The 72089-nt window shown below is 33.8% G+C and overlaps 2 protein-coding genes and 1 pseudogene across 2 annotated transcripts; all 3 read right to left on the bottom strand.

Moving 5' to 3' along the window:
* Positions 1-14289: 14289 nt before the first annotated feature.
* Positions 14290-17761, bottom strand: LOC108997181 (myrcene synthase, chloroplastic-like). Its single transcript, XM_018973335.2, has 7 exons — positions 17493-17761; positions 17127-17397; positions 16651-17026; positions 15637-15855; positions 15407-15545; positions 15046-15294; positions 14290-14922 (listed from the first exon to the last, which is right to left on the bottom strand). The coding sequence occupies exons 1-7, from the start codon at positions 17721-17723 to the stop codon at positions 14608-14610; spliced, it is 1800 nt and encodes a 599-aa protein (XP_018828880.1). The 5' UTR covers positions 17724-17761; the 3' UTR covers positions 14290-14607.
* A 7121-nt stretch (positions 17762-24882) lies between these two features.
* Positions 24883-27577, bottom strand: LOC108997182 (myrcene synthase, chloroplastic-like). The gene is made up of 7 exons (XM_018973336.2): positions 27336-27577; positions 26953-27226; positions 26473-26848; positions 26108-26323; positions 25884-26022; positions 25536-25784; positions 24883-25434 (listed from the first exon to the last, which is right to left on the bottom strand). The coding sequence occupies exons 1-7, from the start codon at positions 27534-27536 to the stop codon at positions 25132-25134; spliced, it is 1758 nt and encodes a 585-aa protein (XP_018828881.2). The 5' UTR covers positions 27537-27577; the 3' UTR covers positions 24883-25131.
* A 7454-nt stretch (positions 27578-35031) lies between these two features.
* On the bottom strand, positions 35032-38387 carry LOC108997189 (annotated as a pseudogene).
* Between the last annotated feature and the right edge of the window lie 33702 nt (positions 38388-72089).

Genomic DNA, 72089 nt, shown 5'->3' on the forward strand with positions numbered 1-72089 from the left:
TGAATAACTAATAATTTTAAAAATATTTAATTGTTTTAATTATTAATTTATTTAATTTTATAATATTTTACTATTCTACTTATTATATGTTAATTAATAATCATGTTCTTATTAAATTAATATATCACTAAATCAAATTAATATATTAATTGTGATAAAATATTTGATAAAAAGAAATGGAGAGAGAAATTTTTTTGATAATGAAAGGGAGAGAGAAATAATTAATAAAATATGTATTTGATATATATACAGTAACCTTCAAATTTGGAAAAGCTTTTGAAAATCACTGTAGCTAAATTCCAAATATTTGGAATTTGACTAATCCAATATGGACATATTTTACTCTTTAATAGCTAAATACTCATTAGATTTAGCTTTTAGCTAATCCAATAAGAGTGCTTTAAAGTTTATTTTTACTCAAAAGTTTTTCAAAAGTTTGTTAAACTTCAATCCAAACATCTTTTAAATCTTTAAAAATTTCAATTTTTGAATTTTTTTTTTTAGTTATTTGTCTATGTTTTCATAAAAAAAAGTTTCACAAAATCACAAAATAAAAAAAAAAAATCGCAAAAATTAAAAAGAGTGACAACGATTATGAGAACCGAAATTAACCTTGTTTCTATGGCATTTTTACTTTCTATTTTCTTTTTCCAAATGTTATTTATAAAACATTCCTCATAAATTTTGCCTTAGCCAATTTTTGGTTTACGCGTATGTAACGGTTAGTTCTTAACCGATTTAGAAATGATATTTGTAGTTGTGGGTGTGTAAACGCCATGTAAATTTTTTGAAAAAATGAATAAATATAGAAACCCAAATGAAAAAATACTAATTTTTTAAGAGAAAATATATTTTCAACCGTGAATTGTGCAACCGCCGCGTAATTGTTTTAAAAAAATGAATAAAACATGAGACTCACATGAAAAAAATTAATTTCTTAATAGTGGACCCCACTCTATTTCAAAACGATTACGCGGTAGTTGCATAATTCAAGGTTACAAATATCTTCTTACTTTTTTTAATAATGGATCTCATTCTTTTTCAAAACGATTGCTCGGTATTTGCACACTCTATGATTGTATATAACATTGCTCATTTATAAATGAACAAAAATAACATCATTGAACTTTTGTAATTAAATAAATGATTTTATTTATACCATAATTCTACATTTCACCCTTATGTCTCACTTTTATTATAATGCTTGTACACGCATCATTTATTTTCGCAAGGAGCTAGATATTATTAGTGATGTACAGCTGAACTGCTAACCTTTGATGCGCATCTAGTCTCCAAATTTTTTCCTTTTTTTAAAAAAAAGGAAATTATAAAGACTTTCATGTGATTTATAATGACTAAATAATAGTGAACTTGAAGCTTCAATCACGTATTTGTATTTATCAATAATCGTCCATCAATATTTTGAGGCAGGGGAATGGGATGAAAGCAATGCTATCACGCGATCCTTACTTTCACATTCTGCACTGCCATGGCCATCTCCATATTTGAAACATGCATTGGGCCATCTTTGCAATGTTTACTGCGATCTCAATTTACGTTTTTGAGAAGGGTGAAGTAACAAGTATGTTTTGAATACCGTACCGGATGTTGTACCGGTTAAGGCACTGGAACGAAATATTTCGATACCGATACCGTTTCGGAATAGTATTTCGGGATAATATTTCGGAATGGTCGATATATAAATAAATTATATATAAAAATTATATTTCAAAATAATAGTTTATATATAAATAAATTATATATAAATTATAAATAGTCTAGTCTGAATTGAGGGTTAAAAAATAAACTTATAGTTTGAAAAAAAAAAAAAAAAGAAAAAGCTGGCCAAAATAGCGGCCGGTACTGGCCGAAATTGAGGCCGGTACAGGCCGAAATTTAGGCCGGTACGTCCGGTATTTTGGCCGGTATGAAATGTATATAGTTCCTGTACCGGCCAGACGGCCTATAAGAAAAATTTCGGCCATACCGGCCGGAACGGAACGAAATTCAAAACCTTGGTAACAACGCATTTTTTTTTTAAACTTCTTCCAAGTTGTTCTAATCAAAGACCTATGTACTCCAGAGCATCTTGATCTTCACTAACATTGATATCGTTCATGTAACATTGGATTGATTTAGGAACATCGCCTCTTTCTAGCTCATCTTGATCAGATAAAAAACACAAACATGTACACACACATTGATTGAGGTTAATCTATATATGTTTATAATGTCAAGTGGTAAAAAAATATTCTTAAGATAGTATATATGGTTTGTATACTTGCCGCTTGGGGGATTTCTTTGAAAAAAAAAGTTAGATTTCTTTGAGGAAAAAAAAAAAAAGTTAGAGAAGAAATGATTACGAATTTAGAAATCAAGATCTTACTGCTTTTTTAAGGTATTGAACGTTATTGAATCCTTTCTACTTGAGAGCGTCAAAAGCCATTTCATTGACAATGTTGCCCAGATGGCTAACTCAAGAGAGGGGTGAATTAGGTTGGTCTAAATTATAAATCAAATACACAATATAAAATGTGAATAAAATACTAAGCAGTAGTAAATAAAAAGAATAAGAATAAGAGTAAGAGAAATGCAAACTCAATATCTTAACGAGGTTCAGCTCCATTGCCTATATCCTCGCCTTGACCTACCCCTTGATGATTTCCAAATTCACTATTTAACCACATTCAAGTGGAGCTAAAAACCTATTACGCTTTTGAACAATATCGCTTCAAAGAATTTGTGTAGAACACATTCTACACTTACAATCACCTTACGAGGGATGATTCAACTATTTCCTGTGTAGAACTACTATTGCACTCACAAGGGTTACACCCACCATTTTACTGTTTATACAAGAGCTGATAGTGGATAGGTTATCAGAGTACACTTCTCAATGAGTGAAATAAAAACAGTACAGCGCAAACTATATCTCTATCAAAATGAACAAATGTTAAGGCTCAATGATTAGAAAAGAGAGATTGAAAGTTTTAAATGAATGACTATAGTAAAACTTGTAGTTGATGTGTATTTTTGAAGATCTCAAATGAGCTATTTATGGACATCTGAGACTTTATTTTCAAATTTAGAAATATTCAAATGTCAAAAGGAAGACCACTCATTTTTCAAAGATTTCAAATAAAAGATTTTCCTTTTTGCAATTGTTAAAGATAATATCATTTACTTTTCAAATTTCTCAAACAAAAGCTTCTACTTTCCACATATGTCAAAAAGAGTATCATTTACTTATTAAAATTTTTAAACAAAAACATATTCCTTTTGCATATATAAAAAAGAACATCAATCACTTTTCAAAAATTTCAAATAAAAGTTTCTACTTTTTACATATGTCAAAAAGAGCATCAATCACTTTTCAAAAATTTCAAAAAAAAAAAAAAATCTACCTTTTGCACATGTAAAAAAGAGTTTAAATCACTTTTCAAATTTTTAAACATATCATACACATGTGAAAGATTACAATCAATCATCTTTCAAAATTCAAAATTCAAACTTTCAATTCTCAAATATATCATGCACATGTGAAAAATGTAACTTGATGCTTTATGAGAAAAGATTCTTTTTGAGCCTTAAACCCTTTTTGAATTTTAAAAAAGATATATAAAATTACTCTAAGAGCATTATTTATAAGTTTGTTCCATTTTTTGTTATGCTTGATTCATTGATGTGCTTGGCTCCATTATGTGAACAACTTGAGCTTGAGACTCCTTTATGTTGAACTTGTTTGTTATCATCAAACTCCATATATAGATATATATTATATGATACCTGAAACTTTGGGTTCAACAACCTTCTCCTTTTTTATGATAACAAACACTTAGTAAAACTTTGATATCCGTAGTAATGCTTATGCTCCCATTGAGAATGAGCGTTAGTTTTTTAAGCAATAGATAAACATAATTCCAAACATATATATATATATATATATATATATATATAAAACTTAACCATTCAAGGGACATTAAATCAAATAAAGCATTGGAAAAACATGTTAATGTTCTATTCTAAACTTCTGTCCCTTCTTAAATCAAAAAATGGACAGCAGTAACTAGTGCATAGATGAAACGGTGTGTTAGTAGAAATTGTGGAGAGCTGAATAATTGGAGCTGCTTAGGCCAGACAGGTGCTGCAGAGCTATAAGGCTAGCCCTGGCGAGTTAGTGTAGAAAGAACTTCAAATCCGTGTAATATTTTTGACAAATGAGATTGTATAAAGATTTGAAACCTCTAAGTTTCTGTGTAAAGGATCATCCTTACCCATCAGATTCTCACGAGAAAAACTTCTCAAATCATTCCTTGGCCTAGTTTCTATTTATCCAAGATAGTTTTTATGGCCAAGCAGTTTTCTTTCACTAATGTTCCAAATTTGAATCATAAACCATTCACGTCTCAACCGTATGTTTTATCTATTGAGGCTATTAACACCATGATAGGAGCATAAATGCGTTTGACTTGCAAGACTGATTTTGAGGTCATTGCAGAATCAAGGACTCTTATTGTGCAATATGTTGCCTCTGTTACAACCATGCCTCGGATATTACGAGCGAGAGTGAGTGTGATTGATCAACTTTACAATCAATTTCTGAATTGCGTCAAAAGCTTACTAATAAAGACATAAAGAATAAGAGATTAAAACAGGAAAACAAGGAGTCGAAAAAGTTGACGAACTGGTATGCTCATGACCCTCAACCATGAGTACAGGAGCTGGAAAGAGAGAGTTCAAATTCAAGACCAACAGTAGAGGATAACGGCAAGGGTTCAACGTTTACAAGAAAGTAACTTTTGAGAACATAAAAAAAGCTTGGGGGACAAGTCGTATTTAATCCAACTACCTTAGTAAAAGTTTGACGAAATTAGTCCAGCTTATCTTGTAATGTTAACCAAGTAAGATATGAATAAATATGATATTTTTCCTTTTGCTCATGTTTATCTCTATAAAGGCAGTCTTCAACTTATCCAATTCACATTGTATCTTCTTCGCATATCTGTAATCAATCTGCATTCTTACTCTGCAAATTTCATCTATTAGCGATGGCTCAACAATCTTATTCCAACAATCATTTTAATCAATATATGATGTATTCTACACCTTAGTCACCAGTTTTCTCAGCATCTACTATAGGTTACATGGTGCAACATGAAAGAGATTTGGATAATAGCCATTTATGAGCTAGTGAGTCTTGGCACTCGATACTTATCCTCGTTTATCGCATTTTTTTGGGATTGCAGTCTCGAGCATGTGAGGTTGGAAAACTTAATGAGAAGATTCCTGTACTCCGACGGCTTGTTCAAGAGTCTAACATAAAGATAGGAGCCTTAAAACAGCAGAATAAGGATTTGAAGTCCTTGCTAGGCTCTTCATTTCGATTGCTTAATCATTTAGATAAGGACAACATAATGATATATATAAAGAGTAAGAGCGCTTAAAAAATGAGGCTAAGAGCCCCAAGTTTTTGCAAGTCCTTTGAAATAAAATAAAAATATTTAACAGATATCCATAACATGCATCATTCCTATTTCTATTTTAATCATGCATACTATCTTCTGGCAGAGGTTTTGTAAAAATATCTATTAACAGGTCGCGTGTGCTTGTGAAATCTAGTATAATGTCACCCTTTTGCACATGATTTCATAGAAAATGATATCTAATCTCAATATGCTTAGTCCTAAAATGTTGTATCGGGTTGTTTGAAATATTTTTAACATTGAAATCATTACATTTGATTGGAATGTGATTATACATAAGTTTAAAATCCTCAAGTTGTTGATTCATGTATAGAACTTAAGCATAATAACTGCCCACAATAACATATTATGCCTCAGCAATAGATAATGCAACATAATTTTGCTTTTTACTAAACCATGAAATAAATGCATAACCTAAGAAATGGCATGTTCCACTAGTATTTTTTCGATCAACTTTGTAACGAGCATAATCTGCATCTAAGTAGCTGATTAGATCGAAAGACATGTGATTAGGATACCATAATCATAAATCAATTGCACCAACAAGATATCTAAGAATACGCTTAATTGCAATCAAATGAGATTCTTTTGGAGATGATTGAAAACGTGCACATAAGCATACATTAAACATAATATCCGATCTACTGGTTGCCAAATATAATAGACTACTAATCATACCTTGATATACCTTTGAGTCGATTGATCTACTCGTTTCATCTTCGTCAAGTTTGGTGGATGGGCTCATTGGTGTTCTAATTTCCTACGCACATTCCATTCCAAACCTTTTGAATAATTCTTTTATATATTTTGACTGATTAATGAATGTTCTACTTTTTACTTGCTTGATTTGCAATCCTAGAAAGAAGCTAAGGTCTCCAATCATGCTCATCTCAAATTCTTCTTGCATACTCATAGTAAAAATTTGACACATCTTTCCAATTGTAGCACCAAATATTATATCATCTACATAAATTTTAATAAAAAGAATATCTTATTTTTCACATTTAATGAAAAAAGTTATGTCGATCTTTCCTCTTGAAAAACCTTTTTCAATTAAGAAACTACTGAATACCAAGCCCAAGGAGCTTGTTTGAGCCCATATAGTGCTTTTGTGAGTTTAAAAACATGATTTGAAAATATATGATTTTCAAAATCTGGAGGTTGCTCAACATATACCTCCTCATTTATAAGTCCATTTAACAAAGTACTTTTAACATCCATTTGAAAAAGTTTGAAATTTTTATAAGAAACATATGCAAGTAGCATTCGAATAGTTTCTAATCTAGCAACCGGTGCATATATCTCATCATAATCGATTCATTTAACAAAGTACTTTTAACATCCATTTGAAAAAGTTTAAAATTTTTATAAGAAACATATGCAAGTAGCATTTGAATAGTTTCTAATCTAGCAACCGGTGCATATATCTCATCGTAATCGATTCATTCTTCTTGATTAAAACCTTGGACTACTAGTTGAGCCTTGTTTCTAGCTATTGATGACTCTAGACTCATCTTTCTTATCTTTAAGAACCAGTTTTGTTCCAATAATAGTACAGTTTTTGGGACAAGGAACAAGTGTCCAACCATTATTTCTTTCAGATTGATTTAGCTCTTCATGCATACCTAGAACTTAAAATTCATTAAGAAGTGCTTCATCAATATTTTTGGGTTCTATTTGAGTAAAAACTGGTGAGATTACAAGTATTTCTAAGATGTGATCGAGTACTTACACCTTGTGATGGTTCTCCTAGAATTTGTTCCACTAGGTGATATTTCACAACTTTTCACTGTTTGGTTGCATCTTGCATTAAGTTTTGATGATCTTTCCTGATGTCTTCATGTTGGACTACCTCTCTTGTGTTCTCTTCATTGAGTTTGAGGCTCTCCATGTTATTTATAAGTTATGTTTCTTCATCAACAGATTTCTTCGAAAGTAGAGGGCTATTTTCATCAAATACTATATGCATAAATTCTTGAACAATCAAAGTCTTTTTATTAAAGACTCTATAAGCTTTACTATTAGTAGAATCTAGAGAAATATACCTTTATCAGATTTTACGTCAAACTTGCCTAAATTATCTCTATCATTCAAAATGAAACATTTGCATCTAAATACATGAAAGTAACCAATGTTGGGCTTTTTCCCATCCCAAATCTCATAGGAGATTTTATCTAACTTCGATCTTAACATAACTCTATTTATAACATAACATGCAGTATTTACTGCTTCAGCCTAAAAATAACTAGGCAAGTTGTTCTCATTGGGCATTGTTATTGACATCTCTTGAAGGGACCTATTCTTCCTCTTTATTACCCAATTTTTTTGAGTAGTTCGAGGAGTAGAGAGATTATGTACAAAACCATTTTTATCACAAAAAGTTTCAATATCTTTATTAACAAACTCTTTTCCTTTATCACTTTAGATACTTGAAATAGTATAGCCAATTTCATCTTGAATTCTCATGCATAATTTGGTAAAAACATTATGTGCCTCATCTTTATGAGTAAGAAAGATGATCAAAGTGTATTTAGAGAAATTATTAACCATAAAAAATGCATAATATTTTTCTCCTAAACTTGCAACTCTGTTTGGTCCAAAAAGATTCATGGCTAATAGTTGCAGTAGTCTAGTAGTAGAAATATTGTTTTTATTATTGGATCTAAGGTCGTCGATCTTGGTGATTTCGGAGAATGGTCCTTAGATGATTAAAGTCCTAGAATGGTACACTTGAAGGACTGATTTTTAATGAGATTTGAGTTTTTAGTTCCACTGACTTGGTATTGCTAGCTTGATATATTTTGGTGTTAAATTTTCTGTAACCCTTTACAATTTGGTTGATTAGAGTTAAATTATTGATATGGAGATTTACAAGAAGCGTTTTTCTCTATGAGGTTTGAAGGTATCGATTTAGCTCGAAGAATGGTTATTACTAGAATGAGGTTATAGGGTTGGCAGGTTTTAAGAATATATTTTTATCAAATTTAAGGATAATAGATGGTGCAAATTTAGGAAATGATTCTTGTCAATTTTGAGGATATAGGTCCTAGGATGGATATCGTAGTTGTGTGATGGTTTAGAATGTGATCAAGTTAGTTTGAGAATATGATTGGGTGTACTAGCTATATCGGAGGCAAGCTTCAATTATTTTTGGGTGGACTTTAGTGGTGAATGATATTGAGTTTGGTACTACTATTATAGATACTAGTTAGAATTGGGATGTTGAGTAGTTAAGTCATTGTTGTCAGGATAGATATATAGGTGCATTTATATTTTTGGATGAGAATGTATTGGGCTCTAAAGCTCAATGCCTACTTTAGGCCGATATTGAGCTTTGTGTTTTGGTTTACCTCCGACGTTAAGTTGTTTGCTAGAATATGTACGACGCATGTAGGAGTCAATGAAGTAACCTAAATCTCCTTTCACGCGAATACTTTAAGTTTAGTGACCTTTGGAATTCGTTCTCAAGGTGTTATCGGCTTGGCTCTTCCCAATTGCTTAGGCCTCTTTGCACTCACACTTAGTACTTCCTCGGAAAGATCATTCCATGAGTACACTTAGTACTTCCCAATTTATGGCCTTTTCTTTTAAATGTTTCTAAATCCTTGAAATTATTTTGGGGAAAAGATATGAAGGAATGCTACTACTTTTGTAAACCTTTTTAGAGTTGGACTTACTTTATTTTATTTTTGTCTTTCCACTTTCTTCCTTATCTTATTAATTCAACCTCCTTGTCCAACTTAAAGAAAACTTTTGGTGAGTTGTTGCTTTGAAAAGTATTGCGGATTTGATTTGGTGAATTGTTGGAATTTTTCTTTCCTTTGTGTTTTTATATAATATTTATGTAGTTTGCTTTTGGCGTAAGGACCAATCTTGTACCCAACTACCTTGTTGCAACTTTCTCAATTCATTGCGAATCAGATTCCTTCCTTAGTCACTTGTTGGAACAAATTTTTGTGGCAAATTGTGACATCATTCTTTGGATCGATTTTCCTTTGCCGTTTGGAAACCTTAGAGTAAATCCCGACCTTCACCTCCTTATGTTTGACTTCTCATCACCTTATCTTGACTACTCAACCTTCTTCGTAGCATGGGCTTGACTTAGTGTATGGGATTCTAAGTTTTTAGATCACTTTAAGGAATTGTTGGAATGATGCTCTAGGTAGACTCTTGTAAGCATTGAGTTCTTACCCTTTGGTATGTTGTTACTGTTTCTATCAGTTGGAATGTTTATGGTAGTAGTTGATCACTTGTACATTTGGTGGAGTATTGGTTTTGACAAAGGATGCATTAGATTGACGCGTAATAGTTGTGAGTGTATATGAATTTAAGAGAGTACAAGTCATTGTTTCATTTTGGCTTGGAAGAAGTTGTTTTGGTAGGTGTTGAAGTGGATTCAATACGATAGTATTAAATTCAACAGATCTTAGCCTAAGGTTTTCTTTTGGTGAGTTGATTAGAGTGTACAGTCGAAGTGTGATACTCAGTGAAGTGGTGGTTGGTAGTAATTGTTGTGATTATCTTTAGGAATCAGTTGTGACTTGAAGTCACATAGGAATTTAAATTTTGAGGCTATACTTTCCTTTGGAGATTGAACATCCAGTTGGGAGAATTATGGACGTCGTTAATTTTTTTTTTTTTCCCTTGAAGAGAGTTGTTAGATTGCCAATTTGGGCTGTGCAATAAAGGCTTGGAAGTTGTAGCTTAGACATAAACGGTGGATAGCATAACCAAATTTATGAGGTAATAAAGCATTATGACCTAGAAGTGTTGTGTAATAGTTTTGGTGGGTTGGAGATTCGAGTTGCATGGTCTACCTTGTGGTTTTAAATGCTATGTGTTACTGAAAGTACTACTCGTGCTAATACTGTAACTTATGGAAGTGTAGTTAGTAGTAGTAGCTGTAGTTAGTTTGTCAATTTGGAGGACAAAATTTCTTTTTAGGGGGGGGAGATTATGAAATCCCTAATTAGTGTGTTTTTAATTAGTTATTTACCTATTATTATCGGCTCTTTTATTTTAATTTAATTTTTATTATTCTTGGCATGTTAGTATTATTGATGGTTGTCTTTATTTTATTTTAAGTTATTATGTTCTATTTTATTTTATTTACCTATTATTATTGACTCTTTTATTTTAATTTAATTTTTATTATTCTTGGCATGTTAGTATTATTGATGGTTGTCTTTATTTTATTTTAAGTTATTATGTTCTATTTTGTTTCATTTCTATTCTTTTCCTTTTGAGTTTGGGCTTTTTGTAGTGGTTTTTGTAAGTGTTTTATTTCTGATGGGTCATGTGTGTGTGTGAGTTAGGGCCTAGCCCGTGTGCCAAAGGGGAGCCCAGCCCCTTAGGCCTTAAACGGCGCGTTGCTGGAGAGAAACCCTAAAGGTTTCATCTCTTTCTATTCCCCTATCTGATGTGCAGCACGAGACCTCTTCTCCCTTTCTCTTTTCTTTTTCTTCTTCATTCTCTCGCGCGCCGTAGCCTCTTCTGTGCAGCCGTTGCCGTTGCCTACCCAACCTCGCCAGACTTGCTTTGGCCTGCGCCCTTTCCCTCTTCAACTGCCACCACCTCCTTCTCCCCACTCCGAGCCTCCATGGCTGTTCCCCTTGTCTATCGGCATTTTATCTTCTTTGTGTGTTGTCTCCTAGCCGTTGCGCAATGCGTCCAATGCGGCGACACCTCTCCACTCTGGCTTGCACCACTGTCTCTTTTTCCCCCGCCCGTGAACCATGCTTTTGTTGCCTCCCACATTCTCATATGCAACCGAGCCTCACCATTCTCAAGGCACTCCACAATCGACCCTCTTCCCTCTCAGTAGCTTAGATTTGTGTTCTCAGCCCTTTTGATAGTGTTCCAGAGTACTTTAGAGTGGTTTTACCGTACACTGCCATGTCTAGCCGCACCTAGCTGTAGCAAACCCCTTCCTCCACCCACTTGCACTTAGATCTAAAGTCCCCTTCGCAAAAACCCACCTTTGGCCATTGTTCTGCCCTCGTACAACCACCGTTCGCCATTGCGCCGCCACTTTTGGTGACACCTCACGACACACACCCTTGACGTAACACATGACCCGTTGACCTACGCACGCGTCATCTTCTAGAAATTGCCTGATCGTGTTGTATGTAATCTTCCAATGCGATCACTTTGAGATCAAAATAATGTTTTTACACGAATGCTTTTCTGCAGTCTGGTTGGTTGAGCTGGGGCTTGGGCCCAGTGGAGCGTTGGGAAATTAAACTGTAGTTGAGGTTGGTTTCGGCCTTGGGCCATAAATGGAGGATGGAAAAATGTGTGTAGTTGTGATTGTGAATTGTGAAACTGGATGATTGAGATTTCTGTGGTTTTATGTATGTGTCTGTTGAGTGATCTGCCATGTCATCCAATTACTGCTTATCATGCATCTGTGCATTTTATGTTATTACTATCTGAACTGTTTATATAACTGTGCTGTGTTATGCCATGTTGTATGAACTGGATTGTGGGTCTGTATGTGCTGGCTATAAAATGTGGGTTGTGCGTATCACAACCCCAAGCCGAGATGTGGCATTATCTCGGTGAAGCTTCTCTGGTCATTCGGAAGCGTAATAAACTGATGTGACGTCCCCTGGGTTGTCGCCGGGAGACAACGGGCTTCGACGAAACGATAACGCTCTCTTGCCGACTCCGTGGCCCTTTGCTGGCGGGGCTAGAGGATGCTTGGTCATGTACACACTTGGCATAGAGTTGGACATCACTTGTTACAAAGTCATATGCACGGACGTTACCCGTGATGTGACGAAGAGAGCCAGGTTGTGCGGATGGTCCATAGGGGAGACCATGACACACGCATAATAAAATAAATGGTAAAATTTGGGCCAATGAGGTTTTTAGCATGAGTGATTAAATGTGTCTTTTTGTGGAAAAGGGGTGGAGTTGTTCCTCTATGTTTTACTGTATGGATGTGGATGTGTTGGTTATATTTATATGTTTTAATCTCTTGGATGTTGTTTGGTTACTTACTTGTTGAGATTTCTTAATCTCATTGTGGTGTTTCCACCTACGGTTTTGTTTTATGGAACCGTAGATTTTGACGCAAGGAATGAGTATGAGGCTGAAGGTCCGGCTTCGCCAGAGTTGTAACTTGCTGATGTTATGGTTGCTTTGGCGATATGAGATTTGTTTCCCCTCATGTTATGTGTTCTTCATTTATTATTTTATTACCTGTCGGATGATGGTATAATCCTCTTGAAGGATATAATTTTTGGACTGTAAGGTTTAAAACTTCAATTATTTATTATATTTTGTGTGAGAATTTAAAAAAATTATAATGATGAGAAGAGTTGAGTTGATGTGAGTTTTGAATACAAATGAGGCCTTAGTATGAGTGCCTTTTTCATTTTTCGTTGCGATTATTATATTTGCACACTTATTACATGTTGCACACACTCTGAGCACTTATTGTTGAGGTGTGTGATCTGTGTGATCATCATCCCGATGTCACAACTTCCACCAAATCACACGGATTTTGTTGTATAAAATATGTTGGAACGTTATTTAAAACAAGCAAAAGTTTGTTTGAACTTTAATCATAATATATTCGAATGTATTTTACAATTTTCATATGACAAAAAAACTTGTGAGAATCTCTTGTGGCGGAAAAAAGCATCACAAAAAGTATTGTTTGAACGAATTTTTAAAACGCTCAAACGTCAGAGAAAATTTTCCAATATTCTTTGATAATTTCTACAAACCGTAACATAAAAACTAACTATGATATAGTGCTGCCACTTCTCCCATGACCAACCTCAAGCTAGTGGCTCTCTAAAGTTATGGTAACTACATTGTAGGTAAATTAATTAGTGTGCAATATTACAAGAATTGCTAGGCCAGACTTCTTAATCACTAGTACTTCAAAAAAAAAAAAAAAAAAAAGCTTATTTTGAATATGATTTTTTGTAGTTAAAATGTCATTTTGAGTGATGCATTTTCATCACAAATATTTAATTCGAAATAAATACTTTTCTTGTAGTGTGTGTGTGTATATATATATATATATAAATATATTTGTCCAAAAAAGAAAAATGAATAAATATCATGACTCTATCTTGCATATCACGCGCGTGTACTTTTTGCAAGGAACTAGGCGTTACTACCTTACTACCTCAGAGAGAGGGAGATCGAGAAAAAAAGAGTACGAAGTAAATTCTAATTAAAAGTATTCCCCATGCACGAACTGTCGGACGTACCATATATTCTAGCTTAATAAAAGTATATTTGTAATAAATCACATTCCAAATAAACTTTTAATAATTTGTAGCTATTTAGTAATATTCCCTTAATTAAGTAGGATATATAGCACGTCTTTTCTGACAAAAAAAGAAAAAAAAAAGAAAAAGAAAAAGAAAAGCTAGCAATTATATATTCCCTTATAAAGAAAGCAAGCTGAAACATATCTGCATTATATATATATATATATATATGTATATATAATAAGAATTATTCTATTATCAAACTGGTGTATAGAGCGCCACATCATCTATGTAATATACGATCACTTAAATGTTAAGATTTGATTTGTAAGATTTAAAATTTTAAAACTTATCTTTTAAATCAAATTATATCACGTAAGCAGTGTGTGATGTATAATGTAAAGGTCTTAAAATAGCATTATTCTTATAATAATTGACTTGTTCCGGCATCCATAATGGAATCACAAAGAATATAACACTTTGGTTTATTCCAATATTGATAAGCCATATATAAAATATATATGGGAGGTGCACGTACTACTGCCATTAATTGATACAAACCTCTTACAGAATCAAAACACACTGCAATGCGTGTATGATGTAGCAACCTCAATAAAGAAGTGTAGCACGCATTAATCATGTATAAAAGCGTTTTTATTTTACAGACGAACTAAGAAACAAATTAATTAGGTCTGGCTTGTACATAATGTATTTTCGTGAGTAGCTAAACAATATTGCACAACTAACGTAAACTTTGGCACGCATATATAGGGCGGAAATTGAAAAAATGAAAAATAAAGCTTTTATGCAATGTAGGAAAAGCTAGTACTAACAATTCTAATTAAGTGGAAACTTCCATCATGTATCCATATGTATATGTCAATTGCTCATCATGCATACTGATCTTTGGGCAGGGTAATGGGATGAACAAGCAATGCTAAAACTTGGTCCATAGTTTCACGGTCTTCCGTGCCATGTCCATCTCCATATTGGTAAATGCATTGCGCCATCCTTGAAAGGTTCATTGTGATTTCGGTAAATATTTGAGAGAAGGGAGAAGTTGTAGAGAGACGTTCTTCATTAATCTTCTTCCAAATTGTACTGATCAAGGAACTAATGAATTGACGAGCGTCTTTTTCACTAACACCAGCATCATTCATGTAACATTGTATTGATTTCGGAACATCACCTCTCTCTAACTCATCCTGAGTTTCAAAACATATATATACACATAAATTAAATATTAGGCTATTATCATATGTTCATGTGTAGTGCAAAAAACTTGATGAAATTCATAATTGGTTGATAGCGCATGTGGTTTTGCTTACCACATATGTTCCGAGATCACCTGCAAGTCGTACAATCGTTGATGACCAACGGATCATATTGGGATACTCTTCAAGGCCATCCAATGCCTCCTTTGTTAATGGATTTGTGATAAAAACATAAGCATGCACTAGTATAACTGGCCCTGATATTGAAATCCATGCATTTTCAATGTATTCTTGAAGGCTTGGTGTATATCCGTTGTAGTACCACTTTGCTTCCAAGAAATAAGATCTACATAAATCTGCCCACTGAAACAATGATAGTGGAGTAATACACTGAGGAAATATAATACATAACATTATCCTAAGAAAAAAAACGTCATGTAAGTATAATGAAGAATTTACAAGTCAAAGGTCTTACCACTTTATGAAGGAATCGAATGATGTTGAGTTCTTTTTCCTTGAGAGTGTGAAAAACTATTTCATTAACCAAGTTGTGGAGATTAAGGAAACATATTTGCATATAATAAGGGAGTTGTTCCATTGCATTGACATCCCATCTGGAATTACAAAAGCTTAGTACCCTTAAGTCTATACGTCAACGATTAGCAATATATCAAGCATTAGATGTTTATTGCCATTAATACAAACCTCTCAACGACGTTTGTGAAGAGCTCAAGTTCATCCAAAGTGCCATGTATGTCATACATATCATCTATCGTGGTTATCATCGAATTGACTTTTGTTAACATTTTCCTATTATATCCAAACTCAGGCTGAAATGATACTCCCAATGTCCATAGGAAATTGGCCATCAACCTATCCCTTGCAAAGCTCATCTTTTCTACAATACAAGTGCTCCTCCACCAGCTTTATATGAACAACAAAAGAATATGTTAGTCTAGAATTGGTGAAATGACCGTTTTTTATTTATATAGAACTGGCTGAACCAACCGATTGAGGGGAGAAAATCGGTCGGGTCGGTTTTGGTCATTTCAGCTATATTTTGGTTGGTTTTGGGCCTTTTCTTGTTGGAGGGAGAGAGATGGTGTCAGGGCGATTGGGCCAACGATCTGAGTCTCATCGAGAGGGAGAACTGAGAGATGAGAGAGAGAATCGAGATAATCGAGAGAGATGAAATATGTTTGACTGTCTGAGAGACGAGAGAGTCTGAGACAGAAAATGCACTGGATAGATGGAGGCCGGGGGGGACTCAGGAGTTAGGGCAACCTTAACCCAAAACAACGCCATTAGGTGTATTAAACTAAACGACCTCGTTTAAATTAAATTATTTTTTGTAAAAAGCTCTTATAAAACGATGCCGTTTAACTTACTTAAGTTAAACCGTGTCGTTTTATATAAGAATAAAATAATATATATATAATCTGTCGGTTCACCAGTTTGAACGGTGATCAAGTCGAAATCTTATCGATCGACATCAATTTCTAATATTTGGACCACTGGCCAATCAATTCTCCATCGATTTTGGAACTTGAAGGCTGATACCAATCGGTGACGATCTGTTCCAATGGTTCCAATTCAGCCCTAGTTTAGAATTATATCTACGCATTTTACTGCCTTTCGAATTGTATACCAAGTAAAGCTCCTTGTTGTTAACCTTGTTGAGATTAAAAACTAAAAAAAAAGGATAAAAAATGATTTTACTTTGACACTTCTTTTAGTTCTTCTTGGTGGACTGCTTGTACCACGTTGAAATCCAATGTTGCTAGCTCAAGAAAGATAGGGTTCGCATCTTTCTTGCTCCTATATGCATCAATGAACCAATTCGTTTCCAACCTTAGCATCCTCCAATGCAGTGGAAGCTCTAGGGCGTGGTTTACCATCGCACAAAGATTTTGATCTTTGCTTTGCTTCACGTAGTCTTTGAGATGTTTGGTTGCAAAATCCCTTGCTTCTTCCAATATGTTTTCACCTTCTAGCAAAAGGAATGAGGCTTCATACAAAGCCAACATTCCCTCAGTATCATTGCAAAGACATTCCTTGAAACTCTCCTTTTCATTCGTGAAACTTTTGAAAATCTCTGCAATTAATAAACCATGCTATTAGTTAGCTTTAAAGAGGGGTTACTAGCGTTCAAAACTTAATGAAAAAATAAAAAATAAAACTCTTATATTTCTTACCTTGGGGAACATTATATCTGTTTTGTCTTAGCAGTCTAAATTCAAGAGCTGTGGCATATAGTCTCTTCTTCTTACACATATCAGGATAATCACGATTAGTATTGTATATACTACTCAATATCCTCCTTATATCATCCTCAAAGTGGTAAGATAACCCAAGTCTTTGCAAGATATCAATCAACTCAAGTTGCTTTAAAGGCTCCAATGCTTTGTGTAACATCGTTGTCACTTCTCCCTTCAGGTTAGCAATTTTCATGTTGAATGAGTCTCCCTGAGAATCCAATTTTCTCATAAGCCAATTACCGATAATCCAAAAATAGTTGCAAAAAATATTTAATAATATTAATAGCGAAATGTATGATGTACCACATATTCGCTTGTCAGTGACCGGATACAATCGTAATGCCAAATGGTAGGTTTGTAATTTGCAGATCTCCGAACAACAATGGAGTCACTTGAGTTTTCTCTAGAGACCATGCTTTGGGGAGGACAAGGAACAGTGCTTGTTCTTGTCGTTTGTAGTGAGATGGGGTTTGCTGATGGGAGATGAACGGTGGGATTGTAGTTTTGGATCGAATCCAGAATGTAAGAATACATACTTGAGAAGCCCTTTAGAAAAGCTTGTGTTTTTTAGGTGGGTGGGAATGAATGGGTTTATGTGAAACATATATATATATATATATATATATATATATATATATATATATATATATATGTGTGCGCGCGCGCACACGCATATATCTATTTAATTAATGCCGATAAAGCGGCTGTTTAGGAGAAATTTGGTATATGAGATGCTTCATATATATGAAGTTGGAGAGAGAGAGAGAGAGAGAGAGAGAGAGAGAGAGAGAGAGAGAGAGAGAGAGAGAGAGAGAATAAATAAAAATTTTGAGCTAGAATATGTTGAGTTGAGCGAAACTCGACAAGCCAAGGACCGACTTAGTTCGGCTCGATTATAGCCCTAACTACCCCACACAAGCACACGTAACCATCACAAATACCACCAAAAAGCGGAAACAAGTAGAAAATGACAATATAAGTTGTAGTTGTGGAAACTTATGGCATTTATGCACCGTTCATCATGTGAGTCTCGATCTCGACGTATTTAAATAATCAATAAATGCTGTTGGGTTGATACATTATGTTTTATTTCTCTGCAAATTCAGGTTGGAAATTTCCGACATGAATTGTAGGGGTCTAATTCTAGAATTTAAGAAAAAGTGAGATAAACTATTAATTCAATCTATATATATGTAAATATAAGGGAACCTCTTGATAAACTTATTGTCATGCAAGTAGAAAAAAAAATCAATTGAAGAATTTAATCAATGTAAAAGAAACAGAAGATTATATTTAAATAGAAATGCGATCTCGACAATGACAAGATTCGACATAACAATACTCAAAATGTGTAAATGATAAATTTTATTGAATGGCACAAGATTAACTAGAAAAATACGAGATAATTAGCAAAGGACGTGCAGATTTGAACAAAATATCCAATTATATTTGTAAAAATAGAGTTTTCAATAAACAGTAATTTCCTCCAATATATATTCCATGAGAAGGTATGTATTTACACACACCTATATGTATATCATGTACCACATTGGAAATAAGTTCAGGTACTGATCATGTTGGTAAAAAAATCAAGCGAGCTTAATTAATATTTTGAATTTGTGCGCTATAATCTGATCTATAACTTCATATATATACAACTTGAATTCCCAAACATGTACACTAGCCATGCATGCACACTATTGGTGCCATGCATATGGGGATACCCGGCGGATCTTTAATCATGTAATAATTAGTACCTAATTCTTAAAATTTTCATCAATATCATTAACGTGTAAATTAACTAAACCTATAGATAGAGCTCTAAAATTCTTCATGATCATTATAAAGATATAAACAGTAGGTAAATCTCTTGAAAAGTGATAATGACAGTCTTCTTTGGATTTCGGTTAATTAAATATAACTAGATGTTTTTGCTTGTGCCTCCATTTCTAGAGATATACGTCCATTTGATTCCAAAAACTACATCTTTTCCATACGGATTCAACGTCATGCTTTATATAATATGCTATTAATAAAAAGAGTGTAACGAGAATCTAGATCCCCAATATTGTTTGAGAAAGAGAAATACCAATATTGTTTCTAACAACTTCCAAGTCCAAAAAATACTTTAAAGACCTAAAATCCTTAAGTTTGAATTTCTGATCAAGAAAGGCTTTGAAAGTGTTGACGTCATTGCTAGCAATAAGGATATCGTCCACATATACAAGTAAAGTAATAAAACTAGTACCTTGAAGCCGTGTAAAACGAGAGTAGTCTGTTTTAGATTGTGTAAAATCAAGTTCAATGATGGTAGAAGAGAACTTAGCAAACCATTATCTTGAAGCTTGCTTCAAACCATACAAAGACTTGTTTAATCTACAAACTCTTTTATCATCTTTTTCACCAAATCTAGGAGGCAAAGGCAATAGACCAACTCCAACAAGTCTCCATGAAGAAAGACATTATTGACATCTAATTGAATTAGATGCCAACCTTTAGAAGTTTCTATAGTGAGGAGACATTTGACAGTTACCATTTTAGCAACTGGACATAAAGTATCAAAATAATCCACTCCTTGTTGTGTAAGACATTTGGCAACTAATCTTGCCTTATACCTTTCAAGTGTGCCATCAGATTTAAGTTTGTCTTTATAAATTAATCCATTTGCATCCAATTGGACTTTTTCCATGAGGAAGATTAGTTAATGTCCAAGTGTTGTTGGTTTCTAAGACTTTAATTTCTTGAGCCATAACAACTCTCCAATGGGGAAATTTAACAGCTTGATGATAAAATTTGGGTTAAAAAAAAATGGAAAGAGCTAAGGTAAAAGCTTTGTGTTTGGATGACAAGTGAGAATAGCAAAGTGAATTTGAGAGATGATATTACTTACATGATATAGAACCATAATTCCCAGTTGAAGTTGGAGAAAAGCAAGCCTGTGAAGATGCCAAATGGCAATAAAAGTCCTGCAAGTAACCAGGTGGCCTGTGTACTCTAGAAGATCTTCTAGGAAGAGATGGATCAGGTGATGAAGAATCAATTGGAACAGATTCTATATGAGACAAATTGATTAGGAGTAGAGACAGATTGAGTAGGAGTAGAAACAAATGGGTTTGGAGAAGAAACAGGTTGGTTTGGAGTGGAAACAGAAGGATCAAGATGATAAAAAACAAGTTTAGGAAAAACATGAGAGGAATATGGTAAAGAATTAATATTGTGACTTATTGAATGGAAATGAAAGATGTGTTTATGAAAAACAACATCTTGAGAAACAAAAACAGTATGGCTATCAAGATCATAAAGTTTGTAGTCTTTAATGGCAAGAGGGTAGGCAAGAGAAATGCATCTCCTAGCTCGAGGAGCAAATTTGTGTCGGTTATGAGCTAGTGTAGAGGCATAGCAAAGAGAACCAAAAATCTTAAGATGAGAATATGTGGGTGGTTTTTGGAAGAGTAATTCATATGGAGTTTTATTTCCTAGCAAAGGGGAAGGAATCCTATTAATCAGATATACTGCAGTAAGAATGCAATCTAACCAAAAAAACAAAGGAACATTGGATTGAAAGAGAAGAGCACGAGCAATATTGAGGATGTGCTGGTGTTTTCTTTAACCACTGAGTTTTGTTGAGGAGTGACTATACAAGACAATTGATAAACTATGCCTTTAGGACAAAAGAATTGAGGCATAGCAAACTCATTACCATTATCAGTATGGATAGTTGTTATTTTAGAATCAAACTGATTTTCAACCATGGTAATGAAATGTTGTAGTAACACTCGAGCATCAGATATATACTTCATTAAGTAAACCCAAGTGCTATGAGAAAAGTCATCTACAATGGTTAAGAAATATTTAAAACTATCCAATGATTGAGATTGAAAGGGCCCCCCAATATCACAATGTAGAAGCTGAAAAGAACAAGAGGAACTATGTTGACTGTGTGAAGGTAAAGACAACCTTTTATGTTTAGCTAGTGGACAAACAGAACAAGGTATGGTATTATTAACAAAAACAATTTTATTCTAGAAAAGGAGGGATGACCTAACCTTTTATGCCAAACATCAAATGCAGAATGATTAGAGCGTGAAACAAGAGCAGAGTTGAAAGACACATCTCTGGAAAGAGCAACACGATCATCTGGTTTGTGCAGTAGATATAATCCTTCTTTGGCTTTACCATTCCCAATCGTTCTCCAATGGGTAAGGTCTAGTATATAGCAAGCATTACCAGAAAAAACCAAACAACAAGATGCTGATTTGGTTAGTTGACTGACAGAAAGGAGGTTAATTGAAAAGAAGGTACGCACAAGACATTATGTAATATAAGCTGTGGGGATAGATCAATGGGTCCTATATGTGTAACTGGTGCATAAATTCCAGTAAGCATTTTAACAAATGAATTATGAGCAGAATGAAAAGAGGTAAAAAAAGGATGTGAAATGGACCATATGATCCGTAGCACCAGTATCGATAATCCAATCATCATGAGTAATATGTGAAAGGAATATTGTTTTGATGGAAAAAACAGAAGAGACAAAAGATTTATCCGAAAGGTGGTCAATGGGAGAAGTCACATTTGCTGTCTGAGAAACATGTGACTTAGAATTGAGGAGAGCTAGAAGCTGTTGTCATTGTTGTGGTGTAAGTGGAAATGAAGATGGAGAATCTGCATCAACAACTTGATGAGCTAAGGATGAAGGATTGAAAATTTTTCCTTTGGAGTGATATCGAAGAGGATATCCCTGTAACTTGAAACATTTTTTAATAGTATGCCTAGGAACATAGCAATGGGAGCAAATAGGTCTATCTTTTTGAGTAGAAGACTTATTTTGATGGACAGGTTTTGCTGAAGATGAAAGTGCGCAGATGGAATATTAGGAAGCATCACTGAACCAATATCTCTTTGACGCTCTTCTTGAAGAACAAGGGAGAACAGATCCTAGACTATCACCATGATGAAGATAGTACGGACTAGAAGGATCAGTAGGAAGGGAAGAGGAGGATGAAACGGATGAGGAAGGCATGGTGTTTAGCGTGGGAACGTGTTATTCAAACTGACACCATATTAAGACTTGTGCCAAGAAGATGTAGAGCATCGAATTGTATTACTGAACTTAAGCTTACAAAAAGTAGAAATGTTGCTTTATATACCAGCATACATGGGGCAAAGCATAAAATTTAAAATATCTAACTAAACTAACAGAAGTGAAACTTGAACTAAAGTAGTGAAGTAAAAAACTAAACTGAAGCAAAGCTATCTCTAATAGAAAATTAACGTTGCAGTGAGTTTGACAAAATTAAATTATCATCTTTGCAGGGTCTAGAGAGGCATCTATCACTCTATTTTCTTGCCCTTTTCTGTAGTCCAGCTTAATTAGAGGAATTAAATTCTTCTTTGAGAAATTTTACATAATATAGTTTTTCAAATATAAATTGTTGATAGAAACTAGGCCATAAATTAATTAAGCAACATAATTTTTTTTAACTATCATCCAAAATTGTGTTTGGCTTTTTTTTTTTAATTGAAAATTTTAAATTGTGTTTGCATCTTTACGTACGGTACTACCTTCAGAAACCTCAAGTTTTAATATATATTTTTTTGGCATCTTGGAAGTCCATCTCGTATCTCCAATAACTCTCAAGCTAGACTTTCATTTTATTGGAAAGTTACAAATTCAGTGGTCTACATTGGAAATTAACTTGTGAGAAGGATTTAAACATCTAAACAAATATATATACCTCTCTAAAGAGTCTATGAAACGGGATTTTCTTGTTTTAACGGTTTTTATTATTTTTCCGTTTAAGTTAACGTTAAAGTTACTTAACGCTGTTCAAGATCTGTATTAATGATTTATAGAGCTCATAAATTCTCGCCGCCTTTGCTTTAAATCATAGTGATCCGCTCAAGATCTTTTTTTTTTTGCTTTTTTTTTTCTTTTGCACAAATCTCAATGTCTCTCTCCCCCGTCTTTGAGGCTCTGATGAAGCTGTCTCTTAATTTTTCCACTTCTTATAATTTTTTTTATTTAAATATGTTTTTAATAATGTAGATATTTGTAGATACAGTATGATCAGTATAAGTAGATATAGCATGTTAAAGTTTTATTTTAAAAAACTTTCACCATTTTTCAATTTGTTATCAAATTTTAGTATTAAAATTTGCATTATTAATTTAAGCTTTCATTAAATTTTAAATTTAAGCATCTTTATTTTGGATTAAAATTTTTAGATATTTGAGAACCTCTTTATGATTAAGGAAGCGTTTTTTAATGATGTACTAAATTTATTTTTAAATGATGTACTAAATTTACTATTTTTTTAAAATAAAAAAAATCACATATTTATTTAAAAATACTTATTTAATCATTAAATAAAAAAAAAATTTGGTAAAAAATTTCGGTAGACATATTCTGTGGTTATAGTGTTTTCTATTGATCTACGCCCAGCACGGTGTAGACCAGCTGGCAAGGTCTGAATCATCCACATGTCCTCTTCATGAGCTTGCCTGCAACTCAATAAGATATCTACACATCCGCCAATGACAATTACCCGCCTAAAAATTAATTTATGATTTAACGTGAAAAACAAAATTTTAGATAGAGTACAGATAAATATGATTGACTTGGTCTAAATATTTTATTACATATTATATATTGGTTGTAATAAAGAGACTATATATATAAATATAATAAAAACTTTGTTTGTATATATTACAAAAGTCAAGGGGTCTGCAAACTATAGTAAGTATCTTAGAATTTTAATTTATAATTATATCTAATTTAATTTAAAATTTAACATTATTCAAATTGAAAATAATATATTCTATACATTTAAAGTGCTAAGACATATGTTAAACTGGATGATAATACTAAAAAGATAGCTACTACTATATTTGTAGTAACAGAAAAGACATTGAATTGTTCAACAGTTGAGTTGATGGAACATGGTAGAAAAGTATCTTTTAAAATTTTTATTCAAAAATTGAGTTTAGTGATAATGAGTTAATTAAAAAATAAATTGGGTTTTTATTAATTATGTAAAGCTTTTTAAAATTTATTTTGTAGGAACATCGACCATATATTAAAAGCGTTGTGGAGAAATTATTAAAAAAAATTCGAAAGATTCAATTTTATGTAGATCCAGAGAAACTGAAGGAGAAAAACATAGGCCTTTTAATGTCCTCTCTATTGAGGCAATGCAATATGAGAAAAATGCTGGATTGTCATCCTATAATCAAAATGATCTCAAACAACTTTCATAAAACTATGGGCGATATTTATTTATAGGACCATGTTATAACTTCTGTTAATGTTCTTATTTTATAATATATCACATCGTGTAAATATTTATAAATTACATAAACATTACACCGTTATTTAATTAACCAAAAATATTACGTCCTTATTAATAAAAAATTAGTTTTTAATAAAAAAAATTAAATATAAACTAAGCAAATGTGCATTGCATGCTGTTTTCACCTAGTGTGTATATATATTTATATATAATAGGATTTAAACATTATCTCTATGTCGATACATATAATATGCATTAGGCAATCCTTGGGCCGTTCATAATTTTGATACTGCCCAGTGCATATATAGATGTTTAGGTAATCAATGCATCAAATGCCAGCGATGATCACAATAAAGAAATGTACATTAACATCATATGCGCCGTTTTATTTCTTTCTAAAATATTAAAATAAAGTGCATATTTATTTCTTTCTAAGCAAAATAAGGGAATATTTTTGGTTTGGCTTGTTCGACATTTATTTTCGAAAGCAGCGGTATTGGTATTGAGATACAGCCAAGTTACCTTTTGGAAAATCTAGTGATCTCCAAATATAAAAAAGAAATGGAAATATTTGTATGTAATTTATTACAAATTAATGACATATTTGAAGTTGAAGCTTCAATCACGTAACCGTATATAACCATCATTCTTTAGTCTTCAGGTATGGGTATGGGATGAACAAGCAATGCTAAAACACGGTCCTTAGTTTCACGGTCTTCAATTCCATGCCCATCTCCATGCTGGTACATGCATTGGGACACTCTTGCACTGTTCATTCCGATTTCAATAAAAGTTTCACTGAAGGAGGAACTTGCACCACGTTCTTCATTAACCTTTTTCCATGTTGCACTAATCAAAGATCTTATGAACTCACGAGCATCTTTCTCACTAGCACCAGTATCATTCATGTAACATTGTATTGATTTAGGATTATCACCCCTCTCTATCTCATCCTGATTTTCAAAATACATATATATAAACATGTTATCCTATGTTAATGTAAAGTAGCATGAAAAATTCATGATTAAAGATTAGGAAAAAATGGTTTGCAAACCGTAGATGTTCCGAGATCATCTGCGAGTCGCACAATCAATGCAATCCAACGAATTATATCTGGATACTCTTCCAATAAATCCAAGGCTTCCTTTGTTATAGGGTTGGTCACAAGAAAATAAGAATGCGCCAATATATTTGGTCCTGCTATTGTAGTCCATGCATTTCCAAAGTATTCTAGAAGACTTGGTGTATATCTTTTGTAGTACCACTTTGCCTCCAACAAATAAGATCTACATAAATCTGCCCACTATACCATTTATGGTGGATCAGCAAACCAAAAGAGTTATTATACATAATCAATATATATTAGAGTAAACAATTATGCATATAAAAGTAATGGCCATACCACCCTTTTAAGGTATCGAACACTGTTGAATCCTTTTTCTTTGAGAATGTTAAAAGCTATTTCGTTAATCGAATTGTAGAGGGTAAGGAAACAAATTTGCATATAATGAGGAAGCTGTTCCATTGCATTGATATCCCATCTACATCACAAAGATTACACTTAGTACTTGCATAAACGATAAGCCATATATGAAGCTTTTGAGGCTTACTGCTACTAATACAAACCTTTCAACAACATCTGTGAAGAGCTCAAGTTCATCCAAAGTGCCATATACATCATACACATCATCTATTGTTGTAATCAATGCATATAGTCTTGTTACCATTCTCCTCTTATACCCAAATTGAGGTTCAAATGATGCTCCCACTGTCCATAAGAAACTCTCCACCACCCTATCCCTCGCAAAGCTCAATTCTCCAAGGCCAGTGCTCTTCCACCATCTTCGTTTGAGCCAAAGAAATAATATCAGTTTAGAACTGTAGATGCACAATTTGTTAACTTTCTAATCATATATATTAAGTAAATGCCCTTGTGTCTATTCTCGTACTTGTTGTCCAAATTACTAAATGAGAATAAACATGCTTTTTACCTCGATACTGCTTTTAGATCTTCTTGGTGGACTGCTTGTACCATGTTGAAATCCAATCTTGCAAACTCAAGCAAGCTAGGGTTCAAATCTTCTCTACTACTATATACATCAATGAACCACCTTGCTTCCAACCTTATCATTCTCCAATGCAATGGAAGCTCTAGAGCGTGGTTCACCATTGTACGAAGATTTTGATCTTTGCTTTTCTCTACATAGTCTTTGAGATGTTTGGTTGCAAAATGTCTTGCTTCCTCCAAGATGCTTTCACCTTCTATCAAGAGGAAGGAGGCTTCGTACAAAGCCAACACTTCTTCAGTATTATTACAAAGACATTCTTTGAAATCTCCATTTTCATCGGTGAAACTCTTGAAAGTCTCTGTAGTCAACACAACTTGCCAATTGTTAAATATATCCGAGGGTTTACAAATCTGACATTTATTTATTAATATTTTACAAAGCATTCTGTAGTAGATTGTTTACCTTGAGGTACTTTATATCCATGTTGTCTTAGCAGTCTAAATTCAAGAGCCGTGGCATATAAACTCTGCTTCTTGCACACATGATCACCACTATGATGAGTATTGTATATATTTTCCAATATGCTCTTTATTTCATCCTCAAAGTGGTAAGATACTCCTAGTCTTTGCAAGACATCAATCAGTTTGAGTTGCTCTAATGGATCCACGACTACTTTGTGAAACATCATTGTAACTTCTCCCTTCAACTTATCAACTTTTTTGGTGAATGTCTCCCCCTGCCAAACCATGCAATTTTTTCATTAGTCGAATCACTTGTATTCCAACAAATATTATAAAAACTACAAAGTAAGACAAACAATGAAAAACAGAAACAATATAATTTACCACATATTCACTACTTAATGATTGGATGTAATCATAATGCCAGATGGTAGGATGATAATTTGCTGATCGTCGAACAATAGTAACATCGTGACTTGAGTTTTCTTTTCTTAGATCTGAGAAAGGTGTTTTAGATGGGAGCAGTATAGAGGGTTTGCAATTTCGGATTGAATCAAGAACGGTTAGACACATTGAGTAGGCCATTTGTGAAACTTTGGGTTTCTGATTAATTAAATGGGTTAAGCTGTGGACATTATATATATGATTCACTTATATCCGCACACATATACAGTCCTCGGTTTGGTATCGTCTCTATTGCCACGGTATTAAAGGCACACTCTAATAGGATTTCAAATGTACTTTTCCTGTCCATGGAAACAGATTACCGTGGCTACAGGGGTTGGTGGCAATACATTGGTTGGCTACCAAAGATGTTTTAAAAGCCGACCCCCAAAATGAAAATGTGGCTGTTTGAGAGAAATTTGACATACTTAACTGATCAGACAGGTGGCATGAAGTACTTATGAGGGCCCAAGGACAATGACATATATCGGTTTAATTAATGCCGATCAAGTGGCTGTTTAGGAGAAACGACAGAGATTGTTAAACAGTGATGGGTGCATGAGACTCGTGGGAAAAAAAATTTATCTGTAAAAGTAGATACCTGCTCAATTAGTAAATAACACATATTTAATAAAACTTGATTCAATTTGACTAATATTCGTTAAGGTCTGCTTGTTTATGCCTGAGTCGATTTGTTAGTTCGACTCGATTAATTAAAACTCATTCATATATTGATAGATATATATACATATATATGTTTTCTTAGCTAATAATATAAGCATAGCTCTTTTATAATTAAATATATATTTATACATAATAGGTAAGCTAATTACTTATACTTTATAATTTGTACAATAATTAGTCAATAAGATTTGATAATTTCATACACTTGTACGTGGAAAAAATATATGAAATAGATATATTCCATCATATTATGTGTATGTATTAATAATTTCTATAGGTATATAATATATTTTTATTATGGATAAATATCAACTAGTTAGATATTAATTATTTATAAAATTTTAAAATCTTATAATTCAATAGAAGTTCTACTTGTTAGTTGTATAAATTTAATATTAGATTTTTTATTTATCTAATTTATTAATTGTTAAATTTTATTCAAAAAATAAAAAAATAAACAATTCGACCTGAGCTAGCTCGAGCTCGTCTCAAAAAAAAGCTCGAGCTCGAGTTCAAGTTAGAAATTTAGCTTGCCGAGTTGAGTTGCAAAGAATAAATAAAAATTTTGAGTTCGGCAAGCCAAAGACTGGCTCAGTTAAATTCGATTACAGCCCTAGCTGCCCCACACAAGCACACGTAACCATCACAAATACCAGCAACACCACCAACAACCGGAAACAAGTAGAAAATGACAATATAAGTTGTAGTTGTGGAAACTTATGGCATATATGCACCGCACCGTTCATCATGTGAGTCTCGATCTCGACGTATTTAAATAATCAATAAATGCTGTAGGGTTGATACATGATGTTTTATTTCTCTGCAAATTCAGGTTGGAAATTTCAGAAATGAATTGTAGGGATCTAATTCTAGAATTTAACAGAAAGTGAGAAAAACAATTAATTCAATCTATATATATATATATATATATAAATATAAGGGAATTACCTCTTGATAAACTTATTGTCATGCAAGTACGTATACCAAAAAAAATCAATTGAAGAATTTAATCATTGTAATAGAATCAGAAGATTATATTTAAATAGAAATGCGATATCGACAATGACAAGATTCATAACGATACTAAAAATGTGTAAATGATAAATTAATGAATGGCACAAGATTAACTAGAAAAATACCAGATAATTAGCAAAGAACGTGCAGATCGATTTGAACAAAATATCCAATTATATTTGTAAAAATAGAGTTTTCAATAAACAAAGTAATTTCCTCTAATATATATTCCATTAGCTAGTATGTATTTACACACACCTATATTTATATGCACCATATTGGAAATAAGTTCAGGTAGTGTTGGTAAAAAAATCAAGCCTGCTTAAGTTCAGGTACTCCAGATCGTCCTCATACCATATGTGAGATGTATTGACACTCACAAAATAATTATTGTTACGCACTCCCAAGCTAAGATTTGAGGCATCCCACCAATTACATTTAAACAACCAGACCATATATCCCCCACGTACTTTAACGCTATGATATCTTACACAATTCCGTAGAAGTCAATGATATCATCCCCATGGCTTCCTTCAACTACGAATCCACAATTTTGAATTTTTCTATATCGTTCTCTATCAGTTGTGTGAAATCTATATCCACGCACCAAACATCCTAAGTACTGGATGGCCCGCCTGGATGGGCGACATGTTAGAGCATACAGTTCTAGTGAGATTTCTTCTGAATTTTCACCATATTTCGATACAACCTATATCAATAAATATTATTATATATATAAAAAAGTAGAGTTTAGTAGTATGAAGTTCGTATTTTAAAATGGGGCATAACAATAATATCGTATGTTCAAACCACGAGGTAAATTCGTCTTTGTGCGTCTTTTCTACGTCAGTTACACCATTCAAGCAAAATAGTTGTATATGTTCGCTGCGCATGTGCATGTGAATGGTTAATTTGTATGAAGTTATACTATATTATTATACATAAATTTAAAGATAATATTGAGTTAGAGGATCATCACTAACCTCAAGTAGTGATCAATCTCTGCGCAGTTATTCAAGACATACCATCGAGCTCTTTTAAACTCTCTCCCACATAGGTCATAGTTCCCTTGTGTGTCTATGAGATGCACGGTCTGGGAAAACACAGCAAATGTCGATGAGACTCCTATCTCTCGTCTACCTTCATAATTTCGGTCTGGTCGTGTAAATCTAGTATCAACCCCACGAAAATACATTGAACAAAATGTATGCAACTCATTATTAATATATGACTCTGCAATCGAACCTTCTGGATGAGTTTTATTCCCCACAAATCGCTTAAGTTTTCCTAAAAACCGTTCAATAGGATACATCCATCTATACTGAACCGGGTTAGCGACTAAAGCCTCACGAGGTAAGTGCATAGCCAAATGAACCATTTCATCAAAGAATGAAGGTGGGTACAAACTCTCTAATTTGCACAATATTACTACAATGTCAGCTTCCACTTTTAACAATCCATCAACTTTCAACGTTCTACTATAAATGTCTCTAAGAAATCCTCCTAATTCTGTTAGAGCTGTACAAACATCTCGAGTAAGCTTTCCATGCACACCAACCAGCAACAGACGTTGTAGAAATACATGATAGTTATGACTTTTAAGACCAGTCATCTTCTAATCATGTATTCGAACACATCTTGTCATTTTTGAAGCATAGCCATTGGGTAATTTGATTGTCATAAACTAATCATAGAATTTTTTTCTCTCATCATTTGAAAGTGTATACCATCCGATGAGCATATAAGCTGACAACTCATTATCTTACAAATGCAACTTCGGTCTTATCTCCAGCTCCTTTAAGTCATTACGAGAGTTAGCTGTATCTTTTGTCTTCCCTTCTATTGACATCAGAGTGCCCAATATTTTCTCACATATATTTTTCTCAATGTGTATAACATCTAAATTGTGGCGCAATGTTAAGATAGACCAGAATGACAATTCAAAGAAAATACATTTTTTTGTCCAATTCAACTCCACTACTTGTCGTTTTCTCTTTCGAACTCTTGTACATTTCCCAAATCTATTTTTTGAAACATCCCGCAACTGCGCGATAATATCATTTCTAGACAACTCTGGCGGTGATGACCTATGCTCAACCATTCCATCAAATATCGCTCTATTTGAACGCCATCTATGATCATGTAGTAAATAACGACGGTGTCCTATAAAACATAATTTCCTACCATGACTCAACTACTGAGACTGTGTATCTTTATTACAAACAGGACAAGCCATTTTACCTTTTGTGCTCCACCCAGAAAAATTTTCATATGTTGGAAAATCATTTATGGTCCACATCACTGCAACATGCATCTTGAACTCCCTCGACAAGGCCGCATCATATATACTGACACCCTGATCCCACAACTCTTTCAACTCTGCAATCGGTGGTTGCAAATATACATCTAATTCATTCCCTGGTGACCTTAGCCCTGATATCAGTAAAGTCATCATAAAAAACGGATCCTTCATACACTTCCAAGGTGACAAGTTTTAGGGCATTAATATGACAGACCAATTACTATGAGAAGTGCTCATGTTGCCAAATGGATTAAAAACATTCGTTGCTAAACCAAGACGTACATTGCGAGATTTTTCAGCAAACCATGGATACTCGACGTCAAATTTCTTCCATTGTAAGGAATCTGCATCATACGAGAGGAAGTTTTTATTTTGGACTCTTTCTGTGTGATGCCAAGACTTATCTTTGGTAGTCAACCGGGATGTAAATAATATTTGAAGTTGAGAAATCAACGAAAAATGTCTTAACACTTTTTGGGGTACATTACGCTTATCGAATGTCTATCTTGACTCATGACATACTAGGCATGAGTCAAATTCTGCATATTACTGCCAATAAAGAACACAATCATTTTTGCAAGTGTGGATGATATTATAATCAAATCTTAACCCTCGCTTCATAAAAATTACGGGGGTACTACGTTATCCCGAGGAAGAACCTCTTTAAACAATTCTAGCAACATGTCGATAGCCTTGGTAAAAATACGACAAATAGACTTAATATAGAGCAACCTCACCGTGAAAGATAACTTGCTATGACGAGTGCACCCTTCGTATAACTCTCTTTGTGCATCCTCCCACAATCTTGCAAAGTTACCATTTCGCTCGAATGATTGTGCAGATGTTCCTTCTCCATCCCTCATCCCAAATATTCCTATCCCTAGATCATCTAACATCTTAGTCATATCCTCTCCATTATCATCACTGTCATCAAGATCATCCACATTAATGTCGTCTATGTCGATTTCGTGACCTTCCTCCATTTGATTGGTCTGACTGCTAAATTTAACTCTTTTGGGAATTGATTCGCCATGAAAGACCCAATGTGAATATTTAGGATCAATTACATTTACAAATAAATGATCCTCTACTACCACCAAATTATAAGAACTAAGATTTTTGCACTTCTTGCACGGACATCTTATAAATCCTCGATTGTCAACACTCATGCGAGCAAACTGTATAAAAAACTTCACCCCTTGTGCATTCTCTTTGTAGTCTCGCCCAAGTCTATCTCCCAAACATCTTTTAAGAGAATATTTGGCCACAACTCTCGAATGGGTCTAAGGTTTAAGTACATATTAAAATAATCCTGAAATCCAAAATTGTCCAACTCTTACAATTATACAATAAATTTGAAAGCAAATCACATTCCAAATCACAAATACATTGCAAAATTACATTACTAATCACCAATATTATAAATATTTTATAAGTATTAAACAGTAATTTAAGTATTAACAATTGCTATGTTATATTATATTTTAAGTTTAATTTTAATTTTACTGCAAAATATTTTGTAATTATACTATATAGTTTTGTAATTAAATATTTTATTAGTATTAAACATTAATTTAAGTATTAACAATTGCCATGTTATATTATATTTTAAGTTTCCATTTTAATTTTGGTGCAAAATATTTTGTAATTATACTATATAGTTTTGTAATTAAATATTTTATAAGTATTAAACATTAATTTAAGTATTAACAATTGCTATGTTATATTATATTTTAAGTTTCCATTTTACTTTTAGTGCAAAATATTTTGTAATTATACTATATTGTTTTGTAATTAAATATTTTATAAGTATTAAACATTAATTAAGTACTAACAATTGCTATATTATATTATATTTTAAGTTTCCATTTTAATTTAAGTGCAAATTTTTTTTTAATTATACTATATTATTTTATATTTTAAGTATAATTTTTATATATGTTATTAGTCTTTTAAGTAAAATCTTGCACTTAAAATCTTATTAGTCTGTTCAAATATGATTCTGTTCGAACAAGATTCTGTGTGGTGATTAGTAATGTAATACAAAAGAAAAATAGAAAAAAAAAAGTAATACCTCTTATAAACCTCTCATCTCTCTCACTAAGTCTGTTCCTCTCTTTCTCTCTCTTCACAACACTCTTTTACACACACAAAATCGCATGCCGTGCTCTGCTTCCAAAGAAATCCATGTTAATTGTGAAAATGAACTGGAGGTTGAGGTATTTGAATCTGTGAAATCCTATTCGAATGGATATTTACGCATTTGAACATGAAAATTTCAAATAAGCTCCAAATTTGTCACAATTTAATTCACGTTCGAACATACAATATTGTTGTTCGAATTAACAAATCAAAATATTACTTGGCATATTCTTCAAATGTGGAGAAGCTCAAAGGGTATTTTCGTAACACTATTTGAACAGTTCATTCGAATGAGGAATTTTCACGTTCAAATAAACTAATATTAAGAGTATTTGGAGTGGTTTCCCTCCAAACACATTCCACGAGATAAATTAGTTAATCTCGTTCGAACGAGATGTTATTGGGTTCGAACTAATAATAGTTATTATACTTATAAGTAATTTCCTATAATTTTAATAATCTATTGTATAAAATATTTTAATATTATATAGTATATAATATATATATACTATAGCAACTATTTTATATTATAATTGAAAATATATAATATACTTTTGGTCTAATAGTTAATATAATACTTATACTATATATACTAATTATTAATATATAGTACTTATAACATAGTTAGTATTATATTATTATTTAACTTATATGAGAATAATAATCAAAGTTTATTAATATATATATATAGTAATATTTTACTTCTAATTTAGCACTATATATTATATAACTTACTACCTTGTAATATAAAATATAATAAATATAGTTATCGTAACTTATAACAGTAACTAGTAACTATAGTTAATGTTAAATTATTACATAACTTATATGAGTATAGTTATCATAACTTATAATAGCTCTAGCATTAGCTATATAGTAACTATATAATACTTACACTATAGTAGCTATATAACTAATAAATACTATATATATATATTAATTATATTAACGAGTATAGTTATCATAATTTATAATAGTTATAGCATTAGCTATATAGCAACTATATAATACTTACACTATAGAAGCTATATAACTAATAAGTACTATATATATATATTAATTATATTAACAAGTATAGTTATCATAACTTATAATAGCTATAGCTATATAGTAACTATATAATACTTACACTATAGTAGCTATATAACTAATAAGTACTATATATATATATTAATTATATTAACAAGTATAGTTATCATAACTTATAATAGCTATAGCTATATAGTAACTATATAATACTTACACTATAGCTATATAACTAATAAGTACTATATATATATATTAATTATATTAACAAGTATAGTTATCATAACTTATAATAGCTATAGCTATATAGTAACTATATAATACTTACACTATAGTAGCTATATAACTAATAAGTACTATATATATATTAATTATATTAACTTGTATTGTTATCATAACTTATAATAGCTATAGGATTTGTATAACTAGTAACTATAGTTAGTGTAAAGTAGCATGAAAAATTCATGATTAAAGATTAGGAAAAAATGGTTTGCAAACCGTAGATGTTCCAAGATCATATGTGAGTCGCACAATCAATGCTATCCAGCGAATTATATCTGGATCATACTCTTCCAATAACTCCAAGGCTTTAGGGTTGGTCACAAGAAAATAAGAATGCACCAGTATATTTGGTCCTGTTATTGTAATCCATGCATTTCCTAAGTATTCTAGAAGGCTTGGTGTATATCTTTTGCAGTACCACTTTGCCTCCAACAAATAAGATCTACATAAATCAGCCCACCATACCATATATTTGTGGTGGATCAGCAAACCAAAAGAGGTATTATACGCAATCAATATTAGAGTAGATAATGATGCATATAACAGTAATGACCGTACCTCCCTTTTAAGGTATCGAACACTGTTGAATCCTTTTTCCTTGAGAATGTTAAAAGCTTTTTCGCTAATCGAGTTGTAGAGGGTAAGGAAACAAAGCTGCATATAATGAGGAAGCTGTTCCATTGCATTGATATCCCATCTACATCACAAAGATTACACGAGTACTTGCAGAAACGATAAGCCATATATGAAGCTTTTGAGGCTTACTACTGCTAATACAAACCTTTCAACATCTGTGAAGAGCTCAAGTTCATCCAAAGTGCCATTTACATCATACACATTATCTATTGTTGTAATCAATGCGTAGAGCCTTGTTACCATTCTCCTCTTATACCCAAATTGAGGTTCAAATGTTGCACCTACTGTCCATAAGAAACTCTCCACCACCCTATCCCTCGCAAAGCTCAATTCTCCAAGGCCAGTGCTCTTCCACCACCTTCATTTGAGCCAAAGAAATAATATCAGTTTAGAACTGTAGATGCACAATTTGTTAACTTTCTAATCATATATATTAAGTAAATTCCCTTGTGTCTATTCTCGTACTTGTGGTCCAAATTACTAAATGTGAATAAACATGCTTTTTACCTCGATAATTCTTTTAGATCTTCTTGGTGGACTGCTTGTACCATGTTGAAATCCAATCTTGCAAACTCAAGCAAGCTAAGGTTCAAATCTTCTCTAATACCATGCATATACATCAATGAACCACCTTGCTTCCAACCTTATCATTCTCCAATGCAATGGAAGCTCTAGAGCGTGGTTCACCATTGCACAAAGATTTTGATCTTTGCTTTTCTCTACATAGTCATTGAGATGTTTGGTTGCAAAATGTCTTGCTTCCTCCAAGATGCTTTCACCTTCTATCAAGAGGAAGGAAGCTTCGTACAAAGCCAACACTTCTTCAGTATTATTACAAAGACATTCTTTGAAATCTCCATTTTCATTGGTGAAACTCTTGAAAGTCTCTATAGTTAACACAACTCGCCAATTGTTAAATATATCTATGGTTAAAAATCTGACATTTATTTATTAATATTTTACAAAGCATTTGCAGAATATTGTTTACCTTGAGGTACTTTATATCCATGTTGTCTTAGCAGTCTAGATTCAAGAGCCGTGGCATATAAACTCTGCTTCTTGCACACATGATCGCCACTATGATGAGTATTGTATATATTTTCTAATATGCTCCTTATTTCATGCTCAAAGTGGTAAGATACTCCAAGTCTTTGCAAGACATCAATCAGTTTGAGTTGCTCTAGAGGATCCACGACTAGTCTGTGAAACATCATTGTAACTTCTCCCTTCAACTTATCAACTTTTTTGGTGAATATCTCCCCCTGCATGCCAAACCGTGCAATTTTTTCATTAGTCGAATCACTAGTATTCCAACAAATATTACAAAAACTACAAACTAAGACAAACAATGAAAAACAGAAACAATATAATTTACCACATATTCACTACTTAATGATTGGATGTAATCATAATGCCAGATGGTAGGATGATAATTTGCTGATCGTCGAACAATAGTAACATCATGATCACTTGAGTTTTCTTTTCTTAGATCTGAGACAGGTGTTTAATTTAGATGGGAGCAGTATAGAGGGTTTGCAATTTCGGACTGAATCAAGAACGGTTAGACACATTGAGTAGGCCATTTGTGAAACTTTTGGTTTCTGATTAATTAAATGAGTTAAGCTGTGGACATTATATGTATGATTCACTTATATATAGTCCTCGAGTTGGTATCGACTCTATTGCCACGGTATTAAAGACTCACCCTAATAGGATTTAAAAGGTTTCCTGTTCATGGAGACAAATTACGGAGGCTAAAGGTGTTGGCAGCTATATATTGGTTGGCTACCAAAGATGTTTTAAAAGCCGCACCTCCAAATGAAAATGTGGTTGTTTGAGAGAAATTTGACAAACTTAACTGGGGCAGGTGGCATCAAGTTATGAGGGCCAAGGACAAAGACATATTAGAGAGAGAGAGAGGTGAAGTCCTAATTAACTAAGGAATTTAAATGCAAAGCATACGCCAATTTTTTATTTTTATTTTTGAATCCTTGTAGTTTTATTAATTTAGCCTTCTCTCAGTTTATTAGTTTTGGTATTTCTAATATTTCCTTTCCTAGTCTTCTTTTATTTTTTAGTTTTTAGTACATTTTTAGTATATAGTCTGTGAGGATCACGCCAGTCCACGGGAACAGAACATGTGATACCCCTGTATTTACGTGTAATTTAAGTAAGTAAATTTTTTTAATTAATTAAGATTGTGGGCTTCCTTGTTTTAAATTTTAGATGATTTACGTGGTATTATTTTAAGATTTTTAACTGTTAATTTAATGTGTTTGCTTGTTATTAATTATTGTTCATTATTTAAATTGCTCCTTATTTTAAATTAGTTTATTGTTGGATTTAATTATTTTATTTTTATTTAGCCACTGTGTTTAAATTAGTTTATTCAAATTGTTGTTTTGAAAATTTTCAATGGATCAATTTCGAGACCCCGATTTGAAAGACTGGATCTTATTTCTTTCCCTTCATGTTTTTTTTCCTCTTTTCTCTTTTTTCCTTTTCTCTTTTCTTCTTTCTTTTTCTTCGTTTCTCTCCCTTGCCTCCCAACCCGTGCGACCTCCCCTCCCTCTATGTTCTCTCTGTGCATCTCTCCCCCCAGCCCACCGCCGTGTGCCGCCGTCTGGCGTCACCGCTCAGCCCACCAGCTCCACCACTCTCCGGTGACCTCCCACACCCCAACTTCCCTTCTCCACACTCTCTCTCTCTCTCTCTCTCTCTCTCTCTCTCTCTCTTCCCGCGCATCACCCTCCCTCTCTCCCCCCGTCCGTTGCTTTGTCCTCCACAGCGCCGCTGTGCGCCGTCATCGACCACCATATTTTCACCACATCACCGGCGACCACCCAGCTACCTAACCCACCCATACTTAGCCCAGATCGGCCACCGGTAAGCCCAACCATCTCCATTTCCGTTTTGAGCTTTTTGCACTCCAACCGCCGCCACCCACGGCCAACCACTACTACTATTAGCTTCACCGACATCCCTAAACTCTTCCCTAGTAATCTCAAGTCTTCATTTGTCTCCATTCAAAATCTAGCATTTTGAGACCCACGACCATAGTGCATTTTGCACTGTTACGTTGTTGTGTTGCCACTTCTAGTACCTCTGTGATCATTCGAAAATTATATTATAGTACTGTAAGTATTTTTCCAAAGAACTTTTGAGATTTAAATGTATTTTTGCACTAACTTATATTTATTGTGAACTGGTTGGTTATGCCGGACTGAGTCCGAGGAGTAAGGGGGCTGGTCAGATTGGAGGATTGAGTTGTTTGTGTGATTGGACTATGTTGGGATTTGTTGGCTGTTGAATATTTTTGTTGTGTCATATACAATGCATTTACACGCATGTTCGTGTTTGTAACTGAAAATTGGGTTTTCGCATAATTGCATACATGTTCATGTGTATATGTGAAATACTGAATTTTCATTTCTGAAATGATTTTGAGTATATTTGAAGTGATTGGATTGGCTGATTTAAGAGAAAGGAAAAGAGACTGTAGGAATGGTGGTAAGCAGGGATGGTGGTATAGTCCCGCCTGTGATTCCCACCTACGGTGCATGGGGCAGGGATGGTGGTAGAGTCTCGCCTGTGATTCCTGCCTACAGTGCTCTGATAAGTACCTCTCGTGTGAAAATGAACTGTAGGGAATCGGGATGGTGATATAGTCCCGTATGTGATTCCCACCTACAGTGTTATGATAAGTACCTCTTGTGTGAAAAGGAACTGTAGGGATGGTGGTATAGTCCCGCCTGTGATTCCCGCCTACAGTGTCCGATAAATGATTATGTTATCAGTTTATAATTTAATGGTTATGAGCACATTTTCTGGGAAAATGACGGATATTATTCAGGGCGTTTTTGGTCAAATGAGATTTTTTTGGCGCGCATTGGAAAATAATCATTTTCTGGAAAAATGAGGTTTTAGATCACATTTGTGTTTCTTTATGTACTCATGTTTGTTGGCTACATTAATGCATTTTTATCTTTTGGATTGCTTGGTTGATTACTTGCTGAGATTCATATTCTCACGGTATTTAATACCCTGCGGTACTGTTTTATTATATCACAGATTTTGATGCAGATAAGGACGAAGAGCCTGAGGATTTGGCACCGTCGGAGAAGTGATTTGGGATCACTTGCTTGTGTATTGGGATTTGTCCCCCACTTTTTGGCTATGTATTTGGTTTGTATTATATTTATATTAGATAATTGTATAACTTTTTAAAAGTAATTTATTTTGGATATCTGTGTTTAAATATCTGGTACTTAGTTGGCTAACTCTTAATTAACCACTGCGATTTTTGTTGTGCACTTATTGCATGTTGCACACACTTGAACACTTATCGTTGGAATGTGTGGCCCGTGTTGTCATCATCCCGACGTCATGATTCCGGCATTTCCGTATGTAGGAGTCGGGGCATCACATAACACTTTCTAAGGGAAGGTGGAAGGCAAAGAAGAGAGTCTTTTCTTGGAAATATGGAAGATGAGGCAATGGTGACATGTAAAGTGTAGCAAATCTAACAGGGCGAGCAACACTATGTGGAAGGCTGAGTTGATATACCTAAGCACAAGGTGAAAGAAATGATTTGTTACCCAAAGTTAGGCAAGAAAGAAGAGGCATCAACCATATCAAGGCGAGAAATAAGAGCTAAAGAGGCTGGTAGCTTGGGCGAAGGGCGAGATATGAGCCTAAGGTGAGCAACGTTCACGGACAAGATCCATTCTGATGTAAGGGCTTTCTGGATAACAGTGAAATACTTAGAAGGTAGAGGCCCATACTCAACTTGAAAGGTCACACGTGGAGTGAGTTTGCAAAATGAAAATTACGACTGTGCAGACAATATCATTTGAACCTAGAGGTATGGTTCAATGCCATGTGGGAAACCCTTACTTGGGGAAGGATTGCAGATTGGATTAAAGGCAAGCTGTAGCAACGTGTGTGCCTTGTCCCGTCAATCTATCTCTGTCATCTTGCAGATGGACAGTTGAGATTTAAGGTGTAACGACCCGATAAAATATTATTAGGGATCTGGTATGGATGATTTTATTGGGCCTAAATTAAGTTAAATGAATTATTTTGGATAAGCCCATGAGCTATATATAATTTTGATGTTAGCTGTGAATTGTAATTAGGCCCAAGAGCCCAATAGTATATTCTAAGGCCCGTTAAGGTTTAATAGATCATTTTGGGATGATTTTAATAGGTTAATATTTTTTAGAAGCTCAATCGAAATCTATTGGATTATTTGGTAAGCTCACGTGCTCATAATTTATTATGATGGATTAATGGTTTCTATTGAGCCCAACAATTGGATTTAAGCCCAACAAGTGGACCCAATTTAGTCAGTATGAGGCCAATAATTATTTTATAAGCCTAAAAATATTTATAGGGTGAGTTGGGCTTGTTATAAAATTTAAGATGGGCTCGCTAAGGTTATTAAGCGACTTAGCCCATAAAGTTATTGGCCTAGGACCCGTGACCAAGCCCATAAAATGGACCTAGCCCGTGTGTGCCTAGAACCAACCTAAAAACCCATGATCTGGTCTACACTCAAACCGAGCCCTTATATATACTAGCCTATAACTGGCACAATGTGCTTTTATATTTTTTAATTTCAACTTATTATTTGTGATCAAATGAAAGATGATGGTTCGAGATCTTTTAATATTCATACTTGTATGGTTTTATCTTTAATTGCCATAAAAATTACATAAGGATTAAAGCCTCCTATATAATTTAAATTTTAATTACTTACCTAATATATAAAAAAATAAATTGTTAACACCAGACGTTGACTATAAAGTCTCTAAAACCATAGAACAAGCACTTGTGTAAACAAAAAAAAAATTGTGGAAGTAATGAATAAAACGATATGATAAATTACTGTTACGAAATATGTGAGCAAATTAAAATCTTAAACATATCATTAGATTTTTTTTACAACTCAAACAATAACAGACTCACTATTGTAGGCATGAAGACTTGAAACCCATTGAAAGTACTGCTAAGACAACTCAAAACATTGATTAATTGCTCTGTTTAAAATTACCTACATGCATATATGTATCTAAACTCATTGAAACCCATTTATAATATATAGTAATATACAAACATATTTAATGCAATAAAATTGTGAAATTAGAGTGGGTACAGCAGTCGTTGGGTTCTATTACATTTCTCTGCTGCTTTTTTTTCTCTGTTATCATGCTTCTGTTGTTGTGTTCTTTTCTGTGCTGCCATTTCTTATTCTCATTTGATGTTCCTGCGCGCTGCTCTTTGATGCATTGTGTTCGATCTCTGTTGTGCTGCCCTGCTACCGCACTTCTCTGCTGAGCTGTTGTGCATGCTGCTCCTTATTCTAGCAAATTATGCAGGATTCTTCAATCTGTTGATGGGTAGATCACAAGTGATGAGCATAATTACTTTTGTTCTAAATTAGGATTAAAATATATCTATCATGGATGGACTAGAAATTCGTCATTGGCATCAATATGACAATGAAGCAGGATAGAATGAGTCTTTTGGTGGTTTATGATCGAGAGCCTTGAGAGCTTTGGGAGCTTAGCTCAGCTTTAGAAATACCAGACTGGAACTTTGTTGGGACTGGAACTTTGTTAGAAATACGAGACCATAAACTAAAAAGGTTGTTTTCAATAATCATATTCATTTTTTGTTGGAACTTGCAAAAATAATATAAATATAAGAACTGTTTCAATTAATCTGCTGCACTTTCGTATTGCATTGCCACACTTTTAATTAATCTGCTACACTTTTTTTTTTAATATAAATAGAGCTTGGTGATCTATTGTATTTTCATTCTGCAGAGAAGTGTGGCAATGCAATACATAACATGCTGCATATATATATATATATATACGCAGTACATATATATACACTACTGTACATGTTTTTCTTTTCTAATTTGTTTACTTCTAATTTATTTTTTTAGCACAATTGATCTAGATATGGATGCTACACCTAGTGGAGACGATCGTCCATTAAGGAGATGTCACAATTCCTACACTGACAGGTACTTCCACCCTTATACCCACATCTAGAGTAGCTACTTCTTGTGTAAGTAATCGAGTCTTAATAGATGTAGAAGATGAGAATATGTTTAATGAGGAAGATGAGATGCTTATTGAGCACGATAGACCACCACGACCTGCTGAAAAAAGGTTTGGAGAAGGGAACATTTCACCAAAATTCTTGGTGATTGTGTGAACCCGCAAGCAAGATCCCACCACTGTGGGCAACTTTGTGGTTGTCATTTGAAGAAGCAAGTAACCTCTGTATTAATAGCACATCTTAATGGTTGCCAGCGGTATAAGATTCACAAGGGATTGGAGGCCATTGATCAGACCAAACTCAATTACGAAACTTCTACGGCCACTGATGGTGAGCAGATTAAGAAATTGTCAATCCCTCAATACAATGAGAAAATGTTGAGGGAATTGCTTGTAGAGATGGTCATATGTGATGAGATTCCTTTTACCATAGTTGACAAAAAAAGCTTCCATAAATTTGTGAACACTCTTGAGCTACGATTTCTCATGCCTTCACGGTATATGGTGATGCAAGATTGTTTGAACAGACATGCGAAGATGAAGGCAGAGAAGGAGATGTTTATTACCACTAGCCAGCTAGTTTTTTTTTTGATTGATATATGGACATCCATACAGAATGTCAGCTACATGTGTATCACAACACACTTTATTGACAATGAGTGGACGATTTAGAAGCGGATTATTGGCTTCAAAGAAATTGTTGATCATAAGGGTTCATCCATTAGGGCGAAGATGGATGATTGTATAAAGGATTGAAGAATTAAAAGAGTACTTTTTATCAGAGTTGACAATGTCAATGCCAATGCCAATGACACTGCAATTGGTTGGTTCATGCCGAATATGATAGTAAAAGAGGATATCATTCGTGAGCACGAGTTTATCGATGTTCGATGTTGTGCTCATATCATCAACCTCATAGTTGCTAAGGGGTTGAGTTTGGTTCTATCATCAACCAAAAGACCTAAACGAGGTACAAAAGCTTGCCGGGAGAATAGCAATGCTCAACGGGTTTGTGTTTAGGTAAAATAAAAAATGACTACCATTCTTCTAGGTCGTATGAAAGATACAAGATTGGGATGCTGAATGCGAAAAGACATTCACACAGCTTAAGGAGTATTTGTCGCACCCCCCGCTCTTTAGCCAAACCAAACAAGGGGAGACCCTGCTCCTATACTTATCGGTCATGGCGGAAGCTGTGTCCTATGCCCTGATATGTGAAGAGGGAAAGATGCAAAAGCCAGTATACTTAATCAACAGAGCTTCAAAGGGAGCCGAGGTTAGATACCCTAGAGTGGAGATGTTAGCATTCGCACGGGTAGTAGTAGCCCATCGACTACGACCATCCTTTTAGGCGCACCCCATAAGAGTAGTGATAGCAACACCCCTACAAGAGGGGATGAAAGGGCCGCCATCCCCTCTTTGCAATAGGCCTGTCCGCATGCCATTAGAGCCTAGGGACCTGATAAAGATAACCCATACATTAGGGCCTAGCCAGTCTAATTGGAAGATAACTATAAGTCCCAAGCATTCGGTGCGTCTACAAAGCAGTGATATAACTGTAACCAAAAAATTCAAATATCTTCCCTTTAGATAAGCATCCCAAGCGGGATGAAAAGGATAAATAGGTGTTCAAATGACGGGATTGGTTTGTTACACAGGCCTTAGCCTGCCTTTCCCTACTCTATAAATAACGGAGGGATCTCGCAACTAAGGTAAGTTTAAGTTGAATCTGGAGAACATTTAAAGATTATATCAATTATCCGACTTAGGATGGAAAGCGGTGAATGTGCGTCGAATTTACAGATCTTAATAACGACTACCCCAAAGATGGCTTCCCACTATCTCGAATCAATCTCATCGTGGACTTCACAGTAGGACATCGGATGCTGAATTTGATTGACACTTACTCCAGATAGAACCAAAGTGATGCATTTTCGCTTAAAAAAGGCTAGTGCAATGTACCAAAGGTAGGTAAACATAATGTTTATGAAACAGATCGGGTGGAACATGGAGATATATGCCGACGAGATGACTTATCTCCATGCCGACGAGATGACTTACTACTCAAAAGCAAAGAGCTGAAGCATTATGTAGAGGATCTAATCGTAACCCATTTATGCACCCAAGGGTCGTATATTCTGGAAAAACACTGATAGCTCACGAGGAGGCAGAACAACAAGATTAACATTTCGCTCTTGACGATTAAATCGTGTCTCAACACCACAAAGATATAGAGAGAAAAATGTTAACCATTCATCATGTATATAGGTCTGTACTATTGAACCTTCAGCTCTGGCTTTATTCCCAACAATGCACTTCAGTCGACCCAAATATCTTTCAACTGGATATATCCAACGTAACTGCACCGATCCACCCAATAGTACCTATTGCGGTAAATGTAATGCTAAATGAACCATGACATAAAAAAATGATGGTAGAAAGATCTGCTCGAATTTACATAGTATAGTAGTAATGTCTTCTTTCAATTTTTGCAACACATCTCGATTTACTACCCGAGCGCACAAATTTTTAAAAAACATACGAAGTTCCGAAATGGCGACACCTACATTAGATGTCAGCTTCCCATGAATTCTCACAGGTAATAACTTCTGTAAAAATATGTGACAATCATGACTTTTCAATGCACTGATTTTCCAGTCATAAGGATTCATGCATCTACCAATATTTGAAGTATAACCATCTTGAAACTTCACACCTTGCAACCATTTGCAGAAGTCTATTCTCTCATTCCTCGTCATCCTAAAACATGCATGCGACATGACCACCCTATTGCCTTCCACCCGCAAATGTAGATTATGTTTAATTCTCATTCTCTCAAGATCTTTCCTCTTCTTGGTCGTGTTATTCGTCTTTTTGTTAATGCTCATCAATGTACCCAGTATATTATCACATATATTCTTCTCTATGTACATTACATCCAAACTATATTGCAACATGTAGGATGACCAATACGACAAGTCAAAAAAAATACTACACTTTGTCGAATTCAATTATGTTGTGCCTCGTTTTCTCTTGTTCTTTCCCCGACCTTGCCAAAATTGTTCATTTTAACATGTACCAGTTGTTCTACTATCTCTTCCCAGACAACTCTTTTGGTGTAATTCTATCCTCTACTCTACCATCAAACTTAGCACATTCTCTTCTCCATGCGTAATTTGTTGGTAGATAACGTCGAAGACCTATGAAACACAACTTTTGAGAATATTTTAACCACTCACTAGCAATTTCACTTAATTGAGTGAGTTATTTATTTATATAGACAATAAGTATATAATTTCTATATAAGCATTTATTTGATCCTTATTTATATACTCTCTAGTTTATTATAAATAAATATATTTATTTATTCCAACTCTCTACTTATTTGGTAGGTTCAACACTTTTTTCTTGAAGAGTATTTTACTTTCTTTATATATATATTTAATAATATAATGGTTTGGAACCTCACAATGGTAAGAATATTTAATAAGTAATTATTAATTATAATTATTGTATGTATATATTATACTTTATATATACTTAAGTTATATATATTTTTTTAAATTAAGTTTTATACTATACATATAATTTGAATAATAATCATATTCTAACTAAATTAGTATGAATATATTATATATACTTATTAAATGTTAAATATTAAGTCTCATATTAAATATATATTAAATGTTTTTAATCTTTACTTAAATTAAGATCCTAAACTTATAATTTTCTTGTTAAAGAACAAATTCAAAAATCACAAAAAAATATTATTGAAAAAATTCACCTAAATACTAGAAACTAAACACAATATATTTCTAACCATATAAATATATTCAATAAAAATTCACAAACAATAATCACAATATTTTAAATTCATATCACAACAACAACAATATTCCCACAATAATATTTCTACACCTATTAATTCATCAATTAACACCATAAACTCACAAACTATTCACAAAATTCACAAATAATAATCACAATTATTTGAAGTGTAAGCATAAAATCACAACAACATGTATAAACATATTACTAAACTTGAGAAATATAACTAGCACTCACAAATTCTTCAAAACCAAAAAATATTATATAAAAAATTTCACATAAATCCAAAACCTAAACACAATATATTTCTAACCATATAAACATATTCAAACAAAATTCACAAATAATAATCACAATATTTCAAATCTATATCACAACATATTCACAACATTTCCACAAAAATATTTCTACACATATTAATTCATCAATGAATACCATAAACTCACAAACTATACAAGCAATAATCACAATATTTCAAGAGTAAGTATAAAATGTATAAACATATTGCTAAAGTTTCAAAATATACATAGCACTCACAATATTCTCTTACAAATCAAAAGCTTCTAACTTGCCAAAACAACCAATCATTCAAAAAAATACAACACTAACTTATTAGAAATATATATAAAAAAAACATAAGACAAATATCATAAAATTCAAGAAAATACAAAGGAAAAATAGTTTTTCCTTACCAAAACTCAAATCAACTCAACTCTCACTCTAACTCTCTCTCTCTCTAACCTACGACCCTCTCTCACTCAACTCTCTCTCACTCTAACCCTCTCTTTCTCTAACCCACGAAGGTCCTCTCTCACCTTCTCTCTCTGTTGCACACACAGGAGAAGCAGCAGAAATGAGTCTGCTGTCTCCCGTGCGAGTATTCATTCAATCACAAAATTATTAGATGGAACGTTCGAACGTTATATTATCCTGTCCAATTTTTAGATGACATTTGAGCGTTAAAAAACTCGGGTAAATTTTCTGTGGATAACGTTTGGACGTTTTCTATATACAATCGAACGTATCTTCCTATGACAACGGCCGAAATCTAGCGGGAAATTTCCTGTACTTTTATTTTTATGTTCGAACATTAGGAAATTTAGCATTCGAACATTTATATATTCCCAGTGATTTTCATTGACTAACGTTCAAACGTAAAATTTTAACGTTCGAACATTTCAGATCATCACAAAGGTGCCTAAATCGAGTGAAAAATTTCTCGCACTTTTATTTTCATGTTCAAATGTTAGAAAAATTTACGTTCGAACGTTAGAGTCAGCTCATCACAGAGATGCCTAAATCGAGCGGGAAGTTTTCCTCATTTTTCTTCTCGTGTTAGAACGTATTATAATTCTACGTTCGAATAATATTGATTTCCTCTCATATACCTCCATTAACGTTCGAACGTGGGAAGATCATCACAGATATGAGGAAATCGAGTGGAAATATAATATAACCGTTCGAACGTGAACGTTTATTAACGTTCGAACGTTACTTTTATTCAATAGTTAGTATTTATTAATATAATAGTTATATATATGTATTTATTTCTAAATACTCATAATATTTCTCTTCAATATAATCTCTTTTTATTTTTGAAAAGTTGAGAAAAATACTAACTTTTTGTGACTATTTTTTTTTTCATATAAACCGCTTGTTCGTGATATTTTTTGTTACTTATTAAATTCTTCTTTGCTCAAGGTGTGTATTTGGGTATCATCTCCAATCACTTTTGAATATGTTTGAGAAAAATGTTCATTTTTAAGATTATGAGAGATGGATGCCAAGGCGAGTAATCTAGTGTTATATATATATATGTTATATATATATATATATATATATATAGTATGATAGCATAATACTTTAAATGAAAATATAATAATATGGTATATATAGTATACCATATTTATGAATCAATAATATATAATTAGTAAAACTAACAACAAAACTTATATATATATATATAATACACTATATATATAGTACTATATAGTACTATATAATATATATAGTATATATATAATACTATATATATAATAAACTATATATATATCGTCTATATAATTCCCCGAATCTGTGTGTCAAGACTCTGGAATTTGGTGTCAAAAGATCTAGTCTCAAAATCTTGAGATTTATTCTAAGAGAATAGTATAAGAATAGATCTGGGTATATGATAACTAGAAGGTGCGAAGCCAATATTTCGAAAAGATTCTCTGGTGGAACTTGATAACTTCAAAATGAGGATATTCTTCATAAATAATTTGATTATTCTCTCCTTTAATCCATTAATTAGTAGATCTCAAACCATGTAAAGAAATGTATATTAATCTGTATTTTCTCTAAATACTCATAATACTTTTCTTAAATATAATATCTTCCTATTTATGTAAAAGTTGAGAAAAATACGAATATTTTGTGACTATTTTCTTTTTTCATATAATCTTATTTGAGATGATATTTGTTAATTTTAAATTCTTCTTCTTTTCACCCAAGGGTCGACATGGATATTTAATGTAACCACGACTATCAGTATAGGCCTGTACGGTTGTGACTTACTTAATGAACACCTATATATATACTATACTCTATATATATAATTACGTTCAAACGTTTCGTGTATATAAGCCCAAAACAAAACGACGAAACGTCATTTTCACCATTATCTAATTTCATTCCTGTTTGCACGCCGCCACTCCTCCATCGCCGCCGCCGTCAAACTCCGCCACAACCGTCACTAAAAGGTAGGCATCCATCTTTTAACCTCTAACATGTATTTTATTTGATATTTGAGTTTGGTTTTGTTTAAAACGGGCCAAGTAGTGGCTGGATTTTCAACTCCATTTTTCGGTCACCACGGTTTGCCATTGGCCAAATAGTCACAGTAGAAAAGTTTCTTGAAGTGTATACTTCATTTCTATGGTGGCATTTATTACCTTGTAGATTGATTTTCGAGATTTCAATAATGGCTGAGTTGACTAAGCCATTATGTGTCGTAACGTTCGAACGTTTCACCAAGACATTCGAACATACGACGTTTCAGTTACATAGCAGTTAAGGCTTCTACGTTCTATCGTGTATTCTTTTACATTCGGACGTTATTTTTCGTAACATTTACGTCCAAACGTTTCATAAAACGTCCAAACGTACTACTTTTTAAATTCATTTATGCTTCAACGTTCGGACGTGCATCCTTTACGTTCGCATGTAAAACCCATATGTTCAAACGTATAACATAAACGTTCAAATGTACGTGATTTAAATTTATTTACTGCTGACGTTCGAGCGTGTTGTTATACGTTTGCACGTATGTGTTTTACGTGCGAATGTAAATGATACATGTCTGAACGTTCGAACGTTTCTTTTACTATGTTTGAACGTTAATACAGAGTAGTTTAAAATAAATACAAAAAAATGCATCAGTGTAAATAATTTGTTTCCTCTTCTATTTTCAGGATATGGCTCATCCTCTGTATACTAGGAAACGAGGGAGGGAAGGAGCCACTGCATATCGGCGGGGCTCGTACTATTATGGTAGAGTAAGAGGTCCTGATTAATGAGTTTGATGAACTCATATGGGAGTAGACGAACCTCAGAGATGTTTTCGTTGGTAGAGGCTGGGAAAATATTTACACATTGAGGGGGAAGGTATACCCCTCAAAGGTTCATGAGTTCTATATGGGATGTGTGACATGCTTCAGGATGCATCCTCTCACACCGTGACTGTACGTGGTGTTTCCATTGAGATTTCAACAGATACCATCGTCAAACAACTCGGGATTCATCGAGAAGTTGAGACATCTGCACACGCTACATCCAGTGAGGAGGTAGGCACTTCTGCATCATCTACTGGCTGCCTATTTGAGCCAGCATCAGCCAGAGATGCAGACCGGTCAGAGGTCGAGGATACTGGCCTCGAGGCTCGGGATGATGATCGAGACGAGGATTTCTACATCCTCACCGGGAGGGACCGCATGCTGATCGAGAGGAAGAATGCCTTCAACCAGAACCATCTGCTACCTTTCTTCCGCATGTTGCACCTTATTGTTGCAACAAATGTGGATCCTGTGGCACATAAAACCATATCTAGTCGGCTTTGGGCACAATTTTTGATACGAGTGGTATGTGGAGATCCCATAGATTTGTCATTGCACATCTTTGAGAGGATCGAGCATTGTCTCCACCGATAATCTCTAATATGGTGTCCTGATCAGCCGACTATTAGTTGCTCGGAGAGTTCCAATCCAGCCGGACGAGCGGGTCAAAGATTAGATGAGCCATCTCGACATGACCACGCATCGACGTAGCATTGGACAGGCGAGGGGACGTTAGCCACCCCTTGTAGAGGATCTAATTCCTCCAACGCAACCCAAGCCAGGTCATGTGGGGAGTAGTAGTTAGCAGTAGGCGAGTTCATATACAGGAGATGAGCGGCCTACTTGGGTTGATGCGGTGATCTCATAGCTGACTGCGCATATCGATCGTAAGATCGATCGATCGCTCGCGGCTATAGAGGCGTTAGTTGTCGAGATAGCCCATCGTGTAGGTATACTCAACGACAAGATTGATACCTTGACTGAGGAGGTACCGAGTACGAATTTCGCGAAGAACACTTTCATCTGAGTGTTGTTTACGAAATTCTATCATATTTTCTATTTTGCTTTTAATATATGTAAAGAAAAATATTATTTAATATTTCTATAGTTTTTTAATTTCAATTCTTAATATTCTTTAATGTTATATTTTCTAACTTTCATACTAAATCACTACACTTCAAATATATATAAATATATATTTATATATTACAAATTGTGTATATATAAATATAAACAAGTCCATTTTTTAGACTTGTTCACAAATTATGCACTTAAAAACTACATAATTTTTAAATTAGAGTCATATTTTATTTAAATTTACAATTAACGTTCGAATGTTGGCGCCAAAACATTTCACGTTTGCACATAAGTAGTCACAATGTTCCAACGTATATGTGACGTTCGAACATAAAAAAAATCTCATCTGTCTTTAGTAAAGGTTTCTAGAAACCGTCACAGGAAAGGCTTTTTAGTGACGGTTTCGAGACTATCACGATTTTTCAACTGTTACTAAAAAGTAATTGTGTTGTAGTGTAAGTTAATATTAATGTTTATGTTATAAAATTAAAATTTATATATTACATCAAATGTTATATTAGATTATTATACTTGAATAATAAGATTTTAAAATCTCATATTATTAAATAGCAATTTAGTATATAATATATATAATATTAAATAAAAAAATTAGATAAAATATAAAAAATCATATAAAATATATTTTATATAATATAAAAATGAAAAAAATAATATATTTACATACCGGTCCGGTTCAATTCAAATAGGTGTTCTAAAAATCAAAATTGAAATCGGACCGATTTTCAACCAATTTTACAAAATTGAAACCAGTTCGAATCGGACCGTTCACCGGTTGCTCAATTTTTTTTTACACCCCTATTCATAAGTAGATATGGCCAGCTCTAGCCACAAATCTCAACACCACCAACAACTAGCAACCAACGAATACGTACAATTGGCAACGAAAATTAACATTGCAGTGAGTTTGACAAAAGGATAAGGCATGCTAGAGCCACGTTGAGCTCCCGCTAGGTTCTAGTATGTATTTTTTTATATATTATTTTAAGTTATTTTTTTACATAAAATTTTTTAACATTTTTAAATATTTTAAAAAAATAAAATATATTTACAACATCATTTCAAAACACTATCATGCATGATGAAGTGGAAGTATCATCCAACGCAAATAAATTTTTCTATTGAACTTTCTCATGTAATAGCAGTACGTGAGCCCAAAAAATCCCCACAAAACCTGGGCCATAGGCCCATAAGAACTACTACTCACGCACCCCAATGAATTGTATGATCATCGCTCGTTTATCATTAACTATCTAGTACTCCTAATTAAAAACATCTGGATTTGTGCATGTGTTTCCACGCCATAAATGCCAAACTATCTTTCTAAAATCTCGATTGGTCTAAAATAAATAGAAAAATATTTGTATTAGTCTACTATTTATCACACACTCAATATACTAAGTGTATTGAGTTAAAAAAAAAAAAAATTTAAATGCATGATATGTGAAGAGTGTAGGCTGATGCATAGATTTATCCTAAATAAATATGATTTTATCCAACAGTTACAATTTGCATACCAGCTTAATTGGGGGAATTAAATTCTTGATAGAAACTAGGCCATAATATTGTACACGAATTAACTATCCTCCCAACCTGTGTTTGGGTTTTTTTTTTTTTTTTGAATGAAAATTTTAAATTGTGTTTGCATGATCTTTACAGTACCACCTTCAGAAACCTAGTTCATGTTTTAATATCTTTTTATTTTTCAGCATCTTGGCGTGGAAGCACAATGCATTTTAATCTCAGAAGATGGTGTATAGAATTTTCCATATATATATATATATATAATAGGATTTAAACAATATTATCATTATGTCGATATATATAATATGCATTGGGCAATCCACGCCGTTCATAATTTTGATACTTTGCGCCTAATGCATTTTGATCTCAAAAGATGTTTAAGTAATCAATGCATCAAATGCAGCGATGATCACAATAAAGAAATGTACATTAACATCAAATGCACCGTTTTATTTCTTTCTAAAATAGTAAAATATAGAGCATTTTTATTTCTTTCTAAGCAAAATAAGGGAATATTTTTGGTTTGGCTTGTACGACATTTATTTTCGAAAGCAGCGGTATTGCTAGTCATGAGATACAGCCAAGTTACCTTTCGGAAAATCTAGTGATCTCCAAAAAGAAAAAAGAAATGGAAAAAGTAATGAAATATTTGTATGTAATTTAGTACAAATGACATATTTGAAGTTGAAGCTTCAATCACGTAACCGTATATAACCATCATTCTTTAGTCTTCAGGTATGGGTATGGGATGATCGAACAAACAATATCAAACGTGTTTTTCTAGATAATGAGAAACGTAATTCAAATCTTAAAAAGATTGTTAATGGACGAAAATACCCATATAACTTTTAGATAATTATAATTTTCAAACTTTCAAATATATGATTTTTAAAAAAATCAAATAATCGTCATTTCTATCTCAGAAAATACTTTTTTAATTTGTTTCCAAACAACCGTAATATGTTTGAAAGTGCTTTATACATATAGTTACTAAACAATAACTTTTTAATAATAGAACTTATTAATTAAGTTATAAGCTATATGCTACTATATTTTCTACTGTCATCTCAAACATGCATTAAATAACATTTTAATAATAGAATTTATTACTTAAACTATATAAACTAAAAGTCTAAAGAGATAAGCTATATTTCCAATACAATCCCAAACAAGCACTTAGTGCAATTAATAATGAATAATGCTACTATACCTTTTTAATTTGGCCCTTCATTTTGACCGTTCATATATTTAATTTTTTTTTAATAATTAAGGAGGTGACTATTAGTATATTGATATATATTTTTATTTTTTTTTAAAGGTTTAAACATGTGTTTGAAATAAAAAAGCAAAACTAAAAAAAGTACCATTTATATTCACTACAACAGAATGTGTATTTTGTGACAGAGGAAACTGTCACAAAAAAATGGCAAACCGTCACTAAACATATTTGGTGACGGTTTGAAACCGTCACCATGACCGTCACGTAAAGTGCGTCACAGAAAACATTTGGTGATGGTTTACTGTTCAACCGTCACAAAAAATATTTTTAGTGACGGTTGGAAGTGTTCCGTTCGGTACAACGTTCGAACGTTCCTTTTTTGTGACGGTTATGAACTGTCACAGAAAATCACGTTCGGACGTACAATTAAACGTTCGGACGTTATACCCGACCCGATTGGCGTTCGAATGAGAGAAGTTGACGTTTGTTGTATATCGTTCGAACGTATCATATTTACGTTCGCATGTTAATGCGTCCGAACGTTAATTACAATAAACGTTCGAATATTTGTTCGAACGTAAACGTAAATGTTCAAACGTAGCGCGTTTAATGTTCGGACGTTATTTCGAATGTAAACGAAGGAGCGTCCGAATGCAAGTTCTTTGTTCGAACGTTAGTCGGTTTAACGTTCGAACGATTCAATTGTATTTACGTTCGAACGTTTGGTACAGTGTGAACCAACGTTCGAACGATTTTTATTTACATTCGAACGTACAGATCAGAAATACTAATTTCATAAAATTTAAAAACAAAATACCAATAGTATCATATTACATACCCAATTAAGAAGTAACAATGTCTTATAAAAGTACAAAATTAGATATTAAAACTAGTCAGAAATATTGATAAAATTTATTTCTTCTTTTTCCCTCGCCCACGGGGATTCTGTTGCAACGACATAACACGCTCCATTTGCACCATCATCTCTCGTTGCACTTGCTCTTGCACTTCACTGCGTATTCTTTCCTCCTGGTCTCTCTGTTGGTCCTGCAAACGCGTCTCTAAATGAGACTGTCGTTCTAAGAGAGACTCTAACTCTTGCTGTCTCGACCTCATATACTCATTCTCACGCCGTGCAGCTTCTAAATCTGCTGTAAGATTATTAATTTGTGAAGCCGATGAGGTTGAGGAGGATGAACATTTATGCTTGATAGATCGTCCCAAACCTCTTGCCATACTAGACTGCGGCCCGAGCACTTGGGTGAATATGTCTATGTCACTAGGAGAGGATTCCGCAGAAGTCGACTGCATCTCCAACATTTTGTTCTGCAATTTAAAAGGTAATGATCGTAAATAATTAGTAACGTATTAAAAGAAATAGAAATAAGAAATAAACTATTAAAATGTTCTATAAAAAATTTATTTAACAAAATTAACACTGCTTACATAATTATCTGCAGCGACAGGATCCATCCACTCACTATGCTCATTAGTGTGAGCAGCAGCATAGACATGAACGAGGGAAAAGTTTTCAGGATCATCACGTTTCTAACAAAGCGACAATATTAGCAATTTTAAAAAGATAATGTTAGTACTTATCAGAAAGAATATCAGGAAAATAAATAAATTCTATAATTTTTTAATTACCATTTTTTCAGCAAGACGGTGGAATGACCTTGAACCGGCACGATGGTGGACAGTCAGAACGGATCTATTCTGTGCATTTGTAGAACTCTAGTGCTACAAAATATATTAAAAATGTTAATTGTAATATGTATACATATAATGTATAAAACGAATATGAATGTAAATAATTTAAAGATATAAATGTAAAATACCTGATAATCTGGAGATGCGAAAAGATCACAACACTTTCTCCAATCATCTAACTTCATCTGCTGAAAAGGAGACTGCGCAGCCTCTTCCAACGTCTCAAACTTCTTGAAGTGGTCATGACATCGTCCTTTGTGACGTCGGAATAGTGTAGCCATCAACTCATTCACGGTTCTCAAATCCTCGCTACGGCTAAAGTCGAGGTCGAATTCATCCTAACAAGGGAATCAGGTAAAAAATATAATAGATTAATCTAAGTGAAAAAAATGTACTGAAAAGTAAACTCACCAGCACACGACTTCGAATGTGCTCCTTAATCTCATTCGGAACATCTCGCCATGAGCGCACATAAAATGGAGCATAAGCTCGAACTACTGTGCCAATATAGGAGGAAAGCGCTGCTGCACTATCATCCACTCCTCCAGTGGAATTATCAGGAATTGTGACCTTCAGTTTACCGTGCCTTCTATTTTTTTCAAGAGAGATTCCACGTGTATAGCCACGACCGCGACGTGCAGATGCATCAACTACATGATAATAATAGATATACTATAATTATAATTATATAGTTATTGAGAAAAAATTATTAACTATATATATAATTATCAACGACAATATTTCCTTACTGGTAGGTGTCGACTGGCTGTTGTTCTCTTCTGTGTTAGCTTGATCTTCAGGAACGGATTCCTCGAGTGGGGAGTCCTCAATGGATTCAGGACTTGGACTTGGCGGAGGCACATTTCTTCGTTGTCGTTTTGGCGGCATTCTTTAAAATAATTAATTATATCAAAGAAAATTAATTAGAAGAAATTATGAAAATTTAAGATATTTTATAGTCACCTATATAAATAAAATATTTAGTACTTTTACTCTTCAGATGAATTTTCCATAGTTGTTTCAGAATCTCCATCAATAACATCTTCATCATCATTATCCACCTCATGCCCGGATTCTGATTCGTATTCATCTTCTGACTCGTCTTCTTCATCTTCCTCCAAACTGACTTGAATTGAATGATCATTTAATACAGACGGGTCGAGATGTACGGGTGGGACATCATCTCTACACAAGGGGAGCAACTCGAGTGCACCGAGGTCAACAAACAAGTTAATACCCTCTCCATCTTCCTGGTATGCCTCAACAATCGGATTGTCATCTTCATCTCCACTATTCTCGTAATCTGCACTCGTTCCTGCTTCATATATATTTCGAGGAACAAATTTTTGTACAACTCGCCAAGTTATCTCCCCACTATCTTCATCAGCACTTTTCATTGGATCAATCAAGTAATAGACTTGGGTAGCTTGACAAGCCAATACGAATGGATCATCTTCGTACCATTTAGATGCAGTATTGACACTCGTAAAGTGATTATCCCTATGTATCGAAACCCGACCACCGCCTAGATCCCACCAATCACATTTGAAGACATATGTTACAGACCCACCCAGATATTTCAATCCGATAATATCACGTATGACACCATAATAGTCAATATCATCTGTTCCATGACTCCCCTCGACCAACACACCACAGTTTTGAGTCTTTCTATTACGTTCACGGTCCAAAGTATGGAATCTATAACCTCGAACCGTGCATGCAGTATATCGAAGTGCTCTATTTGAGGGACCACGGGCCAATGCATACAATTCAGAAGAAATTGATCCGGGATCACGAGCACGTTGTTCCAAAATCTAAAAATTGAAATAGTATATATTTATTATTTTATTATCCAGAGTTAAAAATTTCACAATATAACATATATATAATTTTAGTTCATACACGTTCTTCAAACCATCCGGGAAATTCTTCCTCGTGTCTTGCCTCTATATTTTCTACGCCTTCCGTTCTAAGTTTGTCCATGTGGTCACTGTTATAACATATTGCAAAAGAAGTATATTTTGAGCACAACAATTCTAATTAATTTAAAGAAAACTATAATTATTCAAATAAATTAAATGACATACCTAAGATAATCATCAATCTCTCGGCAGTTATTTAGCACATACCACCGAACCTTACCCAACTCTCCATCAATTAAATCGTAACCTGTTTGTGCACCCAAGGGTCGTACATTCTGGGAAAACACTGATAGCTCACGAGGAGGCGGAGTAGCAAGATCAGCATTTCGCTCTTGACGACTAAATCGTGTCTCAACACCACGAAGATATAGAGAGCAAAATGTTAACCATTCATCGTGTATATAAGCCTCTGCTATTGAACCCTCAGCTTTGGCTTTATTCCCAACAGTGCGCTTCAATCGACCCAAATATCTTTCAACTGGATACATCCAACGGAACTGCACCGGTCCACCCAGAAGTACCTCTCGCGGTAAATGTATTGCTAAATGGACCATGACATCAAAAAATGATGGTGGAAAGATCTGCTCGAATTTACATAGTATAGTAGCAATGTCTTCTTCCAATTTCGACAACACATCTCGATTTACTACCCGAGCGCACAAATCCTTGAAAAACATACATAGTTCAGATATGGCGACACGTACATTAGATGTCAGCTTCCCACGAATTCCCACAGGTAATAACTTCTGCAAAAATACGTGACAATCATGACTTTTCAATCCATTGATTTTCCAATCATCAGGACTCACGCATCTACCAATATTTGAAGCATAACCATCTGGCAACTTCACACCTTGCAACCATTTACAGAAATCAATCCTCTCCTCCCTCGTCATCGTAAAACATGCATGCGGCATGACCACCCTGTTGCCTTCCACCCGCAAATGCAGATTATGTTTAATTCCCATTCTCTCAAGATCTTTCCTCGTCTTGATCGTGTCTTTCGTCTTTTTGTTAATACTCATCAATGTACCCAGTATATTATCACAAATATTCTTCTCTATGTGCATTACATCCAAACTATGTCGCAACTTGCATGACGACCAATACGGCAAATCAAAAAAAATACTACGTTTTGTCCAATTCAATTCTGATACGGCTCGTTTTCTCTTGTTCTTTCCCCGACCTTTGCCAAAATTGTTCGCTCTAACATGTTGCAGTTGTTCCACTATCTCTTCTCCAGACAACTCTTTTGGTGCAATCCTATCCTCTACTCTCCCATCAAACTTGGCACATTCTCTTCTCCATGCATGATTTGCTGGTAAATAACGTCGATGACACATGAAACACAACTTCTGAGAAAATTTTAGCCACTCACTAGCAGTTTCTTTATTACACGTCGGACACGCTAACTTCCCTTTCGTACTCCAGCCGGAAAGATTCCCATACGCCGGAAAATCATTTATGGTCCACATTACCGCAGCATGCATCTGAAAAGATGTCGACTTAGATGCATCATAAGTTCTAACCCCTGTTTCCCATAACTCTTTCAGCTCTTCAATCAACGGCTGCATGAATACGTCAATATCATTCCCAGGTGATCTAGGGCCAGGGATGAGTAAAGTTAACAAAAAGTTTGGCGCCTTCATGCACCTCCATGGTGGAAGATTGTACGGAATCAATACAACGGGCCAAGTGCTATAACTTGTACTCATATTCCCAAAAGGGTTGAATCCATCGGTTGTGAGTCCCAGGCGCACGTTCCGAGCTTCTAACCCGAACTCTGGATACTGATTATCGAAAGACTGCCACGCAAGTGAATCAGCCGGATGCCTCATATACCCGTCATTCTTAACTCTTTTCTCCTCGTGCCACCTCATATCATGAGCTGTTTTGTTACACATATATAGTCTTTGCAACCTAGGTTTCAAGGGAAAATACCGCAACACCTTAACCGGCACGTTTTTCTTACCTTTCCACCTTGACTCTCCACATACAGGACATGCTTGTATCTCCTCGTTCTCCTTCCAAAACAATACACAATCATTCTTGCATGCATGTATGGACTTGTACTCAAATCCTAATCCCTTTCTCAACTGTTTCGCTTCATAAAAGTTCTTAGGCAATGCAGACCCTTCGGGAAGCACCTCGTTAAATAAGTCCAATACCATGTTTATTGCTTTCGTCGACATCCCACACAATGATTTTATGTGAAGCAACCGCACAATAAACGACATTTTGGAATGTTTTGTACAACCTGGGTAAAGCTCGCGCTTTGCATCTTCCCACAGTGAAGGAAAATTTTCACAATCAGTCCCTGATCCACCACTTGAGGCATTGTCGTTAACCTCATCCATAAACATCCCAGCTCCAATGTCACCCAACATCTCCTCCATCTCATCATGCTCATAATCATCATCCATGTGCCGTAAATAATTGTGATGATCGACCAATACATCTGCTGACCCTTCATACGGCTCACCATGCAGTACCCATCGCGTATACCCCAGATCCATACCGTTCACAAATATATGACGCTCTACTTCATCCAATCCTATCGCACACAAATTTTTACACCCTCGACATGGACACTTAATGTAACCACGACTATCAGCAGAGGCCCGTGCAAAATCAATGAAAGTTCTTACTCCACATGCATAGGGTACGTAATCCTTTCCAAGTCTATCGTCCAGACGCATCCAATTTTTGTCCATTTCTAAAAACATCCAGATATTAATAACACGTACATTGAAAATTCACATGCATGTCTTGCCTCCAATTCTCATTACTTTTTTGATAAGGTAGTTGGTCCTATCCCATTCGAGATTATATTCTCCATATTACACAAATTTCGTCACTCTACTAATTTCCACGTTAGTAGAAATTCCGGCAGCACCTCCCCATAATTCTCCAAGTATACATGTTCAAATATAGGGATTGTGACCCTACGAACAGTATACCCGAAGAACAACAGAAGAAGATACCGAAACTTCATATTAAACGTGGAAAGTAGTGAGTAACAAAAATGTGTAATACAGATAATATAATCTCAAACTGTCCACACTGGACAATTCAGGAATCAGTGGACACATAAATGTACACTGATTCCCAAACGGGTCTAAGGGTATTTATGCAATGTCACACGCATCTAGCAAAAAATCATACAACAATATCTCCATGTTGTTTAAATTAACAATGTCACCTTCAAGTAGTGTTATATTGTTAAACTAAAGAGGGATGTAAGATTATGTGACCCTACGTTTCGTGTCTTGTACACAACGAGGGAGAATAATCTTGAAGAAATGTTTAAATTTTAGTCTAATTACTTAACCGTCACAAACTGTCCGACCTTGACAACTCTCAAGGCCGAAGAGACTATGACAGTCAAGCAATTAAATTGAAATTTCAACATTTCTTCAAGATTATATTCCCTCGTTGTGTACAAGATCATTATTCTTAAAGTATAATTTTAATTGTTATACTTAATTTCAAAGGTTATACTATAATTTTAATTATTATAATTCTTAAAGAGTTACTTTTATGCTTGTTATTACTTATATATTAATTATTATTATAAATATTTAATTATCATACTTAAATTTCAAAGGTTATACAATAATTTTAATTATTATAATTCTTAAAGAGTTACTTTTATGCTTGTTATTACTTATATATTAATTATTATTATAAATATTTAATTATCATACTTAAATACTATTATCACAATATATCAAATCCATATCACAACATATAAAAGTGATAACTCACAATATATTCACAAAATAACATGCCACATGTATTAACATATTTCTAAACTTGAATAAGCAATAAACATGTATTAACAAAGCCTAATGACAATATATTTTTAATAATAAACACAATATTTCAAATTTATATCACAACATATTTAGAATAACTCACAAACTATTTACAAACTATACAAACAATAATCACAATATGATAAAAAGTAAGCATCAAATCACAACAACATATTGATAAAGTTTAGAAATATACCTAGCACTCACAATATCCTCTTACAAATCAAAATCTTCAAACTTCCCAAAACAAGCAATCCTTCAAAAAAATACAACACAAACTTATTAGAAATATTCTATAACAAAAACACATTCTATAAATATCATAAAATTTAAATAAAGACAAGAAATAAAAATATTATCTTACCAAAACTCACCTCTCTCTCACTCTCTAACTCAACTCTCTCTCTCTCTCTCTCTAACTCTCTCTCTCTCTGACTCTCTCTCTCTCTCGTCGAAATCTCTCTCTCTCTCTCTCTCTCTCTCTTTCTCTTTCTGTTGCGCGCACGGGAGAAAAGAAATAATGGGCATCCTCCCGTGCGCGTACTGATTAAGTTCTAAAATTATTAGTTTAAACGTTCGAACGTTAACTTTAAACGTCCGAACGTTAATTCTAAAATTATTCCCGCCCAGAACGTTCGGACGTTTAAAATACACGTTCGAACGTACCCTTCTTATGATATAACATGAAATCTAGCGGGAAAGTTCCCGCACTTTCCTCATATATGTTCGAATGTATCACAATTTCTCGTTCGAACGTTTGTAGATTTATAGATAAACGTTCAAACATACTACTTAAACGTCCGAACGTACATTTCATGAAAGTGTTACCATATTTGAGCGGGAAATCTCCCGCACTAATTTGACTAACGTTCGAACGTTGACGGATTTGATGTTCGAACGTATAGTATAAACGTCCTTACGTCTAAATAATCACACAGATATTAAACATCGAGCGGGAAAATTCCCGCCTCTTACTTTAACGTTCGAACGTTAACTTCAAACGTTCGAACGTAATATTCCTACTATACTTAACTTATAATATAATATATATACTACATTGTATAGTATTTTGTGCATAATATAATTTATATATTATGCACAAAATATGTGTTTTTCTAAATTACTTATATTTATACTAGTTAAATAATATATTTATACTATAATATTAAGACTAAATTTACTAATAATAGTTTAGTATATGACTATATGTAAATATCATACTACTAAAAATTTACAATATTACTACCATGTTGTTCTAAATTACTAATGTATAAATATAATAGCATGTAATACTAATGTATATGTAATATACTATAAACACTAAGATGCATCATAACATCAACATGTAATATTGTAATACATATACTAATGGATAAACACTAATCTATAAATTTATAATAACATATAATACTAATGTATAATAACTAAAGTATTATTCATATCAATTTTATATAACAATATCTTGTATTAATTATATTTTTTGACCTAATAAATTCTCAACATATTCATTTTGATAAATATATTAGTAATTCTAATATACATTAGTATAATAATTAGATTTATGGCCTAATACTAATACTATTAGTAAACCACTTTAAGCCTATATATAAATTACTATATAAAGCACTATAGTATTAATTACTAATACTATATTACTATGTGATACTATTAACTATAGTGATATATTAGTATTAGACATTAGTATACTAATACTATCAGTGATATAGCTAGTGTAATATAATAATATTTATACTAATACTATTTTCATATATATATAATATATAAAATAGATTTATATTAGTTAGTATACTACTATACAATATGGCGTCGTTTCTATTGCAATAGGACTTTCTTTTTAATTTTTGAATGCATGTTATTATGTTACTTGTTTTATTTAGTTGTATTTCTTGTTATAATCAAAAGTTTAATTAATTCCCACAGGTAATGTTGAGAAAATTGAAATTTAAAAGCTCACAAATTTTTTTTAAAAAAAAAGTGGGTCAAATATGAAGTTAAAAAAGATAAAAAAAAATAATAAAAAAATCCGACTCCGCTCCGACAAGTCGGAGTCGGAGTCGGAGCGGATTTTATATATTGCTAAACTTTATAAATATAAGAAGCACTCACAAAAAAACCAATAATCTAATTGTCAATAATATTATATAACATCCTAATATATAACTTAAACATTTATAATATAATATATTATATTGACAAACGTTCGAACGTAATAATAAGTACGTTCGAACGTTCTATGTATATAAGGCCAAAACCGAACGTCGAAACGCATTTCCCTGCCCGTATCCATCGTCTTCTCCGTTATTTGCCGCCACGCCGCCGTCAACTCCGCCACAACCGTCACTAAAAGGTAGGCATTCATATTTTATGCAAATAACATGTATTTTATTGAGATTTAGATTGACATTTGGATTGAGTTTGGTTTAAAACCGGATAAATATTACCGGATTTTCAACTTCATTTTCCGGCCACCACGACCAGTCATTGGCCGAATAGTCACCGTAGAAATGTTTCTTGAAGTGTATACTTCATTTACATGGTGACATTTCGGCATTTAGACCCTTGTAGAGAAATTTTCGAGATTTCAATAATGGCTGAGTCGACTCAGCCATTCTGCGTCGAAACGTTCGAACGTTTCACCAAGACATTCGAACGTACGACGTTTAAATTACCGAGCCGTTACGGCTTCCACGTTCGAACGTTAATCGTCTTACATTCGGACGTGAATATTATTAAACGACATACGTTCGAACGTTAATATTTACTTTCGCACGTAAATCACATACGGTCGGACGTTTAATTATAACATCCGAACGTAGTGATTTTCTACATTATTCATGCTTCGACATTCGGACGTTCATATTTACGTTCACACGTAAAACAAATACGTTCGAACTTAAATTCGAACGTATTTGTTTACTGCTTATGTTCGAACGTACATCTGTACATTCGAACGTATTTGTTTTACGTTTGAACGTAAATTTATTTACATTATTTTACGTGCGAACGTATAAGTTAACGTCCGAACGTTTTTATCTTTAACGTTCGAACGTTAAAGATAAAACGTTCGAACGTTAATCCAGAGCATCTTAAAATTAATACAAAAAAATGCATTATTCTAAATAATTTTTTTTTCCTTTTCTATTTTCAGGATATGGCTCTTCCACTGCATACACGAAAACGAGGGAGGGAAGGAGCCACGTCGGACACTGCCCGTATCGGAGCTCGTACTGTTATGGTAGAGAGAGAGGTCTTAATTAATGAGTTCGACGAACTCTGTTGGCAGCAGACGAACCTAAGAGATGTTTTCCTCAGTAGAGGCTGGGGAAATATCTGCACATTGAGGGGGAAGGTATACCCCTCAATGGTTCAAGAATTCTATATGGGGATGTGTGACATGCCTCCGGATGCATCCTCTCACACCGTGACTGTACGCGGTGTTTCCATTGAGGTATCGGCAGATGTCATCGGCGAGCACCTCGGGATTCATCGAGGTGCTCAGACATTTACACACTCAACACCCCGTGAGGATGTAGGCACTTCTGCATCATCTACTGGCCGGGGATGTGAGCCAGCATCAGCCGATGATGCAGGCCAGTCAGAGGCTGAGGATACTGGCGTCGAGGCTCGGGATGATGACCGAGACGAGGATTTCTACATCCTCACCGGGAGGGATCGCATGCAGATCGAGCGGAAGAACGCCTTCAACCAGAACCATCTGCTGCATTTCTTCCGCATGTTGCACCTTATTGTTGCAACAAATGTCGATCCTGTGGCTCATAAAACCACATTTAGTCGGCTTCGGGCACAATTTTTGATACGAGTGGCACGTGGAGATCCTATAGATTTGCCACTGCACATTTTTGAGAGGATCCGTTACGAGGCGAGCATCGTCTCCACGGATAATCTCCCATATGGTGTCCTCATCAGCCGACTATTACTTGCACGGGGAGTGCCGACCCAGCCAGAGGAGCGGGTCAAAGATCAGATGAGCCCCCTCGACATGACCACGCATCGGCGTAGCATTGGACAGGCGAGGGGACGTCAGCCACCCCCTGTAGAGGATCTAGTTCCTCCGACGCAGCCTGAGCCAGGTCATGTCGGGAGTAGTAGTCAGCATACGCCGAGTACATCTGCAGGAGATGTGCGGCCTGCTTGGGTTGATGCGGTCATCTCACAGCTGACTGCGCATATTGATCATAAGATCGATCGATCGCTCGAGGCTATATCGGCGTCTGTTGCCGAACTCACCCATCGTGTAACTATCCTCAACGACAAGGTTGATACCTTGACTGAGGAAGTACGGAGTTCGACTTTTGCGGATAACGTTATCATCTGACTGTTGTTTACTACGTTCTATCAATTTTTGTATTTTATTTTTAATATTTGTAACGAAAAATATTATGGAATATTTTTATCGTTTTTTCATTTCAATTTTTAATCTTCTTTGATGTTATAGTTTTCAACTTTAATACTAAATCACTGCATTTCAAATATATATAAATCAATAATATATATTTATATATTACAAAGTGTGTATATATAAATATATACAATTCAATTTTTTAGACTTGTTCACAAATTATGCACAATAAAAATACATAATTTTTAAATTAAAGTCATTTAATTTAAATTTACAATGAACGTTCGAACGTTAGTAATTAACGTTCGCATGTTGGCGGAAAACATTTTACGTTCGAACGTAAAATTAATAACATTCGAACGATTGCGCCAAAACATTTTACGTTCCAACTTAAACAGACATAACGTTCGAACGTATATGTGACGTTCGAACGCATATTTCCCATACGTTCGAATGTAAAAAAATCTCATTCTATCTTTAGTGACGGTTTCCAAAAACTGTCACAGAAAATGCCTTTTAGTGACGGTCTAGGGACTGTCACAATTTCCCAACCGTCACTAAAAAGCAATTGTGTTGTAGTGATTAAGGGCACACCAAATGAGCAAACATGAGAAAGCATAATAACACTACTCGTCAATAATAGCTTGCAACCGGCTCCGTTTAATTAGTAGACACTATCACCAAGAAAAGTACTACTCCTCCTAATTATTAAGAGAAACTTGAAATTACAAGCTCCATTTAATTTTAGGGCAAAGTTCACCTAACTCTCCCATTTGAAGCGGCAAAAGTACTGTGCGTACGTACCCATAAAACGGTTACTTAATTCAAGCTTAATGATAAATATATAGCGTTGCATGGTAGCAAAATACGTACTTTCTCCTAATTGGCTTGAACACCTGAGTTTCGTGATCGATGCATGTTAAAGCACATTCGGGCTGTGCATAATGGGCCTTCAACCCGATCCGTCCGAAGGATCCGACATTCCCAACATGTGAAATGAGGGTTCATCGGGTCAAAAGTGGAAGACGGGTTTTAAGAAAAGTAACCCGTCGAACCCGTCGAATCTGAATTCTGAACGAAAACACTCTCTTCTTCTCTCCACTGCAGAACCCTAGTCACTGTCGCCATTCTCCGTCGCCATTCGCCGTTCGCCGTCGCTAGTCTCAGAGGTCATCGTTGAGGTGCGTTCTCTCTCTCTCTTTTGCAAACAACCCACTACGCCATTTGGCTTTCGTTTTCCATATTTTGGCCTGAATGCAGTGTACCCCCCCTCCCCCAATCATCTCTATATATTTTGATTTTTTCTGGGTTGATTAATCTTTATGGCTTAATTCCTCCCTTTTGTCTTCGATTTTGGTTTGGATCTCAGTAGTCGATCCACTAATTTTGTTTTGTTTTTTTGTTTTTTTTTTTCAATTTGGGTATATTTTAGATTTTGGTTCGGGTATCGTTTGATTTTCCATAGAAGTGTTGATTTGTTTTACAACTCTTAAACGAGAAGATATAAGTTTTCCATTGTGAAACTAGTTGTTGATTCTTTGTTCTATCAATTGTATGTGGCCTTTATCATATTGCGCATGTGCTTGCTTTGTTTCTGAGGAGAGGGAGGAGTGAAAGAAAGTAGAGTTTATGATGTTTTTTATTTATTTATGTTGAATCTATTGTTTATACTTGATAGTTTCTGTATTGGTGGTTTCCATTTTGCATTTATGATTTGTTGTTGCTGAGAAGATGGTGCGAAAAAAGAAGAAGAAAAAAAAAAAAAAAAACAGAATTGTTGGGCTCTTCTAACTATAGGAGGAGTTAAGAGTTGTTCTGATTCTGATGTTCTCTTCCTATTAAGATATGTATGGTGACAAAAGAGGATAATTAAGATATTAAGGTTTTGGTTTCTTATAAAAATCTGAGGTTCAAATAAATTGGGAGGTTCTGATATCTTATTCTCTTATATATTTAAGTATTATAGCATTTATGATGACAAAATGTGATTGAATTCTTTTGTAAAAAATTTGGACTTCAAAGTAGTCATTTTATATATGTTAGCAGTTCAGCATGCCAATGATTCACAATGTTCTTTAGACAGTCGTTAAGATTGTCTACTGTTTCTTCTGAGTCAGCCTTCAGTACAGGGGGTCGGGTGCTTGGCCCATTTCATAGTTCACTATCTCCAAGAACAGTCGACGCACTCGTTTGTACACAAAATTGGTTGAGGGATCCAATACCCATTGATCTTCGTGCCTCATTGGATAATATTGAAAGCTTTGAGGCAGAATTGGGTAATAAACTTACATATTTATTAAACTTTTTCATAATGTTTATTTTTATATCATTTAATAATTATCATGTGTTTTTTTAGAGTTTGATCCAAAATCAAATTTTACTTACGTTGATGAGGAGTAAGTCAAGGCTTATGGTTTGCATGATGATATGTTTTTCATTTTCACTATTTTGTTAGAGAAACTAAACCACTTTGTGTTGATTTGGATTATTTGAAGTGCTATTATTGATTTGGTGTTAGACTTTTTCATAATGACAGATATAGAGGAAGAGATGGGAAGCTGTTGTTATTTGATTGTTGGATGCTCCTCAATCTTTTATCCGTTAATGTTTATATTTTTGTAATTTAGATAGTTTTTGTAATAGATGGCTTATGTATATATGGATAAAGTCCATCCAAGGGCTCCTTATTTTTGATGTCTTTGCATATGCTTCTTTTTAATTCACATCATGCCTTTTTTTTAGTTTATTTTTTGAAAGAATTAATATTCTAGTTCTTTTGGTTTATTTTTCATTGGTTTATGTCAATATTTTTTTTATGTCTTTTGAGATCTTAGTGAACCTGTTTTGCATACTATATTCCTTCCATTAAACTGTAACTTAACACAGGTCACTAAAACTAAAAAATAAAAAAACCGAAGACCCGACCCGATCCGCACAGTGCCGGGTCGGGGTTAGAGCGGGTTGGCGCGCAAACAGTGCCGGGTCGGGTTGGACCGGGCCCAGACCCAATTGGATGGCATCGAGTTGTAGCCCTAAGCAACCCTGTAAGTCGAAGGTGCTTTTATTTCATGCAATCTCCATCAAAGGAATCAATATAAAGATGAAGCAACGTACATACGAACGATCAGTGCTGACTTTGAAAAATCATACAGCAACGCATGATGCTCAATATAGCTTGAACTCGTGTAGGGGCATAATTCATCTGGTTCGGTCTGATTCTGTATATATTCTAGAATTAATACCGGATCGATTTATTGTCGAAACTAAAACTTTCAATTTTATCAATTCCGGTCTAGTTCAGTTCAATTTATCCAATATTTGTTTTAGACTTTTATCCATAAGTTTTTTTATTTAGGATTTTTATAATTTTTTCAACACTAGTTTTAATTATTAGAATTTAGTATTTATTATTAATAATTACTAATCTATTATTTTCTAATTATACTAATATCTAACTTATTAGTAAGATTAACTTATTAGTTATTAGTGAGCTGATTAACTTAGTATGGTATAATTAGTGAGATAAACTTAATATACTACACTTATTTCTATACTAGACTACTAGTAAGTAGTGTTGTGGTGTTTAATTTATTTTCATACTACAGTGTCTAATTCCATATTATTATATAGTGTAGTGACCGGACACGCGCGGCACAAGTAAATTCACAGGTTAAAAATCGTTCGGAAGAAAGTGATGTTTTTGTGAAAATTATCGCGCGTGATTCTCATTCACCACCCACATTTGCACGTGGTCCTCATGCGCCATCCCTTACGACAGCTCTTCTTAATACATGCACCAGATTACTAGACACGCCACCACCAAACCTTTCAAATTTGACCTTTGTGGTTGAAAAGAGACAAGTGTGTTACTTTTTTGGGCCATACAGATTCTGATGTCTACCGTAATTGGTCTAAAATGTAATCCGTCATTTTTCGTATCTACCTTACTGCTTTCCTTTTTGATTTTCTTATTGTTAATTAAAATAAAAAAAGAATTCGTCTTACGGACGTTTATCCATAGAAGTCGAGTACTCTCTTTCTCTAAAGGGTGAGGTTGAGTCTTTATTTAGGCAGATAATATTGTCTCTTACACATTTGTCTGTAGAGAGTATAAACAATAATGAAGACCAAACCAGTCACGAAAGAAAATAATGTATTGGTAGAGCTCCAAATGCATTATTTTGATTTATGATGTCATGTTTGATGTGAGGACATCCCATAATGTATTCGGTAATAGATGTAAGTTTTTTTGATGAATGAATGATGACAATTTCTCTTAAAAAATAAATGTTAGTGATAATGTGATAGTTACATATACTAAAACTATTTAGTTTATTTATATTATATTATACGCACATTATCTTATAATAATTAGCATATACTAGTATAATATTGAATTTGACTATACTACTATGGTCAATATAAGTTAGACCATACACTTTTTATGTGAGTATATATGATCAAATCGTAGAAATGTATTTATCAAAAAGAATATATCTATTACTATATATAAAAGCAGAGTGATATAATTTTGACGTGGCATACTATCCAAAAAAGTAGACATTCAACCCATTAAATTTAAAATGTTATGTTTATGAAGCGGTAAACCTTTTAAAAGCAATGTTTCATTATGAATTATTGTAACTAAACAAGTTTCATTTCTTTTCTTACATATAAAGATATAAACCAATTCAAAACTTCATCCAAAAGTACTAATTCAACATTTATATTATTTTGTATTTTAAGGGGAGTCACATGACTCCGATGTGACATTCTACCCATAAAAATAGACATTCTACCTATTCAACTTGAAGTGTTATGTTAATTATGGAGCAGTAATCATTTTTAAAATAATATTTTATTATAGAATGGTAATCCTTTTAAAAGCAATGTTTCATTATGAACTGTTGCAACTTTTAAGTTTTATTTCTTTTTTAAAAATATAAACCGATTCAACTCTCCACCCAAATACATTATTTCAACCTTTATATTGCTTTGTCAAATAAACTACCCTATAAACCGTTTCGAATTTATCCACTATAAAACCCGATCTCTCTCTAAATCTCTCTCCCTTATACACAATATGCATAACAATCCGAGCATTGCGCGGGTTATAGGCTTGTATATTATAATTTACGTACGATGCCTTAAAGTGTATTTAGGTTTATATTAATAACTTAATATTAATGTTTATGTTATAAAATTAAAATTTATATGTTATATAAAATGTTATATTAATTTTATGTCATTATATTATTATACCTGAATAATAAGATTTTAAAATCTCATGTTATATTAATTAGCAATTTAGTATATAATATATATAATATGATATAAAAAATTAGACATAATATAAAAAGTCATATAAAATATATTTTATATAATATAAAAATAAAAAAATAATATATTTATGTACCGGTCTAGTTCGGTTCGAACAAATGTTCTAAAAATCAGAACCGAACTGAATTTGAACCGAGTTTACGAAATTGGAATTAGTTTGAATCGGACCGAACATACTAGTTCGATCCGTTCACCAGTTTCTTAATTTTTTTTTACACCCCTATTTCCAAATCAAGTAGATATGGCCAGCTCTAGCCACAAACCTCAACACTACCAACAACTAGCAACCAACGTATACGTACAGTTGGCAACGAATATTAACGTTGCAGTACTACTGAGTTTGACAAAATTCTTGATAGAAACTATATATATATATAGTTTTTCAAAATATAAATTCTTGATAGAAACTAGGTCATAATATTGTATACAAATTAACTATCATCCCAAATTGTGTTTGGCTTCTTTTTTTTTTAATTGAAATTTTTAAATTGCGTTTGCATCTTTACATGTACAGTACCACCTTCTGAAACCTCATGTTTTAATATCTTTTTTTTTTTTTTTTTTGGCATCTTGAAAGTGGATAATTTCGTTCTCAAAAGTAAATATCCATGCTTACGATCTACCCAATTAGTCCATCTCGTATCTCCAATAACTCCCAAGCCAGGCTCATTTTATTGGAAAGTTACAAATTCAGTGGTCTACATTGGAAATTAACTGTGAGAAGGATTTCATTAAACATCTAAACAAAGACGCTATCAACGCCTCTGTTTTGTTCTCATGCTGACTGGAACTAACCTCATCTTGGAATTCCATTTTTCCACCTTATATGTTTTGATGCAATGTTTCATCAAAACATAAATGTTTTGATGCCAAACATCTAAACATCTAAACAAAGATGCAATGTTTCATCTAAACATAAATGTTTCGACTGGATATCTATAAATCCAGGCGCCTACTTCACCAACTACTTCTCATAGAGGAAAAGCTACCAGCAGTTCTTTCAAGAAAAATTCATCCAAGAAAAAGTCTCCTAAGAATGCTCTTGAAGGACTTTCAAGAAGAGATTTAGTTCAATTGTTAAAAAAGTCTCTAGAAAATGATT

Source organism: Juglans regia, chromosome 13, assembly GCF_001411555.2.
Source record: "Juglans regia cultivar Chandler chromosome 13, Walnut 2.0, whole genome shotgun sequence".
Classification (NCBI taxonomy): Eukaryota; Viridiplantae; Streptophyta; class Magnoliopsida; order Fagales; family Juglandaceae; genus Juglans; species Juglans regia.

Coding starts and splice junctions, on each gene's coding strand:
- LOC108997181 (XM_018973335.2), bottom strand. CDS start 17,723: ATGTATTCTTACATTCTGGATTCGATCCAAAACTACAATCCCACCGTT. Junction 15,546..15,636: donor TTCACAAACGTCGTTGAGAG/GTTTGTATTAAT, acceptor TTGTAATTCCAG/ATGGGATGTCAATGCAATGG. Junction 14,923..15,045: donor GTGATCTCGGAACATATGTG/GTAAGCAAAACC, acceptor TTTGAAACTCAG/GATGAGTTAGAGAGAGGTGA.
- LOC108997182 (XM_018973336.2), bottom strand. CDS start 27,536: ATGGCCTACTCAATGTGTCTAACCGTTCTTGATTCAATCCGAAATTGC. Junction 26,324..26,472: donor GATCTAAAAGCAGTATCGAG/GTAAAAAGCATG, acceptor GCTCAAACGAAG/ATGGTGGAAGAGCACTGGCC. Junction 26,023..26,107: donor TTCACAGATGTTGTTGAAAG/GTTTGTATTAGT, acceptor TTTGTGATGTAG/ATGGGATATCAATGCAATGG.